This window comes from Plecotus auritus (genome assembly GCF_963455305.1).
Source record: "Plecotus auritus genome assembly, chromosome: X".
Taxonomy (NCBI): domain Eukaryota; kingdom Metazoa; phylum Chordata; class Mammalia; order Chiroptera; family Vespertilionidae; genus Plecotus; species Plecotus auritus.
Genome location: NC_137784.1, coordinates 130,865,604 through 130,936,514, shown reverse-complemented (window position 1 = coordinate 130,936,514; position 70,911 = coordinate 130,865,604). Strand labels below are relative to the sequence as shown.

General features: G+C 48.3%; 4 protein-coding genes and 1 pseudogene across 5 annotated transcripts; 4 read left to right on the top strand and 1 right to left on the bottom strand.

Moving 5' to 3' along the window:
- Positions 1-11,285: 11,285 nt before the first annotated feature.
- LOC308240308 (melanoma-associated antigen 1-like) lies at positions 11,286-33,367 on the top strand (the record flags this gene model as incomplete). The annotated part of the gene is made up of 4 exons (XM_080653197.1): positions 11,286-11,318; positions 11,821-11,988; positions 12,058-12,800; positions 33,133-33,367. 4 exons carry the CDS (start codon positions 11,286-11,288, stop codon positions 33,365-33,367), a joined length of 1,179 nt encoding a protein of 392 aa, XP_080509323.1.
- Positions 33,368-39,887: 6,520 nt separating this feature from the next.
- Positions 39,888-40,970, top strand: LOC308240307 (melanoma-associated antigen 10-like; the record flags this gene model as incomplete). Its single annotated transcript, XM_080653196.1, has 1 exon — positions 39,888-40,970. One exon carries the CDS (start codon positions 39,888-39,890, stop codon positions 40,968-40,970), a length of 1,083 nt encoding a protein of 360 aa, XP_080509322.1.
- A 1,900-nt stretch (positions 40,971-42,870) lies between these two features.
- LOC308240306 (EOLA-like protein) lies at positions 42,871-44,138 on the top strand (annotated as a pseudogene). Its single transcript has 2 exons — positions 42,871-43,109; positions 43,930-44,138. The product of its transcript is annotated as an EOLA-like protein (transcript).
- Positions 44,139-53,276: 9,138 nt separating this feature from the next.
- Positions 53,277-55,451, bottom strand: LOC308240305 (melanoma-associated antigen 10-like; the record flags this gene model as incomplete). The annotated part of the gene is made up of 2 exons (XM_080653195.1): positions 53,277-54,112; positions 55,412-55,451. The coding sequence occupies 2 exons, from the start codon at positions 55,449-55,451 to the stop codon at positions 53,277-53,279; spliced, it is 876 nt and encodes a 291-aa protein (XP_080509321.1).
- Positions 55,452-68,289: 12,838 nt separating this feature from the next.
- On the top strand, positions 68,290-68,961 carry LOC308240304 (melanoma-associated antigen 10-like; the record flags this gene model as incomplete). Its single annotated transcript, XM_080653194.1, has 1 exon — positions 68,290-68,961. One exon carries the CDS (start codon positions 68,290-68,292, stop codon positions 68,959-68,961), a length of 672 nt encoding a protein of 223 aa, XP_080509320.1.
- Between the last annotated feature and the right edge of the window lie 1,950 nt (positions 68,962-70,911).

Sequence of the window (70,911 nt, the reverse complement as noted above, 5' to 3'; positions counted from 1 at the left end):
CGCAGGATCCTCACCGTTACTCTTGGCTGGAGTTGGAACCTCCTGTCAACCTAAGATGCCCAAGTCAGGAAGAAAGCATGTGGTCATCGACCGGCGGCCTCCCAGGGTTCACAGTAGGGGTAACATGGGGCATCTCTGTTGTGGGGTCCCGGGTCCCTCAGTCTTCCTTTGCATGTTCACCTTGACTCTGGGCAAGACCCGGGTCCTCCCCTCTGCTGCATATATTGTTCCCCCTGAATTCCCAAGGCGGACATCAGGTCTGGGCTTCTGTGGTTCCTCTCTGCACGGTCATCCACCACAGGGCCTCCCAAGAGTTTCAGCAGAGCAGACTTCTGTGGATTCCCCTCTGCTTAGGGTTCCTGGATTCCCTCAGTCCTCCCTTGGGGTCCTCCTTGACCCTTCCGTCTGCCCACCTGAGACCCTGCTCCTTACACCAAACCCAGAGCCTGTCAGACCTGGATGCAGAAGCCAGGAAAAGCACCTTGACTCTGGGCACTGCCTCTACATCCCATCTGTGGAACTGAGGCCCTACACTTTTTATCAAGTTTCCACTCTCACTCAGACCTGAATGCTGAAGTCAGGAGACACCACATGCGGTCACCCTCCCTGGGGCCTTCCAAGCCTGAGAGCAAGGTGGGGTTCTCTGCGGCCTCTACATTTGGAGTCTGGGTCCCCGCAGTCCTGACACAGGGTCCTCACCTTGACCCTGGCAGGTCTTGGTTCCTTCCTCTGCGGACCTGGGGCTTGTTTGTTATATGAAATCCCACAGGCTCCTGGACCCTGATTTGAAGGCATCAAATGCCACTTGGGTCTGGGCAGTACTTCTGCCCTCCCCTCTGTGGACCTGATTCCCTACACTGTTTTTTTAATGTTTTAATAATTCTTTATTATTGAAAATACTAGAGGCCTGATGCACGAAATTTGTGTAAGAGTAGGCTTTCCTACCCCTGGCTGCCGGCACCAGCTTCCCTCTGTCACCCGGGACCTGTCTTCCCTGCCAGGCCTGGCTTCCACCAGAAGGTCGTCCACAAGGATGTCTGGTCTAATTAGCATATTTTGCTTTTATTTTTATAGATTACACATGACCCCCTTCAGCCTACCCCTGTCCTCTGACCCCCAACCTCACCACCCAATTGTCTATATCCACGGGCCCTGCATATATGCATACAAGGTCCTTGGTTGATTACTTCCCACCATCCCCAACTTCTCTCTGAGATTTCCCAATCTGTTCTATGCTTGCATCTGTGGGTATCTATTTGTTCATCAGTTTACTTTGTAACTTAGATTCCACATATGAGTGCAATCATGTGATATTTATCTTCCTTTGACTGGCTGATTTTACTTAGCATGATACCCTCCAGGTCCCTCCATGCTGTGTCAAAGGGTAAGACAGCCTTCCTTTTATACTGCTGCATAGTATTTCATGGTATAAATGTACCACAGCTTTTTCATCAAATCATTTACTGATGGGCACTTGGGCTGTTTCCAGATCTTAGCTATTGTAAATTGTGCCACTATGAACATAGGGGTGCATACATTCTTTCCGTTTTTTTTGGATATATTCCTAGAAGTGTGATTCCCTACACCTTATACCAAGTCCTGAGTCTCACTCAGTCCTGGATACAGGAGTCAGGACTCTCTGCACTTGGTCTTTTACCAGGGAACATCCTAAGGCTGATAGCAAGGTAGGTTTTTATGGGGTCTCCTAGTTGTGGGGTCCAGGGTGCCCACAGTCGTCCTGTGGCTGTGCTCCTTACAGTGAACCCCAGCGTATCTCAGACCTGCATGCCGAAGTCAGGAAACAAATGAAGGAGTCATCTTCTATGGGGGCTCCCATGGCTTGTAGCAGGGGAGAGCTTTTATGGGGTCCCCTACATTGTGGGGTCCAGGGTCCTGTCCATTCTCCTTCAGTGGACCTGTGGCTCTGCTCCTTACACCGAACCTCAGAGTCTCTCAGACCTGATGCAGAGTTCACCCCACCCTGTAGTCACCCCACCCACTGGTCCTCCCTGGACTGATGATTCTGGTGTCCAGGGTCCCCCAATCTTCTTCAGTGTCCTCAACTTGACAGCACCAGCACCTGGGGACCCCCCTCTGTTGCCTGAAGCCCTGCTCCTTCTATGAAACACCCAGTGTCTCTCAGACCCAGATGCAGAACTCACAAAGCACAATGTGTGAGATCACCCCTCCCCCACCCCCAGGAGGCCTGCCGGACGGACACTGTTCTGGGGTCCAGGGCTCCCCAATCTCTCTCAGTGTCCTCAACTTGACAGCACCAGCACCTGGGGTCCCCCCTCTGTTGCCTGAAGCCCTGCTCCTTCTACCAAACACCAGTGTCTCTCAGACCCAGATGCAGAAATCACAAAGCACAATGTGTGAGATCACCCCTCCCCCACCCCCAGGAGGACTGCCTGTTGGATACTGTTCTGGGGTGCAGGGCCCCCCAATCTCCCTCAGGGTCCTCAACTTGACAGCACCAGCACCTGGGGACCCCCTCTGCTGCCTGAAGCCCTGTTCCTCCTACCACACCCCCATTGTCTCTCAGACTCAGATGCAGAAATCACAAAGAACAATGTGTGAGATCACCCCTCCCCCACCCCCAGGAGGCCTGCCTGATGGACACTGTTCTGGGGTCCAGGGCTCCCCAATCTCCCTCAGAGTCCTCAACTTGACAGCAACAGGACCTGGGGTCCCCCTCTGCTGCCTGTATCCCTGTTCCTTTTACCAAACCCCCAGTGTATCTCAGACCGAATGCAGAACTCACAAAGCATAATGTGCGAGATCACCCCTCCCCCACCCCCAGGAGGCCTGCCGCACGGACACTGTTCTGGGGTCCAGGGCCCCCAATCTCCCTCAGGGTCCCCACACTGACTCCGGCCACGTCCTGGACACCCTCTGCCGACGTGAGACTCGGCCATGACACGAAGCCCCCAGAGTGTCTCAACCCGGAAGATGGGAAGTCAGTCCTCGCCGCTGGTGGTCACCCCGCACCTTAGGGCTCCCAGGACTGACTGCTCTGGGGCCCAGAGTCACCTTGTCTTCCCCCACGGCCCTCACCATGAGGCCTGCCGGTCCTGGGACCCACCCTCTGTGAACCGGGAGGCAGGACCCTCACACGGCGGCCCTCAACCCCGAGACTCGAAAGGAGTTCTGTGGGCCTCACTCCCCAGGGCTTCCGGCAGGGGCTTAACTAGATCCCAGGGGACCTCCGTCTGGTCCTCACCCTGATTCCAGGCAGAGTCTGGGCTCCGCTGACCTGAGATTGCCCCCCTCAGCGGTTGTCCCCTCTACCGGCCCGAAGCCGGCCTTCTAAAGATGGCGCTCAGCTCCCTCAGGCTTCTCAGGCGGAAGTCAATGACATCACTTCCGGAAAACAATTCTGGGGTAGTGGAGGACTTCTAAGGGGGCCGGGGTTCCGCTCCCAGTGTGCCCAGCAGCACCATCTGGTCCCCACCTGGGCTGGATGGCCTGGAACCCCACCCTGTGCTGACCTGGGTCTGTGCCCCTCAGGCCAAGTGTCGCCTCCCCCAGGTCCCTCTAGGAGGTGGGGCGGGAGTGCACAGCCTGACAACTCTGCCTGAGGTATCCCCGATCTGACAGGAGCACCAGAGCTGGGTTCCGGGGTGGTCCCTCTGTTGTGGGGCGGGTAGAGACCTCAGTGCTTACTTGGAGGGTCTTCACAACCCTGGCTTAGACCACTGTGGTCACATCGCAGTTCCTAGAGGGGGCGCTGCAAGCCAAGGTCCCTGGGGAGCAGCAGACCCTGACTGCCTCCCCTCCCCCACTTCCCATGGTGTCTCTTCACCAGACAGGCTGACACGTTGGAAACCTTGTGTTCTAAATGTTTCATTTTCATTAAAGTCGCTGATCTGTAGTAGGGATTTGGAGAGGGCCTGCGGTTTGGGGTTATCTGTCTACCTTTGCTTGTCGTTGCAGGCTTTTTCCCTTTTGATCCTCATTCATAGTAATTATTGCATTTTGCAACTCTACCTAGTTTGTATACATTTTATTTATACATACATGTTTATATATGTATATATATAAGTATAAATCTGCATATATTGTGTATGTGTACACATATAGCCTAAATGTTGATCAGGTTTGTTTACATATGCATACATGCCCATACCATATACATAAATACACACACACACACACACACACACACACACACACACATGCATGTCTATGTCCTATGTATTTACATGTACTAGACAAGTTATTTTATGAAATCTTACCTAATCTTACTATGCATGATTTACTCTGACACTTGCTTTTCTACTCCTAGTCTATTCTTTATATTCTATTGAAACCATAATTTTTGAAAGGCCAGTCCTCAACCACTTCCCAGCTCCCCCACACAACCACCTCAACCACAAGTGCCAGCTTACCAGTCTTTTCTCCCCGAGGGGCTTGCTCATATTATGTTGTTTAGATTTTATTGTTGAATCCTGCCCAGCCCATGCCCTGCAACCTCTTCCTTTGATAATTTCCCTCCTTTTATTTAGGGAGCAGAAGTCAGCAGTCCAAGCCTAATTGTTATTTGGGCAACAACCTGTATAGCACTAAGTCTGTAAAAATTTTAAGCAGAATAGACAAATTTGCAATATTGTGTTTCCCATGAGTGAATATGGAAACTGCTCCATTTGTTTGGCGCTTCTTTTTCTTTAACCTGAATCTCTCCGTATAATTTTTAGTTGACTCTTTTTCAATTAGGATACTTCTTGGTTAAGTTTTGGTTTTATAGCTGTGGTCAATGAGATTTTTGTATTACATGTTCTAATTAGTTATTGCTTTGTGTGGAAAGTTATTGTTATGGCTATGGTCATCTTCCATACAGTTTATTATGCATTTGATAATCCAGATCTCCATTTCTGAATTTTCTAGATAGATGATCATATTATCAACAGATACTATTTGTTTATTTTCCATATTCAAACCTCATATTTACTTTTATACCCACAGCCCGCAACTCTGCCTTGTCCCTACCATTAATGGAAATGCTTTTAATGTTTCACACTTAAGTAGGTTGTTCTAAATTTTAGGAAATGGAAATTTCCTTTTGGCTGAGTTTGTTCAAAGTTTTTCCCATGAACTCATATTAAAGTGTTGTTTTTTTTTCAAGGCTCTCTCTCTGTAGTGATTGACAAAAAATTTTCTATTATATTTCATATGCATGGAGTTCCACTAGAATTTTTATAACATTAAATACAATTTCTATTCTTTGGATATAGACTGATAGGGTACGTGGTCATTTAATGCATTATTGATTTGAATATGCCATTAATATATAGAGGCTATTTTATGCTATGTGAATGAACTTGTTCCAAAAGTTCTGTTTGTGAGAATTCCTCAAGATTTTGAATAAAAAAAAGGTAGCATGGGAGGATGAGTTGTACAATTGCCCATCTTTTTGTATGCTTTGGAACAGTCAGCATAAGATTCTGATAAGTTCTCCCTGACCATTTGATAGGACTGCCCTTTGAACCTTTCTTTTTTTCTGAAACATCTGAGGGTGGCTTCAGCTTTGAATCTAAGTGTCAGTGTGTGGCTATATCCAAGTTTATTAATGAATTCGCCTGTTGAAGGAAGACATGGTTGGCCATTATGAATCAAACGCTCTAATCATGCATCGTTTTGGTGTTTTCTTATGGACCCCAAATTCACCTGATAAAACTGACAATTACGGATTCTGAAACTAATGGCAAGTCCATGTTTGACTTTATAAGAATCTGCCAAACTGTCTTCTAAAGTGGCTGTAACATTTTCTTCCCTATTAACAGCGAAGGAGAGTTCCTCATCCTCTCCCAAATTTGGCACTTTCAGGTTTGAGGACTCTGGCCATTGTGATAGGTTTGCAGTTGATTATTTTTTGTAGTTTACATTTTCATTTTCATAATGAAAAATGATGCTGAGCATGTTTATGGGTGATTTTTATTTTCTTTAGTGTGTGATCTATATATCCTGTTTGGTGAAGTGTCCTTAAATCAGTTATATATTTGTATGGGCTTGTTAATTTCCATCACGTAGTAAATATTTTTATTTATTTGGACACAAGTCCCTCATGATATATGGGACTTAAAATATTTTCTACCTGCCTGTGGTTTTCACACCGATAGACCCGGGCCTTGCCCAGAGTCAAGTGATTAAGGCCCCTGAGAGCAGAGTAATAGAGTGAAGATGGGAGTGCCCGACTTTGCTTGAAAGACCCCCTCAGAGGGAGATCTTTCCCCTCTTTTCTCCACCTACCTGGGCCTCCCAGAATCCAGCAATGCCTTCCCTTCCCTTCCACAAAAGGCACATCCTGATCAGGAGGACAAGAATGTCAGGGAGGGGGCATGAGTCTCAGTTGTTTGAGAAACTGAACCCAACCATGTAAACATAGAGTTCTAATAAGGAATTGTCTCACGTGGTTATGGAGGCTCAAGATGCTTTGAGTGAAACTCTTAAAAGGTCTGCTTGTGTCTTTTCCGCACTTGACAAAAGCCGTCTTAAGGTTTGATCAGCCCCCCCCCCCCAATAAATAAACACCTATGACAATGGCCAAAATCTGGTACAGTGACAACACCAAATGCTGTCAAGGATGTGGAATAGCAGGAACTTGCATTCATTACCTGTGGGAAAGTGAAATAGTACAGCCACATTGGAAGCTGTATGTATGGTCAGGCAGTTTCATATAATAGTAAACATAATTGTAACATATGATGCAGCAACTCCATAAGTATTTATCCCATGTTAATGATGCTGTATCTGCGTAGGCACATCTGTTGTTAAAACCTTACCACTCTGGTTTGGGACATTGATAATGGGTTGGCGTTATACATGGGAGGGAGCAGTGGCTTACTAGGATATCTCTGTACCATCAGCTCTATTTTTCTCTGCCATCTAAAAGCGTTGTAAATAATTAAGTCTTAAAAGAAACACAATATGAACCACAGTATCTGAGCAATAAAATTTGAGCAGGCCCTAAGGGAAACTGAAAATTGTGACGAGCTAGCACTTGTGTCTGGGGTGGGAGTATGGGGGAGTAGGGAAGATGGGAGGGCCATAGGCTCTATGACACAGATGACAAGGAAGGTCGGAAGAAAGATTTTAAATGTATGCTCTATAGCTTGGCTCAAATCTGGGGCATTCAGACCACAAGTGCCAGTAACCTTGGGGGAATACCACTGCCTTGGAAAAGCTGGGACTTTTGAGGCATGTTATTCAGATTCCATGCTAATAATCACCTGACAACCATCTTGGTGGGTTAGTGCTGGCTTTTCAAAAATTATCTTAATAGTATATAAAGAACAGACAAAATTAGAATATTGAGTACCAGAATAAATCATGTATGTTAAGCGTAGGTGTTCTCTCAAAAAATACCTTGGATAGTATCCTATCTAATAAAAGGGTAATATGCAAATTAACCATCATTGAGTCACAAAGATGGCAGTGCACATAGCCACAAGAAGGTGGTGCCCAGTCCCGTCAGCCCCGCTGGAGTCCCCAAGTCCTATGGGGGCGGCCACTGACAGCAGTCAGCGTGAGCAGCCTGGCAGAATGCTTGCTTCCTCACCTTGGCGAAGAAGAAATTGTTCTGCCTCGGCCCCTCGGAGGACCTCTGTGCAGTGGGCCTGGAGCAGCCAGGGCCTCTAGGAGACAAAAGGGCCCGCCCATAGCCTCCGTGGCCAAACACAGGCTGGGAGAGGACACTGCAGGCCCACCTCCCATGGAAGCAGCACGCCTCCCTCCTGCCTCCCGCAGAATCAGCGCAGATCCCTCCCAGCTACCACAGAAGTCACACAGCTCCCATGGAAGCAGCTCGGATCCCAGTGGTGTGCTGCTGTTCCAGAGGCTTCCATGGAAGCGGTGGGCAGCCTACTGTGCACAATATCACTCAATGGGCTACTATTTTATATAGAAATATGCACATAAATGCATATGTTCTTAGCATATATATATACACACACACACACATTTAGGTACAGGACACGTATATATCTGGGTATATAAGCACATGTAACCTGTATTTATGTTGTATGTATTTAAGGACTGTACACAAACTAGGTAGAATGTATTACTAAGAATGAGGATTAAAAGTGAAAACACCTGCATTGCACAAGGGACATGTAGACAGACAACCACAATGTCACACCCCCCCAAATCCCTGCTGCTTCTCAGCATCTTTAGTAGCAGTTTTAGAACCCTCAGTTTCCACAGGACCATCTGAGATGGTGAAAAACCCCATGAGAAGGGGGGCTTCTCTACCCCTCCCCCTTGCCCTCTGTGCAACAGCGCCCCCTCCAGCATCGGTATTGCAGCGTCTCTGCAAGGGTTGTGAGGCGCTCCTGAGTGAGGACTTTGGGGTCCACTGGCTTCAGAACAGAGGGCACTAGAGAATCCATCTCCTGGTGTTCCTGTCAGCTCTACGGGACCCTGGGTGGGGCTCTCAGGCTGAGCATATGCCTGCACAGGCCTGGGGAATCGGGGGGAGTTAGAGCAGAGGTCTGAGGACACAGACTTGGGTCCGCAGAGGGCAGGGGCCCTGGTGTTGTCAGGTGCGGGAGGGGAACAGAGTCACCACTCCCGGGCCTCTAGATCCGATCTCTGCCCCTGCTCTCAGGCCCCGGGGACCCCAGAAAGCCCATCCGGAAGTTCCGCCCACTGACTTCTGCCCGGGGAAGTCTGAGAGAGGAGAGCGCCATGTCTGGGAGGCCGGCTTCGGGTCCGTAGAGGGAAGGAGCCCAGGTATGACCCTGAGGGACGACTGAGGCCCCGGGACCCAGGGTGGCCCTGCCGTCAGCACTGACAGTCCACGGTGGGGTGTTTGAGAAGTATTTCCTGCACCCCTCGCCCACCTCGTCAGAGAATGGGAGGGGCGGGGGGAGGAGGCGGTCAAGGACAAGCGCTGAGGGGGGCAATCTCAGGTCGGCTCGGGCGGGGCCCAGACTCTGCCTGGAATCAGGGTGAGGACCAGACGGAGGTCCCCTGGGATCTAGTTCAGCCCCTGCCGGGAGCCGTGAGGTGTGAGGCCCACAGACCTCCCCTGGGGTCTCGGGGTTGAGGGCCTCCGTCTTGGGGTCTGCCCTCCCGGTTCACAGAGGGAGGGTCCCAGGACCTGCAGGCCGCATGGTGACGGCCGTGGGTGAAGACAAGGTGACTCCGGACTCCAGAACAGTCAGTCCTGGAAGCCCCAAGGTGCGGGGTGACCACCAGCGGCGAGGACTGACTTCCGCATCTTCCAGGTTGAGACACTGGGGGGAGCTCCGTGTCATGGCAGAGTCTCAGGTCGGCAGAGGGTGTCTGGGACTTACCCGGAGTCAGTGTGGGGACCCTGAGGGAGATTGGGGGCCCTGGACCCCAGAACAGTGTCTGTCCAGCAGGCCTCCTGGGGGTGGGGGAGGGGTGATCTCGCACTTTGTGCTTTGTGAGTTCTGTATCTGGGTCTGAGACACACTGGGGGTTGGATAGAAGGAGCAGGGCTTTAGGCAGTAGGGGTGGGGGATACCATGTCCTGCTGTTGTCAAGTTGAGAACCGTGAGGGAGATTGGGGGGCCCTGGCCCTCAGAAGAGTGTCCTTCCTGCAGGCCTCCTGGGGTGGGGGAGGGGTGATCTCACTCATTGTGCTTTGTGATTTCTGCATCTGAGTCTGAGAGACACTGGGGGTTTGGGAGAAGGATCAGGGCTTCAGGCAGCAGGGATGGGGGCAGGCCATGCTGCTGTCAATTTGAGGCCACTGAGAGACAAAGAGGTGACCCTGGGTCCCAGAATACTCAGTGCTGGGAGGATAAGAGGGCCTTGGCCTGCAGGATGCATCCTCCCATTAGGAGAAGGAATAGATGGAATCTCTGCCAGGAAAAAAATGTGGATATCTCAAGGTCTCTGAGGGGTTTGTGCCACAGACAGTGTTCCCACTGAAATCAGCCCTGCCTCTGTGATGCCTGAAATCCGTAGGCAGGGGTAGCCTCAGGTGGTGCACCCTTACTTCTGCCTTGGGCTCTCAGGGCAGTGAGGCTTGAGGGCCAATTTCATGTCAGTAGAGGGGGCCACATCTGGTCAGCATAGAAGAGTCCCAGGATCTGACGTATCTCAAGAATTTGCCTTGATTCCAGGCAAATTCTAGTCCACCTGAGAGGGTGGAAGGTGTGAAGCCTCCCCACTCCAAAGGGAAGGAACTTGACAGTGTCTAGCTGGCCCTGTTCTCAGACCCGGGAAGACCCTGGCGGAAAGGACTGGATGTTGCAAACTCCTGCTGTTGCCACATGGATGTGGATGGGGGAATCTTGGGGATGTGAGGACCTAGGTCTGAGAGTTAACCCAAGATCAGCAGCGGCACTAGTCCCAGGATCTGCCCGGTGTGAACGTGCTGATAATCCGTGAAGCCTCAATGCACACCCCCTTCTCAGAAGAGAGGGGGTGATACAAAGTCCAGCTGTCCGCAGTCCTCAACCCTGAAAGGAACAACAGTGGACCTAAGTGGCACGCTCCTTTCTATCATGGGTGGGAAAGTGGGGAGTCCTCGGTGAGGTGGGGTCTTTCTCTAAGCGGGGGAGATAGAGTATCCCAGGTAGGAGGCATGGAGGTAGGGCCGGCCCTGGCAGGAGTAAAAATGAATAACCTACAGGGGCACCGGGAATGCAACCAGCACAGAGTACCCAGTCCCTGCTGCCAGCATTTTCTGATGATGACAGGGATCCCGGGGGGGGGGATAGGGGGGGGTGGAGAGGGGAGATGGTAGCCACCTGAGGATACCCCTGGAGTTTGTGCAATGTGATGCCTCCTCATCTGTCTCTTGGGGCTCTCAGGTAGGTGAGGACCTTGGTCTGAGTGGACAAAGTCCGGTCATCTGAGAAAGGGTATCCGCTCAACAGTGACAAGAGTCCCGGGTCTTGCCAAAGTGAAGATGAGGACCCCGAGGGAGGAGTGAGTGTACCCCAAACCCCGGGAGAAAGACAGGGCCCAACACAAATCCAGCCTGCCCCTACTCTGAGCCCTAGAAACCCTGGGCAAGGCTGTCAGGCTGAGTCCCTTCTCATTTCCAGATTGGTGCTTTCCAGGAGGGCTTTGTCTGGGGGTCTGGACAAAGGTCAGCTGAGGCAGGATTCCACAAGTTGACAGGGTAGTCACAATGAAGAGTGAGGGGATCTCTGACCCCAGGACACATGGAGCCCATGCCTGCCCAGCCATTTTGGTCAGGAATGGGGAGACCTGGAATCTGTGGGTGTCCTGGCTTCCCTCACTTCCTCCTCAGTCATCTATGGAGGTGAGACCTTTCCTTTAGGAGGGTAGTCACAGGACAACACATGGAGTTTTTTCAGTTCCTGCAGCATGACAAGGTAAGGACTCAGTGGGACATCATCCCCGGACAGATGGACTCAATAGAGTATAGTTATTGTTCCTTGGTGACACCTGTTAGACTCTGGGCAGGTGTTTCCAGATTGGGGCCACCCCAAGTCCTTCTGGTGAGTTTCAGGGGTGTGTAGCCTTGTTCTGAGAATTTTGTTTCCGGGCAGCATTAGGGGAGGAGAAGGTCCTGGAGTGGACAGGTGATGACGCTGAGTGAGCATGGAGGGGATTCCCCATCCAGGACAGAGGAGATCCCACAGTACCCAATCCCACCTCACCACACTGTCTTTCCCAGAACCTTAGGTTGTGCCAGCTGCACCCTGAGGAGCCTTCTCACTTCCTCCTTCAGGCTCTTACTGGACAGGCCACTGAGGAGAGACACCTGTGATGTGGAAAAGCACTTCTGAAAAAGAGACTTGTAATTAGCCTTTGTCAGAGCCCCCTAGAGTGAATTTCCCAACTGAGACCCCTCACATTCCCTCTCTCTCACAGGCCCATGAGTCTCCATTAGCCACTTTCTGCCCAACTGCTGTCGCGGTCCCAGCACACATCATCATGCGTCACCATCAGAGGAATGAGCTCTACACGTCTGAGGAAGACCTTCAGGACTCAAGGGAGAACCTCGACCCGGTGGTGGTGCAGCTGCTTGGGCCTGAGGAGGTAGAGGAGGAGGAGGCTATATCTCCCTCCTCCTCTGTCTCTTCCTCCCTGTCAGTCCTGTTCCAAGAGAGCCTGGATGAGGTGGCTGCTGCTGAGACAGCAAGTCCTCCCCACAGCCCTCAGGGTGCCTGCCTTCCCCCTGCTGCCATGGCAGCCTCTCCATGTAGCCTACCTGAAGGTGAGGGCTCCAGCAGCCGAGATAAGGAGGGGCCAAGCAGCAGGGAGGGCCCTGAAGAGGCCGAGTCCTCTCTCCAAGGCGCCCTGCATTTGAAGAAGGCATACCTGTTGGCTTTCCTGCTCCTGAAGTATCGCACCAGGGAGCCAACCACAAAGGCAGAAATGCTGAGCAGGGTCATCAAAGAGCACCAGGACCACTTCCCTGAGATCTTAGGTGCAGCCTCTGAGTGCATGCAGCTGGTCTTTGGCATTGATGTGAAGGAAGTGGACCCCAGCACCCACACCTATGTCCTGGTCACCACCTTGGGCCTCACCTATGATGGGATGGTGGGCGATGGGCACAGATTTCCCAACACTGGCCTCCTGGTCACAGTTCTATGGTTGATCGCCTCAGAGGGTGACTGTGTTCCTGAGGAGGAAGTTTGGAAAGCCCTGCAAGTAAGGGGCTTGCATGATGGGAAAGAGCATTGGATCTATGGGGAGCCTAGAGAGCTCCTCACTAATGTTTGGGTGCAGGAACAGTACCTGGAGTACCGGCAGGTGCCCAACAGCCATCCTGCACGCTATGAGTTCCTGTGGGGTCCCAGGGCGCACGCTGAGACCACCAAGTTGAAAGTCCTTGAGTTTTTACTCAGGTATTAGAGAAGGGATCCAAGTTCTGTCCCATTCCTGTCTGAAGAGGTTCTGAGTGATGAGGAAGAGCAGGCCTGAGCCAAGTTTCAGTCAGGCACACTTCAGGCCCATGTCTGACATGATGTGGGGACAATTCTTTAGTCTGTTTGAGAAGAGGGCAGTCAATGTTCTAGGTAGTGAGGCCCAGGGCTATTTGGGGAAATAAGTGCTGTAGCATCTGTGGGTTCCTGTGATGATTTAGTAATGTATCCTTGTTTCCTTTAGGAATTTTAAATGTGTCCAGTTACATAGAAGGTTCCATAAGCTTCAGAACCTAATTTTGTGAATGATATTGACCATACATGTATTTGTACTATCCAGTTTGAAAGTAAGAGTTTTGTTATTGTGCAACACAAAATGGGACACCTTTCACCATAGTTTGGGATTCTGAACTAGATACCATGGCATTAGAACAGGATTTTCTTGGAAATGTGAAAGAACTCAGCAATACAATCTATGGAGTCAAGAAATAGAGAAATAAAAGCAAAAAGCTTGTTAATTCTTACTTCTTTTCCATTCTTGTGTGTCATTCTATGAAACAAACTACATAAGGGTCCTAGGATTTGCTTGGTTCATTCAAGAAAATGGAGGTATTTCAACTGAGTAAAGACGACCCCTGCTCAGTGGTTTGTATATTCTCCAGACATTCGCTGAGCTTCTGTCCTCTGAAATGCCCTTTCTTAGTAATGAGCACCACCATAAGCAGGACCTACCAACCCACAGGAAGACAGTGGGAGCTGCAGCCATATAATGAAGGTGGTGAGGTATCCCGTAAGTCATATAGAATAAGCAAAAGAATGGGAGAGGTGGTGGGGCTCCAGGGGACAGTACTAAAATGTAAAAGATATGACCAGGATAGTTTGGGGCTTTGGGAAACTTTGATGCCTTCTGTGGGGGTTGAGTGTATTGAAGCTGAGTAGTGGCAGTGGCCAGATCTTGCTGATAGTGTGTTTTGGGCTTGAGGAGATAGAATGAAAAGAGAAATTGGAAATTCCTTCTGGATCATGTATAAACCAGAGAGAAATGTCCACCCGAGGCAGGTAGAAGGGTGTCTTCCCTGTACTTCTATCCCATTGTAGGAGTACACAGTGAAGACACAGGTGTTTCATCCACATTACCTGCAAGGATTTCCCGAGAAATAAGGGTCTTGCTCCTTGAAGCAATGCCCCCAAGTTACTGGGCAGGCATTCTTCTCCCTGGCCTGGGAAAGCCAGGTCTGACTCCAATGAAATAATACATTATTTCTGTTTCTGCCGGGGCTGACCAGCAGCCCCTGAGCGATGGATGAATGATTACTCTGACACACGTTTCTGTGAAATACAGAGCTAAGGGACTGCTTGGCTTAAACCAAACAGCCTGTTTCGCCTGCCTCCTTAGGCTGTTATTGTAACAACAGCTTGAACTAACCTATTAGATACTATCAGTAGCATATGTATCCTTGAGAAGACACACGCCTCTGTAGTGTCCTTTAAGCAAGGACTTCTAAAGAGGAAACATAAAGATTCCAGTAAAACACCCGGGGGCTCAGACTTCTTTGGAAAAGTCAAGGCAGGCACGGCCACCTTTGCCCAGCTCCCCCTGGAGGCCCCCGACCTTTTGGAGATTCCTCCTTATTAAATTTCCAACCAAGTCCCATGCTTTCCCACATCTCCCCATTTTTTGTTTTGCTGGCTGCAGAAGAAAGAGGGAGGCAGTGAACTTTCTGCTTTGGAATGTCGGGGTCCGCGAAGCTTGTTCAATCTGGAGTTCAGATTTTTTTTATTATTATTTAAAGTGTTACATATGTCTCCTTTTTTTCTGATTGATACCCACCCGGGCCACTCCCTCCCCCAGGACAAACCCCCACCACCCCAGTGTCTGTGTCCGCTCGTTATGCTAATATGCATGCATACAAGTCCTTTGGTTGATCTCTAACCCCCCTTCCCTGCCTTCTCTCTGAGGCTGGACGGTCTGTTCAGTATTACCTTGCCTCTGCATCTGTTTTTGTTCATCAGTTTATGTTGTTCATTATATCCCACATATGAGTGAGGCCGTGTGATATTTATCTTTTTCTGACTGGTTTATTTCTCTTAGCATAATGCTCTCCAGTTACATCCGTGCTGTTGCAAATGGTAAAAGTTCCTTCTTTTTTATAGCAACACTAGAGGCCTGATGCATGAAATTCGTGCAAGGGGTTTGGCACTCACAGCCCTGGCCAGCCCTTGCAGCCCCTCACTGCCTCACTGCCTCACTCCCCCGGCTGGCCCTCGCAGCCCCGGCTCTGTCCAGAAGGTCATCCAGATGGTTGTTCTGCTGTTCGGTCTAATTAGCATATTAGGTCTTTATTATATAGGATAGTGTTCTATTGTGTTGATGTACCACAGTTCTTTAATCCACTCATCTGCTGATGGGCACTTAGGCTGCTTCCAAATCTTAGCTATTGTAAATTGTGCTGCTATGAACATAGGGGTTCATATATCCTTTCTGATTGGTGTTTCTGGTTTCTTGGGATATAGTCCTAGAAGTGGGGTTACTAGGTCAAATGGAAATTCCATTTTTAACTTTTTGAGGAAACTCCATACTGTTTTCTACAGTGGCTGCCCCAGTCTGCATTCTCACAACAGTGCAAAAGGGTTCTTTTTTCTCCACATCCTCACCAGCACTTGTCCTTTGGTTTGTTGATGATAACCATTCTGACAGGTGTGAGATGGTACCTCACTGTTGTTTTGATTTGCATCTTTAGGATGATTAGTGACTTTGAGCATGTTTTCATATGTCTCTCAGCCTTCTGTATGTCCTCTTTTGAAAAGTGTCTATTTAGGTCCTTTGCCGAGCCCATTTTTTGATTGGATTGTTTATCTTCCTTTTCGTAAGTTGAATGAATTGCTGTACATTTTGGAGATTAAGCCCTTTTCTGAGGTAGCATTGGCAAATATGTTCTCCCATGCAGTGGGCTTTCTTGTTGTTTTGTTGATGGTTCTTTTGCTGTGCAGAAGCTTTTTATTTTGATGTAGTCCCGTTTGTTTATTTTCTCCTTAGTTCCCATTGCCCTAAGAGCTGTATCGGTAAAGATATTGCTACGACATATGTCTGATATTTTGCTGCCCGTGGAGTCTTCTAAGATTATGGTTTCCCATCTTACATTTAAGTCCTCTATCCATTTTGAGTTTATTTTTTTGTATGCTGTAAGTTGGTGATCTAATTTCATTTTTTTTGCATGTATCTGTTCAATTTTCCCAACAGCATTTATTGAAGAGACTGTCTTGACTCCATTGTATGCACTTGCCTCCTTTGTCAAATATTAATTGATCATAATGGCTTGGGTCTATTTCTGGGTGCTGGGTTCTGTTCCATTGATCTATATGTCTGTTCTTGTGCCAGTGTAGTATAGCTTGATATCTGGTATTGTGATCCCTCCAACTTTGTTCTTCTTTTTCAGGATTGCTGTGGCTATTCGGGGTCTTTTTTTATTCTAGGTGAATTGTTGGAGAGTTTGTTCTAGATCTGTGTTATATGCCATTAGCATTTTATTTTATTTATTTTATTTTTATTTTTTGCTATATTTCACAATTTATTTTTTTAAATTGTTTGGAGGATTACAAATAGTAGTACATATGTCTCCTTTTTTTTCCCCATTGACCTCCCCCTGGCCACCCCTTCCCCCTAGTACATGCCTTTACCTTCCCCCTCCAGTGTCTTGTATCCATTGTTTATGCTTATATGCATGCGTACAAGTCCTTCGGTTGATCTCTTACAGCCCCCCACCCCCCAACCTCCTCTGCCTTCCCGCTGTAGTTTGACAGTCTGTTCAATGCTTCTTTGCCTCTGTATCTATTCCCCCCCCCCATTTCTTTCCTTTAAAAAATCTTGCCTCTGCAGACTAGAAATAAACATATAATAACAAAAAATGTTTGAGTCCCAATTTCAATGTCCAACAGTTCTGAGTCCCCGTTTCAATGTCAAACAGTTCCTTATGTGTACATGTCAGCAATGATATCTGGATGGTGGGCACATGATGGCAATGCAGGTCCGACCCTCTCTGGTTTAGTCCTAGGCAACCTGCTGCGTCGCACAGCTGCTGACTGCTAGCGTGGCAAGGCGTCGTCAGCGTCTTCCATCTCTGGACTGTTTCTCCTCTTGTCTTAGTGGTTGGAGCAGACCTGTCAATTCCTAAAGTGGTAAGTAAAATTTCTATTGGTAGTTCATCTCATGGTAAAATTCCTGAACATGTAATGAAACTAAAGCAGTCATATTTTTGTGCAAAAAATTAAAATTTAAAGTTATCAAGACTGCATTATAAAATTTACAAAAGCCTCCATTAATCAAAAAAAGGGGGATAGTAGGGTAATATCATGTAAGGAAAAATATCCTATAAGTAAATTACATCTAGAAAATTTTTGCTTTACAAAATTAATTTTCATTTGTAATGCTAACAGCAAGACACCCATGAGAAACACACATGGTGTCTAAATAAGACAAAGGAAAATTGTTTGGGCAAAAATAAAAAGGATCCCAAATCAATTATATTGAAAAGATTCCTTTATTAACTTTTGGTCGAGAATATGTTTTTATATTTTCAGAAAACAACTCCAAGACCATGTGGATTCCTGCAACAGAGAGGAATTGACAGGTCTGCCATTAGCATTTTAATGGGAAGTGCATTGAATCTATAGATTGCTTTGGGTAGTATGGATAGTTTAATGATGTTGATTTTACCAATCCATGACCACGGTAGGTTCTTCCATTTGTTTATGTCTTCCTCTATGTCTTTCTTCAATGTCCTGTAGTTTTCTGGGTACAGGTCTTTTACGTCCTTAGATAAGTTTATTCCTAGGTATCTTAATTTTTTTGGTGCAATGGTAAATGGAATTGTTTTTTTAGTTTCTCTTTCTGTGAGTTCATTATTGTTGTATAAACAAAGCCATATATTTCTGGGTGTTAATTTTGTATCCTGCTATATTGCCAAATTAATTTATAAAGTCTAGTAGTTTTTTGATGGAGTCTTTGGGGTTTTCTTTTTACAATATCATGTCATCTGTGAATAATGACAGTTTTTCTCTTCTTTTCCTATTTGGATGCCTTTTATTTCTTCTTCTTGTCTGATCGCTATGCCTAGTACTTCCAGCACTACGTTGAACAGGAGTGGTGAGAGTGGGTGTCCCTGTCTTGTTCCTGTTCTTAGGGGAAATGAGTTTAGTTTTTGCCCATTGAATATGACGTTGGCTTTAGGTTTGTTATATAAGGCTTGTACTATGTTGAGGTATGATCCCTCTATTCCCACTTTGCTGAGAGTTTTTATCAAGAAAGGGTGTTGGATTTTGTCAAATGCTTTTTCTGCATCAATTGATATGATTATGTGATTTTTGTCTCTCAATTTGTTTATGTGATATATCACATTTATTGACTTGTGGATATTGTACCATCCTTGCATCCCTGTAATAAATCCCACTTGGTCATGGTGTATGATCTTTGTAATGTAATTGCTAGAATTTTGTTGAGGATTTTAGCGTCTATGTTCATCAAGGATAGTGGCCTGTAGTTCTCTTTCTTTGTGGTGTTTTTGTCTGGTTTTGGAATTAGGGTAATGTTGGCTTCATAGAAAGAGCTTGGAAGTGTGTCATCCCCTTGAATTTTTTGGATTAGTCTGAGGAGGATAGGATTCTTCTTTGAATGCTTGGTAGAACTCTCCTGTAAAGCCATCCAGATCAGGGATTTTGTTTGCTGGAAGATTTTTGATTACTGCTTCAATTTCTTGTGTAGTTATCAGCCTATTTAGTTTTTTTTTTTATTCTTCCTGATTGTGTTTTAGAAGCTTGTATTTTTCTAAGAATATGTCCATTTCCTCGAGGTTGTCCAGTTTGTTGGAATAGTATTTTTTCATACTCCTTTGTATTTCTGTGGGGTCGATTGTTACTTCACCTCTTTAATTTCTGATTTTGTTTATTTGGGTCCTCTCTCTTTGCCTCTTGGTGAGCCTGGCTAGAATTTCATCAATCTTGTTTATCCTTTCGAAGAACCAGATCTTGGTTTTATTGATCTTTTGTATTGTTGTTTTGTTTTTTTTTTGTCTTTATGACATTTATTTCTGCTCTGATCTCTATTATTTTCTTCCTTCTGCTAACTCTGCGCTTTCCTTGTTTCTCTCTTTCTAATCTGTGAGTTGTAGGGTTAGATAACTTATTACCACTGCTCCTTGTTTGTTGAGGTAGGCTAGTAGAACTATGAACTTCCCTCTCAGGACTGCTTTAACTGTGTCCCATAGATTTTGGATTGTTGTGTTTTCATTGTCATTTGTTACCAGGATGCTTTTTATTTCTTCTTTGATCTCTTTGGCAACTCAATCATTGTTTAATAGCATGCTATTTAGCCTCCAATTGTTTGATTTTTTTCATTGTAGTTTATTTCTAATATTATGCCATTTTGATAGAAGATGCTTGATATGATTTCTATATTCTTGAATTTGAAGAGACTTTGCATGTGTCCCAATATGTGGTCTATCTTTGAAAATGTCCCATGTGCTATTGAGAAGAATGTATATTCTCTAGCTTTTGCATGAAATGTTCAGGAGATGTGAATTTTCTCTGATCTAGTGATTCATTTAGGATTGATGTTTCTTTGCTGATTTTTTTGTTTAGAGGATTTATCCAGTGGAGTCAATAGAATATTAAAGTCCACTGCTATGATTGTATTCATGTGGATCTCTCCCTTGATATCTTCCAGATGTGTTTTTATGTATTTGGGTGCTCCTGTATTGGATGAATATATGTTTAACAGAGTTATACCCTCCTGTAGAATTGATCCCTTTAGTATTATGAAGTGGCCTTCCTTATCTCTTGTTATGGCCTTCACTTTGAGGTCTAATTTGTCAGATATAAGTATTGCTACCCCAGCATATTTTTTTCATTTCCATTGACCTGAAAAAATTTCCCCGATCCCTTCACTATCAGTCTGGGTGAGTCCTTTGATTTGAGGTGGGTCTCTTGTAGACAGTAGATATATGGATCATATTTTCTTATTTATTCAGCTGCCCTATGTCTTTTGATTAGAGCATTGAATCCATTTACATTTAAGGTTATTATTGATAGGTACTTGTTTGTTGCCATTTTTATTCTTTATGCCCATGTTCCTTCTTCCCTTACTATTTCTTCTTTCTACAGAAGTCTCTTTAGCATTTTTTGCATTGCTGGCTTGGTGGTAATAAACTCCAATAGCCCTTTTTTGTCTGTGAAGCTCCTTACTTTACTTCAATTTTGAATGATAGCCTTGTTGGGTATAGTATTCTTGGATTCAGTCCCTTCCTTTGCATCACTTTGTATATTTCATTCAATTTCTTTATGGCCTGATGTGTTTCTGTTGAGAAATCAGTTGATAGTCTAATGGGAGATCCCTTCTGGGTAACTTTCTGTCTCTCTGGCACCCTTTAAGACTCTTACTTTTTTGTGGGTGTTTTCCAATTTAATTATGATGTTTCTTCATGTCAGTCTTTTGGGGTTCAGTTTGTTTGGGACTTTGCAAGCTTCTTGGGTTGTGTGTGTTTTTTCTTCCCAATCTTAAGGAAGTTTTCTGTCATTATTTCCTCAAACAGGTTTTCTCTTCCTTGCTCAGTTTACTCTTCTTCAGGCACCCCTATTATGCAGGTGTTGTTTCATTTCATGTTTTCCAAAGCTCCCTTAGGCTCTCCTCCTGCTTCTTAAGTTTTTTTTTCCAGTTGCTGCTCTGCTTGGGTGTTTTTTGCTACCTTGTCTTCTAGCTCACTGATGCAGTCGTCATCTCCTTCTAGTCTACTGCTGATGCTTTCTATTGTGTTGTTTATTGCAGCTATATCATTCTTCATTTATTCTTCATTCTTCTTCATTTCCTCTTGATTCTTACATATGTTCTTGAATTTGTCTTCCATCCCTCTTAGCATCCTTATGATCATTGCTCTGAACTCTTTCTGTGTCAAATTGTTTGCCTCCATTTCATTTACTTCCTTTTCTGGTGATTCCTCCTTTATTCATTCATTTATTTTTTTGTATAGGGGCTGTTTCTTTGTCTAGAAACAGCTCCTCTCAGGGTGTCTGGCTTTTGCTACTCTCAGGGTGTCTGGTTATGTGACTCTACCTACCATGTTGACCAAAAGGCACAAAATACAACTTGACAAGTCATGACACAGAGGGAACAAAACATGAATGTATTCATGACACCAATAACCCCAAATAAAGGTGACCGCCAGAGAAAAAAAGAATTAGGGGAGAGAAAAGTGCACAAAAATGATACAGAGAAAAGGAAAAAAATGATAAGAGAGAAAAGAAATAGAAATAAACAGAAGAGGGAAAAGTATACATATATGGGGATAAAACTCCACAAAACCAACAAATAAACCGAACAATGCAAACAACAAACACCCAGAAAAAAAGGGGGACAACGGAATCTGAAGAGGCAGAGCTTATTTCCAGAAGATTAGGTAAAGGAATTGAATGAATGGGTGAATGGCCATGATTCAGTATAAAGGAGGTAGAAAGAGAATGAGTGTATAAGAAAAAAAGTAAAAAAAAATACACAATTAAAAATATATAATGTGTTCCTTTTCTTTTATCTATCTATCTATCTATCTATCTATCTATCTATCTATCTATTCGTCTATTTTTGGAAAAGGAGAATAAAGTAGAGAGCAAATAGGCTTGAGATTGGTGAGTGAAACTAATTAAGCTATTAGCAAGCAAGGAGAGGAAAAAGAGAAACATACAATAAAAACAAAAAATAAACAACAACAACAACAAAAATTGGCTAGTGCAGAAAGAGAAAAGAGAAGGGTGCATGGGCTTGTAGCAGGTTTGAGGAAATTAGATATATGACTAAGCCAACAGAGACTACGATAATAGTAATACCTCAATAAAGCAGGTAAAAAGATCAATTTTTAATAAGGAGTACCAAGGTAGGAGAGAGAAAAACTAAAGCAGTAACAGGAGTACAGAAACAGGATGAAAAAGGGAGAAGTGAGGAAGAAAAGATTGGCAAAAGGGAAAAAATGAGATAAAGTAAAATAATGATAAAAAATAACAAAATTGTAGAACACTAATCCAAAAAAATACAAGGTTAATGATGATGATGGTGGTGGTGGTGGTGATAATAATATAAGAAAAAAATTAATTTCTAAAGTAAAAGATAAAAAAGTGAATTAGTGAGGTGTAGTGCACTTCAGCTGAGTTTTATTGTCCCATGGGGGTTGGTTTAAGACCCCTCTCTACTGTTCTGTCTGCCATGTTTCAGTTTCTTGTTAGGTAGTCAGCACCTTGTTGAAGTTTCCAGCTATCTAACACGCCTCTGTCAGACTCCACAGCTTTGGTTTCAGGCAGGTGTGATCAATCTGCCCGCTTTGTTTGTCTTCCTGCTTTCAGTGGTATTTACAGGAGCATCTATTTCTGACAGGGGCTCTAGGTGGGGGTGTTGCTGTATCAGTTTCTGGGACCAAATGGCCCCTCAACCCAGTCCCCAAGGGCTCTCTGGGAGTATTTTGAATTCTTGTTTCCCTGCTGAGCTCAAGGCTGCGTGTGGCAGTGCTGCTAGAAGGGGCTGGCTTTTCAGGAGAAAAATGGCTGTTCAAGGTTGGAGGGACCGGACTGTCCCAGAGCTGGCTTCCTGGTTGCCTCTCCCTGTTTTGCTCCCCAGCTTCCACAAAACCACCTTCCCCTGCATGGCAGCCTCGGTAAGTGTTTGTAATTGAAATATCTTATGTCCCCGGTTTAGAGAGCAAAAGCAAGGAAAATATAAAGACAGAGCAACCACGCCACTGTGCATCCCTTCTCCCTGCCCCCCTGCACTGCGTGGCTGGTGCAGAACTTCAGGCTGCCTGAGTGCAGCCACCCAAGGCTGTGGACTTAGATCTAGAGGCCCCCAGTGCCAGCAGCCCTGTGGACCCCCTTCCACAGTTGAGTGTTACACGTGCACCCAAGGGACGCAGACTTGGTGCAGTGCATTTTCCTTCTAACCCTTTAGTCCTGGTTGCACACATCTCTCTCCAGCCCAGATCCCTGATGCTACCATTCTCCAGGAGTCCTCTGTCCCTTCGGGCCACGGATTGTCCCACCAGCTGTGTTTAATTTGCCAATTCCAGGTGGATGTTATTCGATTCAGCTGTTTCTTCTATCTGCTCCATGAGAAGGTGCAGAACAGGTCTGCCAATTTGTCCACCACTTTGTCTCCCCCTGAACAAAATTTTTATGGCCCGTGGCCAGGGAGGCTGGAGTCTCGGTGCTCGTGGGTTTGCAGCCGAGGCAGCAGGTCCCTGGCTGGTGTGGCAGTAGGGTCCCGGGTTGTGTCTGAGGTCTCCCCGGGTGAAGGAAAGGCTGGGCTTCCCATCACAGCCACTCTCCCCTTCAAGATGGCAAGGTGTCTGCAGCAGATCTGGCTACCCTGGGAGAGATTGCAGTGGTAGTAGAGGCTGCCTGGGAAGGGGACCCTGGTCCGCCAGCCGCCAACATTCCTGCAGAATATAACTGTCCCTCACTCACACACACACACACTCCCCACACACTCCCCTTTTGCTCCCTCATCCACTCACACTCTCTTCCTCACTGCCATTCAGTTGGCTGCCATGTTCAAAACTCCCCTGCAGTTCTGACTTTGTAGACTATAAGAAAAACAAAGAGAATCACAATGACAGCAATGGTTAGTCCAATCAGGTACCAATTGATTCTGGGAAACCATGTGGTGGGGTCTATCCACTCTAAATGCTCCTTTACTGTATTCCAAGCAGTCGTCTGTTTTTCAAGTTCATTGATAACAAGTAAGGACTCTTTAATTTGCCTTTGCAACATGTTTACTTCTTCAGTAAGGTTATCGTGAAAGACACCTCATAGATCTTTTAAACATCAATCCACTGATGGTGACTGTGTAGATTGGGGCCCATAACAAAGACATAGGGGTGAGTGGTGCAACTTAGGCTATCGTCATATGATTATCAGTAAAAGTCCTACTATGGTGGCTGGAGGAGTTCTGGTAGTCACCGTGCTCCAGTTTCAAAGGGCTGGAAATATGGCCTAATCTCCATGAAGTTTCCTGAACTGGCAAGCCTAGTACTCGAGGTCTTGGGGAACTCATCCCTCCCTCAGTCCAAACCACATGCCTGCATAACCGATGTAACTAGTATTTGACGTACAATGTACCAGAATGTCAGTATGGTTGGCTTGCAAATGACCATGTGGGCTCCAATCTATAACCTGTTGGTCACCTAGGACTGTCAAGTGGGCATGATTTCCTCGACAAACTTCCCAATGGAATGCCTCATCAGAGGGGTCCCACCACTTATTTTGCTTACAAGGAGGGATGGGAGGCACAGTAGCATTAGTCAGATTGCCCCAGGCCAGATTGCCTGCTGAGAGAAAGGTTAGCTGGGCCTTAATCTGATCATGTTTAGGAATTATATGCAACCAACTCTGATTATGAGCTCTCATACAGCACAGAGAGGAATTGGAGGAGGTAATGCATAAGGCTACAATTGGAAACAGGTCCTAATGAATTCATGCAAAGAAACGTATTGCCACTTATGAAGAATTGTGAAATTCTGGCGGGATATGTAGGCAAGGAAATATATAGTTTACCAAATTGCTTTAAAAATGCTTTCTTATATCTGAAAAACAAAAATGTAAGAATTAGCGGTACTTTCAACAAGTGTTATAAAAATCTATATAATTATTTTTCTATTCATTCAGCCCCATAATAAAATTTTTGTTTCTCCTGATTTTTCCTGCTAGTACTTCTATCAATCCAGATACTTTACAGAGTAATGCAAATGACATGGAATCTTGCCCTTTCTGCAAAACACAATACTCTAGAACAATAATTAGAGCTGCAAATGAAAGCATGATTATTTGAAAAAGCTTCCCATGTACCTTAAGTAGAAAATTTTCTTTCACGGGAGAGAAAACAAACACTTGAGGCATTCCAGAGCCTACTGGAATGATCTAAAGCCAATTCTAGGTCAAGGAAAAGTTTCTTAAAATTCAAACCCTGGGAAGGTAGTCAAATACATTAGACTAAAAGATTATATATTATTATTATTAAGCAGTATTAAGTAATCTATTCATTTAAAGTAATGAAGTTCTGATTAACATAACATAACCATTTTAATAATGTATATAAAACCTTTGCTTCCTAGGCAAATACAGGAAAACTTTTTTACTTTCAGAAATAGGCTTATTTTTCCAATGGAAAATATACTCATATTATTAAGAAGCTTAACAGAGATAACGTGACCTTGACAACTCTCAGAAGGCTGGAGAAAGGGTAGGTGTATATGTGGGGAGATAGCAGGTATGGGGTTTGTTCTCAGGACTGTATTAACTCCTGGGCCTCTAATGGCTTTAGTGTAAAAGTATCATTTTTTTCCTTTACAAGGAGAGTTCCCCACCCCACTGCTGCTGCTACTGCAGCTATTCAAAGGTACTTCTGTAGCTCCAGTCCTCTAGGATAAATACTTGGGGACTTTAAATAATTATTTCCCATATTTTTCTTTTTTTGAGTAGACTGATAATATGAAATCTTATATATAAGAAGAGATTTTAAAAAGAAAACAGAAAAATACCACAACCCTTCAGTAAATGAATGAGTACTCACAAAAGGGTGGACTGGGACACTAGGCTTAGAATTTTATCCCACACTCACCCAGCACAGCAAATGGGTTCTGAGTGGCACAAAGCCCAAACAGCTGATACGGAGGATTCCCTATGTTCATAAAATGGTGAAGTGCAAACTGAGTCCCCTAAAGATAAGAAAGCAAGCCAAGTACATCAATCAGTAACCAAGTTACATTACAGACAGACAAGAACTTCTACTAGCTACGAGTTTCCAGTGGCTGATGCCTTGAGAAGGAGGGCAGGAAGTGTCCCCAAGATTAAGAATTCTTGGCAGCTGCTGGGAAGTTCCTGCAATCCCTGCCACGTGTTCACCCTGCCACTAGTAGCCGGGTCCCTTAGCCAAGTGAAATATGCCCATCTTTAAACAAATTAAACCAAACAACAAAGACACAAAATAACAATCAACAGAGACACTCTATGTACAATATTTACAGGTGTGCCCACCCCGCAGACAAGACTTAAAAAACCAGAGTCCTTTCCATGGATCTTTCAGAAGATGTCTTATAGTGCCTGGGACTTATAGCCAGAATGCAGCCCAGAGGTTTCCAGGTGGGGTCGCCAGTGAACACCCACAAACAGCCTGTTGTTCACAGATCTCATTATGTTCTGCTCTCCATAATAAATGTTGACTGGCATCCAGAGTTGTTTTGGCCAAAGTCTGCCAGTCCCAAGACATCATATGGTAATTTTCAGACAAAGCATTAAGGAGTCCTTTTGTAAATGGACTGCTAGCTCCATTTTCTCTAATAATTTTTCTTATTTCTTTAAAGGTATTAAAGGAAAGTGGTTCATGTATCCGATTACCTTGAGTATCTTTCATAACCAGGCAAGCCAAAAGCTCTCCTAACATAGCTTGACTGACACGTGATCCCATAAGTGAGGATCTAGTTGAGCTTTCCCACACCAGAGGTGGAGGATCGGGAAAGGGTTCCTCTGATGGTGGAGCCTTAGGTATTACAAGCTCTACAGGCTCTACTTTGGGAGGAGGGGGCGGTGTTAAACCTGGCATTCTGTACACTTTTGATCCTCAATGTGCAGTGGGGCGGCCACCTTCATCAGCTCCCCCTGAAGGCCCCCCACCTTTCGGAGATTCCTCCTTACAAACTTTCCAACCAAGTCCCATGCTTCCTCACAGGATTCCTTGAGTTTACCTTGGCCAAGTTCAAGTAAGGGCCAGATTTACTGAGAAGAAATGAAGAAAAATTGTTGGTTTTAATGGAAGAACCGCATGCAAAAGTGGAAAGGCTCTAATCGTGGATTGGAATTCTGGGGAACTGTGGGTCAGTTGCAACTTGTTGGCAATGACTCCACACCAAAATCCAATAAGCTATCATCTAGTAGGGAGGTACCCAGCTGCAATTTGTGAAGATGTCCTATTCAGTTTCCAATTGCATTGTAAGTTCAATGAAAAGCCATGGAAATAAATGTGTAGAGGACAGAGTGGTGTGGTCTGGGGTGATAATAATACAAAAAATAACTAACAACCACTGTAGATCTCATAGATGCAATTGTCCATGTCCATGCCCATTCGGAAGGCAGCAGAGGCTCACAGGGAAATACTGGGACCTTGCATCGAAAGGAAGGAAAAAATTCACATCCCCATGAGAATTCAGGGGGTATTGCCATGGAAAGTGCAGAAAGGTCCTCTGGAATGAAGAGGGTGAGCCCTGTGTGCTGAGATGTGTAGAATGATTTGAAAATTCATGTGATGGGGGATTTGAAGCACCTTTCACACAGCAGGGGGGCACTGGAAAAGGGTGGAGAATTTCAAGAGAAATGTGACTTTCTGAGAAAGTCCTCCCAGAAATGAAGGTTTTTTGTTTGTTTGTTTGTTTGTTTTTTGTTTGTTTTTTTTCTTTTCACTCCAGATTACAGCAGCTGCAGTTTAGAGCTTCTACCATGCAACTGTCGACTGGGAGATGTCAAGTGTTCATCCTCACCTTGTCTTCCTCTTCCCTGAATGAATGGGGACCCTGCATTGCCAGTCCTTTGTACTTAGCAAGGGTTGTGTGATGACCCTTTGCCACTGAATGTTGAGCAGCAGCGTTGTTTGTCACAGCCATTTCTACAGAAGGTGGCACAGGGTCCGTGGATTCATTCTCAAGCCATGAGAACGCAGACACAGAGCACTGTGCTAGCTCACCCAGGGACTTAAGCCATGCACATTTTCCCTTGAGAAGTGAGATGCCAGATTGTGTTCCTTTAAGGCCCTGGGCAGGGAGGGGGGTGTTCAAAAGAGGAGCCGGCCCACTGGAAGCTGGCTGCAGGAATTCCTTCATGCCTCCTGCACCCCTAGGCTCCTGGGCCACTCCAATCTACCCTTCAGTGCAGTGATGAGTGTTGGTAAGGAGGCCAACAAAATGGCCCTGTTGGCATGGTGGTGCCCTCCTTCTGGGGCCCTGCCCGTTGCCCCCATCACCACTGCTGCCCACTCTCTTTCCACCCTGGCCCCAGTCTGCACATCTTGGGGATTTGCTCTGCCTGTGTCCCCATAGACAACCACCCAGTTCCCAGTAATGATGTTCATATGCAGTTATCTTCACGTGACAGCCCCCAGAAGAATATCCCCTTTCAGCCAGTATGGTTCAGGCAGAGCTGGTAGGATATGAGGTGTCAACCTGGTGAGTGCCCTAGTGATTGATAAATTATAATCATCGTCATGTGAACATGTGGGTAATCACTGTGACTGCAAGTTATCTAAATATATAAAAGCCTAATATGCAATGTGTCCCCTTGGGAGTTCGACCAGAAGACCAGGAGTTCGATTGCTCACTATGCCATGCACTGCCCACCAGGGGGTGGCGCAGAACAAAGGAAGGCCCCAGCCGGCAGCCAGAAAGCCCGATCAGCCCTGATCACCAGCCAGGCCTAGGGACTATACCCATGCACAAATCTCATGCACTGGGCCTCTGGTTTGCAAATAATTCCCTTTGTTACACCCAAATGCTTGATTAAACTATTAGCCTTGTTCAGGTGATTATTAGAAGGTGGTGTTAGAGGCTGAGGCTGAGGCAGAGAGGGTGGCAGGGGTGCCTTGGCAGTTACCCAAAAAAACAGCTTGGACCTTGGGATCTACACAGGCAATTTGAGAAGATGAAAGGCTGTAGCAGATGGCAGGGGTGGTCACCAGGTTGCCCCCCAGGGGTAGCTCCTGGGCCTCCTGAGCTGAGTCCTTGGGTCAGAGAAGATCTGGCAGACCACCTGCTGAACTGCAAGTAGGCCATGTCAGGGAGAAGCTGCAGGTCTGTGGGGCTGGCGTCACATGGCCTTAGTGGCCAGGCCCAGTCATCCTGGTGCTTTTCCCCTGTGGGTGACACTGAAAGACCCTGTCTAGAGCAAGGATAGGATCACACTTCTGTTCTGCAAAAGCCACCTGGGAGACTGACCATGCGGGGCTCCAATGGCAGGACTGCCCATAGTGGGTTCCTGTCACTTTCCTGACAGGAATTTGAGACTGGATTAGGCCTTGGCATGGGGCTGGAGAGGACCTGCAGATTCCAGAGATGTTAATGAGGAGCAATAGGCCTGGTTTGTGGAGGAATCCAGCTTGGGGACTCAGGGAGAGCTGAGAGCTGAAGGCAATTCAGGAAGGCTTGGCTTCACGTTGCCTGGATCTGTGTGCTCATGTTTACTTTATATTTTGCTTTTTTAAAACACATCTATCACCACTCAAGGTCCTCTTTCATCTTTATAAATTTTGAAAAATGCAGTGGACTTCATGCTGAAAATTGGCAAACCACTTACAGAGAATCCCCATATACCCCAAACACAGTTTGCCTGATGATTAACTAGTCACACTTGTGTGCTGAATGTGTAGCAGCTCATGAGTTATTATCAATGTGTTATTATGAGCCACAGTGCATTCTTTATTAATATGTCCTGTTTTAAAATATTTCCCTGCTGTCTTTTTCTCTGTTTCAGCATCACATCTAGGATCCCACATTCTTCTCAGCTGCCGTATCTTCTTAAGACTCCTCTTGGCCCTGAGAGTATCTCAGACCCTATTTCTTTTGATGACCTTGATCATTTTGAGAAGTTCTGGGTAGGTCCATTATAGGATGTGCGTGCACTGAGATTTGTCTGACGTGTTTCTCAATATTAGACTGGGGCTCCGGGTTATGGGAGGATTACCAGGGAGTTAACTACCATAATCATCACATCATATGAAGGGCACCTACATATTATGATCACACCTACATATTATGATTTTCATTGCTGATGCTGACCTCGATCAGGTGACACAGGTAGGGTTTGTCAGGTTTCGCCACTGTAAAGTGACCCTTTACTTGCCCTTTCCACATTGTCCTCTTGGAAGGAAGTCTCTCTGTTTAGCCATGGCCACTTCAGGGGTCAGGGGTTTTGCTCACCCTCCCTGAAGGAAGTGTATGTACCTCAATGGTTTGTAATGATAATGCAGGAGAAGTTTTGTACTCATGTATTGGGTTCTTTATCATTGAAACATTTGTTTATCTCAGTAAATTACCCCGGCTTCCTTCTGTAGCTGATGTCTATTTTCATTCTGTATTGGTCAGAGGACATTCTTTGCTTGATTTCAATCCTTTTGATAGAGTCCTTGTAAGTTTATTGAGGTATGCTTTGTGGTCAAACGTGTGGACTATCCTGAAGAAAGTTACTTGGTGCACTTGAGAAGACATTTATTCTCTTGCTGTTGGGTGGCAGGGAGGGGTTGTTATAGGTGTCTTTCACTGGAGATGGTTTCTTGTGGTGTTCAATTCTTTGATTCCATTATTGAGCTTCTTTCTAGTTGTTCTATCCATTATTGGCAGTGGGGTGCATTGGTCTGCTGGGATTGCCATAACAAGTCCCACAGACTGGGTGGTCACACAACAGAAATGTATTGTCTCACATAATTCTGCAGGCCACAAGTCTAAGATCCAGGTGCTGGAAAATTTGGTTTCTAGGGAGGAAGGGAGGGCCTCTCTTCCTTCCTTGGAGATGGCTGCTTATTGCTATGTCCTTCACTTGTTTTTTTCTGTGCACAGGTAGAGAGAGAGAGAGAGAGAGAGAGAGAGAGAGAGAGAGAGAGAGAGAAAGGGTGGGGGGAAGAAGGAGGAGAAGAGGAAGAAGAAGAAGAAAAAAAATGAAGGAAGAGCCGAAACCGGTTTGGCTCAGTGGATAGAACATCGGCCTGCGGACTGAAGGGTCCCGGGCTCGATTCCGGTCAAGGACACGTACCTTGGTTGCGGGCATATCCCCAGTAGGGGGTGTGCAGGAGGCAGCTGGTTGATGTTTCTCTCTCATTGATGTTTCTAGCTCTCTATCTCTCTCCCTTCCTCTCTGTAAAATATCAATAAAAATATATTTTTAAAAAAAATGAAGGAAGAGATCTCTGGTGTCTCTTCCTCTTCTTCAAAGGACTCTCATCCTGTTAGATTGGGGTCCTTCTTTAAAGCCTATTTTCTTCCCTGAAGGCCCCATCTCATAATACAGTCACACCACATGTTGGAGCTGCAACATATGATTTGGTGGGGGCGGGGCGAGGCACAATTCATTCCATTGAGAGGGATATTGAAGTCTCCAACTTCTATTGTAAGACAGTCTGTTTCTTTCATCAGTTCTGTCCATTGTCACATCATTCATGTTGGGGCTGTTTTATTGGGCTGCTTAAGATACCCCTGACCTCTGCTAGCCACTGAATTCTTTGTGATTATAGTTTACTGGTCAGATACTGATATGAGGAAGATTTCCTTAACTAGCTGCAGTCAAAACAAAATGAAGAAAAATAACACACGTGCATATACACAGCAAATGCCCTGGCCCTTGGGGAATTCTCTTTCCCAATGCCTTTAGCTTCCCTTTCAGAAACAAATGATTGACACTCAGAGAGGACAAATGACACCACTTAGTGGAAGAGATGGGAGAAGGACCTAGATCCAGTGCAGTGGTGCCTTCCCACAGTACTCTTCTATCTCCCTATTCAGAGTGAGTATTAGGACCAGAGTTGTCCATCCAGAACAGCTAGAGAACATGGATCACAACGAAACCACTGCAGTATCCTCTCCTCCATGGTGAAGATTACTTGAATTTATCTTTTCTGCCATCCCGTACCCAGGCTCTCTCTATGTTCAAGTACATATTTATGATTATCTTCATATGGGCTTCCTTCAGTCGTGGCTACCTAAAGAAATTGTAATTTTCCTTGGCAGTGAGTCTATGTAAAATAGGTTCCTTGAAAATATCTAAGGCAAGAGCAAACAAAATGATTCAATGTAGCTACCTTCAAGGCTATGGCAGGAGAGGAACACACAGGTGGGGGAGGGGTATTCTGGTAAGGAGAATAGGGCTGGCATGAGAGTGAGTCAGTGAAATGCTTTGTTTCCACAGAGCTGAATATGCACCTCACCTCCAAATCAGTAATGAAAAGGGGAAGTACCAAAGGATATCCAACTTGGAAATAGAAGATCAGAAATCTGGGAAAGCAAAAGCCTTAATGGAGTCTGAATCCAAGGGTCTGTGGATGGTGATATGGGAAGACAAATGCAGGTGTCCCTAATTGAGCCCAACTTGGGTAGTGAGAAGAATTCCTATATGGAAGAAATGGAAACTAAAGTCAATCCTGTTGTGACCTAATAGAGGTGAGGTTTGCTGCCAACAGAGTTCAAGAGGATCTCCCCCCCTCCCCCAGGACATCAGAGGGTGTGGCTGTCCATTCCCACAGCAACCCCATGGGTAACATTGTTTCTGAGGTGCTTTGGGTAGAACTGAGGTTGAGGAATGAGAGGAATGTTCTCACCTGTGCTGGAGCACCACCCTTCTCTAGGAACTCTAAGAAAGAGTAAGAAAATAGGACTCTCTTTTGGGCTCATCGGATCAGGACCCACAAAACAGCAGGTAGAGCTGGAAGAGACCAAAGCAGGAATCTTGTGAGGGGTGCATTGAAGAGTGGGGCTACGTACTGAGACTGGGCCAACCACCAATTTCTGGGAGGTACAGTCCCCCAGGGGCCCATCTGTCCCATGATATCTTGGTGGTAGCCCAAGCTGGGACTAACCAGGGCCTTGCCCTTGAGCAATAAAGATGCCATCAACTGCCACCCCCCCTGTAGGGATGGGGGTGGAGATAGGCTCTCGACCTCTCAACACATCCAGAGAACTGGCAACAAGAAACAGTCTTCCTGGCAGCATATGAGCACCTTTTCTATTAACCTGACCCCTATTTTTCTGTACTATTTGAAAAGAGAGATGATGGGGGCTCTAAAGATGTCCACTCTCCCACACTTGGCCAGGGCCCTCACTCCAGAGCAGCCATAAGTCACTTTTGTGACATGACATGACTTCTGCAGCTGTTTGCCCTACGACCGAGACTCTAGAATTTTGACGACAGTATATATAGGGCATCGCTGCTGTGACCAAAGGCATTTCTGATCCCCCTTTTGAAGTGTTAGGATCCAGGGTACCAAATGCTTGTTGATGTAGAGCATCAACATGGCTTGTCAGAGTACCCATGAGATGCATGAAGCCAAGATGGCCCCGTCAGAGGATGGACAACCACCAATAATAGTCCAATATGATACATCCGCAGATCCACATGTGGGTCCCAGGGAGGCTTTGGAGAGGCACAGGGGCCAAGAACAGAGCCAAGATCCAAGCCCACAAGACAACCCACAACCACAGGACTCAAACCAAAGCGCCGCCAATGTGGAAGGAAACAACATTCTTCTTGGGCTGTCCTTCCCAAGAAAGCTTTGGAGGATAGTGGAGTACGACGCCTTCAGGTCTGTGCGCTGGAATGACGACGGAGACACCGTGATCATCGAGGAAAATCTTTTCCAGAGGGAGATTCTCTGCCGAAGGGGCGAGGAGCACATCTTTGAATCGAACAGCCTGAAGAGTTTCATCCGCTTGCTGAACCTCCATGGTTTAAGAAAATACCCCAAGGCAACTCTGCAATTTGCTCTCCAGGAGACAAGATAATGGTAAAGTAGAAAGACCTCCCATTTCCCATGTTCCCTGTTACTCAAACATCTTCCTAGTGGACCCAGAAGAACGATATACTGAAAGGGCTTCATTTCAGGGTCTAACCCTTTTTCACATGATATACAGTGTTTATCAGAAGATGAGAAAGTACAGATTTTCATTTGAAACTATGGCTCCCTCAGAGACAACCTGCAGGGATGAGTAAAGACTCTGAGAGTCCAGTTAATGTTAAATAGATATATTTTCTCCACAATTGACTAAATTAATTAATTTTGTTTCAGATCTACAGAAATCGCAATTTCCAGAGAGGCAAGCCATGGCTCCTGGAGAATATTAAGGCACAAGGCAACTAGGTGACTCGCGTTTGTCCAGGTTCAATGCCACCCCTCCAAAGACAAAAAAGAAGATGGCCCCCACAAGACACTCCCCAAGAATACACCATGAGGACGGCAACAAAGAAGCTGAACAAAAGGCTCAGGAGACAGCCAGGAATGATTGGGACCCAGTGCCACCCAGGCATTGGAGTTCTCCATTCCTCAGCCCCTTAGCAGTGCAGGGAGGTCCAGTGCCCACTTGCAACCAGTGGTTCAAGTGGGGAGGACACTTCTGGTAATGTCATGTTTGTGCCTATGGCTACGACCAGAACCGATGGCACAGGGGATCTGCCCCCACCCCCCAAATGAACCACTACAACGTTCGGTGATGTCTTTGCACAACATCTGTTATTCCATTCTGATAGCTGGCCTTTCAGACATGGCTCCACCCGAGGACCCTGACCAGGCCGAGGAGGAGGAGCGTGAGGGCTCCTCCAATAACAAGTGTTCACTCAGTGAGCAGTTCAAGGACAATTGCAGGCCAATAATATCACAGGCTTTGTAACCACAAACCCATTTCTGCTTTAATAAAGAAAGGCAAAACTACATGGTACAAAATAAACAATCCAATGAGAATTGTGAGTCCATGTTCTTCTGTTTCCATGCCACACACCTTGTCAGATGATCCTGAGGAGGCTAGAAATCCTGGCCCCAGAAAGATGTTCATCCCTGCTGTCCTCTTTTATTTTCACCCACTCAGCCAAGGATCTGGCTAGGGGGTCCTGAGGCAAGCCCAGGAAGACCTGGTCCCCTGAGCCTTGCCTACTGGACAGGAGACAGAACTGCCTGACTCCTGACCTTGGGGGAATCACCTTACATTAGTCATGCATCCTGAAACAGGAGGGTCTTTACTCACGGGTCACCCTATGTTGCCAGGAAGGTTCTGATCAGCATCTGAGTGTCTCTAGCCCACGTTCCAGGGGCCTTCCTGGGAGGCCCACCTAGAATTCAGGCCACCCCATCTGCTAAGTGGTGTACAACAGAGCCAGTCTGGATCAGAAGATGGCCATTCCAGGAGACACCTGGGAGAAAGCCCATCATCCTCACAGCTAACAACCATTAGCAACCCTGCTAGAAGGGATCCAAATAAATTAAAGATTGCCCACACAGGAAAACAAAAACTCTACCCATCACTTTTTCATCAGAGCTGTATTTCAGATCTGTCCTTGGGTCACGAGGTAGCTATGTGACATGTGTAACACAAGCCCTCATAAGCCAAGGGACACTTTTACAACAGACAAGTCACTTGCTAGGGGAGACAGGTGCTTTCTTTCAAAGTCTGATGTCCCCTTCACTGTGAATGAGGCCATGCCTGGCTGGTCACCCTCAGGCAATCATTCAGTGCCCTCTCCCAGACCTTCCACAAGGATCCCTGGGTGCTACTGAAGCGTTCTCTGAGTTTGAACAGAGAGAGAGAGAGAGGGAAAACGTGTAAAGGATTTCCCGAGCACTAACCACTTCTAAAACATTTCTCTTTGCACAGCCCTGAAATGAGCAGAAGCAAAAAGAGTGATAAAATCATGTTATTTCCGGCCAGCTTTCCCATTTCCCTGAAGGTCAGAGTCCTTGAGACAGTCAATGACCCCAGAGAGGCATCTCAGGAGGACAGTCGCCTACCTCTGAGCACGGAAATCTTTACTCTTTGAGACTGGATGGAGGGACCCAGAGAGTATTATGCTAAGCGAAATAAGCCAGAAAGACAACTATCACGTGATCTCACTCACATGTGGCATCTAAAGAGCAAACTAAACTGATGAACAAAATAGATCCTGAGACATAGGAGCGTGGAACAGACTGTCAAATCTCAGAGGGAAGGCGGGGGTGGGTAGGAAGAGACTAACAAAAGAACTTGTGTGCATAACCCAGGGCCACAGACAACCGTGTAGTGAATGGAGGCCTGGGGCAGGGGGCTGGTGCCGGCTGGAAGGGGTCAATGGGGAAATCGGGGGAGCTCCATAACACTTTTGGCAATAAAGATTAAAAAAAAAAAAAAAAGGCGGGCTTAGGTAGGAAGAGGAGATTGGTCTTTGAGACAGGAGCCCAGCACTGGCCCAGGTCATGTGACTCATGAATAAATCCTTGCGTTTTTCAACAGCACCTGCCTCAGGCGTTTGGCTGTCCTTGAGGCAGACAGCAGAACCTCCGTTTTTGTTCGGTTCCACCCTGACTGCCACAACAGGGCCTTAGACTGGGTACAGAGATCCAGAGCAGGGCCTCTGGTTAGCGGAGGGCGGGGCAGAAGCACTGCCTAGGGTCACGGTGAGTACCGGGGGGTGGGAGCCCCTGCCCCACCACAGACTCAGCATGGAAGGGCTTTGGTGGGGGTGACCACACACGCCTCTTCCGGGTCTCAGAGACCCCTGCCAGAGCCCAGTTCCTCACTTCCGCCTCCACATCCAGGTCTCCGAGACCCTGGGATGCCCAGGGGAGAGCCCGTGCGAGCTCACATCTACAGAGGCGGGCCCGGGGCCTGGCCCAGTCAAGGTGAGGGTGCCCAGGGAGGGCGGAGGGAACCCTGGGCCTCGAACAACGGTTTCTGTCCTTGGAGCACCCTGAGTGGGGCGGGGTGGGGGGTGACCACACGCGGCGGGTCCAGGTTGGCGCAGCCAGGTCTGGGCGACTCTGGTGGTTTGGTGAGAGGCGCGGTAGCTCCACATGGCCGAGGCGGGCCCAGGGCCCTCCAGATCCATCTGGGGGCGTGCTTCTTGGGAGGAGGACCCTAGGCAGCGTGTCCTTCCATCCACCTCCACCCGGGTCTCACAGAGGGGGATGGAACCAGGGACCCTGGGACCTAGAGCAGGGTCATCCCCGCCCGGGAGCTCGCAGGGCGTGAACGCACACACACAGCAGCCTCTGTGACCCTTACCCTGGGCTCCGAGAACCCCGGCCTTGGGGGCGGAGGCGGACCTCACCTGGGCAGGAGGCGGGCCCAGGCCCTGCCAGAATCCAGGTGAGGACCTGGGTGGGTCCCACCGCAGAGGGAAGCCCGCAGAAGTCCACCCCTGCTGTCCACCACGCGGGTGGCCACACACAGTGTGTCCTGACTTGCACAGCGGGCTCTGAGGCGGGGACGGTGACAAAGAGCAGGGCCTCTGGTCAGCATGGTGGGCAGAGCTTCCTAGAGTCAAGGTCAGCTCGCTGAGGGGGATGGAAGGACCCGAGACCCCACCACAGAGCCAACCAGGCAGAACCCAGGGGAGGTGGACACACGGGACATTATCTCACTTCCGCATGCCGGTCTGAGAGTCTCTGGGGTTTGGGAGGGGGTTTGCTGTAAGAATGATGACCCCAGGTGAGCACAGGGTGGGGCCAGGACCTGGAGAACAGATGTGGGGGGGCCCGGTGAGAATGACGACACCCGCCATTATCTCCCTTCTGTGTTTCCATTCAGGTCTCAGAGACACTGGGGGTTTGGTAGAGGGGGTGGGACCCTGGAAGCTAGACCAGAGTCAGTCCAGGTCCTAGAGACGCTGGGGGCTTGGGTAGAGCGAGTGGAACCCCATAGAGTCAGATGGTGCGCCAAGGACGCTGGTGTAATCTAGACCACAGTCAATCCTGGTCTCAGAGACTCTGGGGGTTCAGTTGAAGGTGTAGCACCCCATATAGGCAGATGGTGTGCCAAGGACCCTGGAAGCTAGACCAGAGTCAGTTCTGGTCTCGGAGACTCTGGGGTTTCAGAAGAGGGAGTAAGGACCCCATATAGGCAGATGGTGCACCAAGGACCCTGGACTCTAGACCAGAGTCAATACTGGTGTCAGAGACTCTAGGGGTTCCGTAGATGGAATAGTACCCCATATAGGCAGATGGTGCATCAAGGATCTTGGAAGCTAGACCAGTGTCAGTCCTGTGCTGAGACTCTGGAGTGGGGTATAGGGATGAGGACCTCATACAGGCAGATGGTGTGCCAAGGACCCTGGAAGCTAGACCAGAGTCAGTCCTGGTCTCAGAGACTCTAGGGCAGCCGTGGGCAAACTACGGCCCACGGGCCGGATTCGGCCCATTCGGCTGTTCTATCCGGCCCGTGGAGCTGAAAGAGCGGAAGGTTCTCTTGCTCTCCCCTCTGCTCCTTTACTTTGAATTTATATTAGTTCACACAAACACTCCATCCATGCTTTTGTTCTGGCCCTCCGGTCCAGTTTAAGAACCCATTATGGCCCTCGAGGCAAAAAGTTTGCCCACCCCTACCTAGGGGTTTGGTAGAGGGAGTGGGACCCCATGTAGGTAGATGTTGTGCCAAGGACCTGCCAGAGTCATGGTGAGGACCCTGATGGAGGACGGAGGGACCCTGGAAGCTAGACCAGAGACAGTGCTGGGATCCCGCTGAGGGGATGACCACACACAGCATGTGCTGAGTTGCACAACAGGGTCAGGATCGGGAGCAGTACTGGAGAGCGGCAGGGGGTGGGCCCAGGACTTTCCAAAGTCCATAGGCAGGCCTCATGGGAGGATGATCATAGGTGGCATTTTCTTATGCGTGCATCTGGGCCTGACAGTGTGGGGCTTGGGTATAAAGAGCAGGAACTCACATCAGCAGTGGGTGCGGCCAGCATCTGCCAGAGTCAGGGGAGGATCCTAAGGGAGGACTGAGGAAACCTTGGATCCCACCCCAGTGGGGACCCCTCAGAAACGCGCACCTGCCCTCAGCCCTGGGGTTTCTGGGATCGCTTTCCCATGGATCCTCCCACTCCCTTTGCTCTCAGGAATCTGAAAGAGGTGGGGCCTTACACAAAGGGTGTGGTATATGGACAGCAGAGCCAGGACACTCGGGCACTGCAAGTGGCCAAGCTATTGACCATGAGGGAGGAAGGAGGGGGAATTCTCCTCCAGAACAAATGTGGGCCTCACGGACATTCACCCCACTTCCACTTTCAGCTCCGAGAGACCCCAGGCAGGGCTGTCCGAGAGAGAGCACTCTGATTTTGGCTGGGGTTGTGGGCCTCAGGCAGGTGAGAGAGCTGGACTGAGGGGGCCACGTGCAGGTCAGCAAAGGAGGAGGGGGGAGGTGGCCCGGGCCCTGACTTCTTTTAAGGTGAGGAATCTGAGGAAAGACAGCAGGAACCCTAATGCTCCTCCCCTGCTCCCGAGTCTTGCTGTCTCCTTTCAAGGTTCAGCTGAGGACTGAGGGAAAAACTCACATCACAACAGGTCGAATCCCAGCCTTACTTTGCCACTTCTGTCCGCCATGAGAGAAAGTGGAACGTGGTGGCTAGCCGTGTTGTCCCTCTCGTCCTCCACCAGTGACTCAGGAAGGTGAGCTTTTTAGTCTGAAGGAACGTGGCATCAGGTCAACACAGGAAGTTGTCCAAGACCCTGTGAGATGTCAACGTTAGGACTGAGGGGACTCCCCGTCCCAGGGCAGATAGCCCCCACAGAGTTTGGCCAGGTCATACTGTATCCCGTGGGATGTCCTGGGCCGGTGTGGTCAGATGTGGGGCCCCCTCACTTTCTTCTGTTCAGTCTCAGGGGTGTGTAGCTTTGTTCTGAGAGTTTTGCCTCAGGGCCAGCAGAGGGGAGGTTCACGGGCCCTGCCAGGGGAAAGGTGAGGACCCTGATTGAGGACGCAGGAGACCATCCAGGCCAGAACAGTGGGGAACTCACAGAATCCTGGCCTCCCTCTTGTCAGCACTGGAGGCCCATGGTTGTGCATGCCACCTGCACGCTGAGGTGTTTCCTCGTTTCCTGTTACAGGGGCTCCAGGAACCAGGGCATAAAGGCCTTGGTCTGAGGCACAAAACACAGGTCACAGAGCAGAGGAGGTCCAGGTCGTGCCAGCAGTCAAGGTGAGGTGCCTGCCCTCACCTAGAATGTGTCTCCAGGTTCTCCCCCATGCCAGAATATAGGAGAACCCCTGCAGCACCCGACCCCACCCCACTGCCAGCCACAGAACCCTGGCCTATGACGACTGTACCCTGAAAAACCATCTGACTTCCTCATTCAGGATCTTAGGGGACAGGCAACCCAGGAGGAGAGACCCCAGTGAGGCCCAAGAGCACCCCTAAAGGGGAAACCTGTAGCTCTACTTTGTCAAAGCGGACAAGGGTGTACCCAGCTGAGACCACTTACACTTCCTCTCTCCCCAGGCCTGTGAGTCCTCATTGCCCACCTCCTGCCCGCACTCCTGTGTCTGCCTGACAAGAGTCATCATGCCCCGAGCTCCAAAGCGACGACGCTACACGCTTGAGATTCCCGAGACTGTGGAAGAGGTTTCTTCCTCCTCCTCCTCCACCTGCTCCTCCTCTTTTCCTTCCTCTTTCTCCTCCTCCTCCTCTTCCTCTTGCTACCCTCTGCTTTCAAGTACCCCAAGCACCCCGGAGGAGGAGGAGGAGAAGGAGGAGGAGGAGGTTCATGCTGCTGCTGGGACACTGAGTCCTCTCCAGAGCTCTCCAAGTGCCTGTGCCCCCCCTACTGCCTTTGCCGCTGCTGCTCCATTGAGCCAGTCCAGCAGCCAAGAAGAGGAGGGTCCTTGTACCTCCCGGGCCCTGCCAGACATGGAGTCCTTGCCCAGAGACGTGATTGATGATAAGGTAGCTGATCTGGTGGGGTTCCTGCTCCTGAAGTATCGCACAAAGGAGCTGACCACAAGGGTAGAAATGCTGAGTAGCATCATCAGAGAGCACCAGGACCACTTTGCTGTAATCTTCAGCGAGGCCTCTGAGTGCATGCAGCTGGTTTATGGCATTGATGTGAAGGAAGTGGACCCCACCAGCCACACCTATGTCCTAGTCACCAGCCTGGGCCTCTCCTATGATGGGATGGTGAGCAATGAGCACAGTATGCCCAAGACTGGCCTTCTGATACTCATCCTTAGTATAATCTTCTCGGAGGATGGTTGTGTCCCCGAAGAGAAGGTATGGGAAGCACTGAATGCCATGGGGGTGCATGCTGGGATGGAGCATTGCATCTATGGGGAGCCCAGGGAGCTCCTCACCAAAGTTTGGGTGCAGGAACAGTACCTGGAGTACCGGCAGGTGCGCAACAGCCAACCGGCACGGTACGAGTTCCTGTGGGGGCCCAGGGCCCACGCTGAGACCACCAAGTTGAAAGTCCTGGAGTTTATGGCCCAGATCAATGGGAGTGACCCCAGATCCTTCCCAGACTGGTATGAGGAGGCTTTGAGAGAGGAGGAACAGAGAGCCCAGGCCAGAATTAGCACCACAGATGATACTACTGCCATGGCCAGTGCAAGTTCTTCTGCCATGTCCGGTAGCTTCTTCTGCCCTCAGTGAAGTGCAAGGCAGATTTCTTTACTTTGTGTTTTAAGAGGGAAGTCAATGATCCAAGCAGTGGAGGGCCAGACTAGGGGATTATAGTGAATAACATCTGTGTGTCTCGTTCCATTGGGGTGACTTAGAAATGTATCTTCTTTTATTTTTGGTATTTTAAAATGTTACTTTAAGTAGAATGTTTATTAGCTTCAGAATCTAAGTTTACAAATGACTCAGGTCACACGTTTATTGTTATTTAACTTAAGACAAAGAGTTTTGCTATTTTGTAAAACAAATTGGGAGTCCTTCATTTTATTTGTACTCTGTAACCAGATAACATGGACTTGGAATGGGTTTTTTTTTTTTTTTTTTTTTTTTTTTTTTTTTTTTTTTTTTTTTTTAATGTGAAAGAGCATAGCTGTAAAACAGAGATAAAATAGTTAATTTTTGAATTCTTGCATCATTTTTAGTCTGTCGTTCTGTAAAAATAAAATATATTACCTGGATTTTCTTAGCTTATTCAAGAATGTAGAAACATAAACAGTAAAAAGACTCTTCTCACTGCTTCATGTGCACCCTAAACATTCATTGAGCCTCTGTCCTCACCAGGAAAGGCAACCCAGCCAGAGAAAGGGAGGGGATGCAGAGCAGAGGAGCTGCGCACCGGGACTGGAAGGACGCTGGCTTGGGAAGGGAGTGAACACAGGCAGCTTTGGTCCCCTGGGCCTTGTCTTTGAGAGTGGGTATGTTTCCATACACACGAGGACATAAAAGCTGAAGTGAGGTTTATGTGCTTTAAGACAGGAGGGGAGAGTCAGCCAGAGTGGGGGGTTGCTCATGTGGAGTGCAGTACTGAGGCTCAGGCCCGATGATGGTGATGTGTAGCCACTGGTTGTGACTGTCCTATTACAGTACGGGCCAGGTACTCAGCCCCGTGGAATCCAAGCTCCGCCAGGTACTAGGACCCCCTTCCCCAGGTAAAAGGCAAGGACAGTGGGTGATGTAGTCAGGGCCCCCATGATCGTGGGCCGTCTATTCATTCCTCTGTGCCACCTTCTCAACTGTAGACTGGGGTGACAGTGGCACTGCCCCTACCACTGTTATTTGAGGATTGAATTCTAGGATTTGTGGGTCATGCCCATGGCATGGGGTTGGTGTGTGGGTACTGGTGCCAATTCTTCCTGCTCCTGTTATTCCTTTCTTTAGGCTGCAGTGGGGGCCAGGAGTGCCTGCTGACGGCAGATAGCAGTGGTGCAGCCAGGGGATGGAGGAGGGTGGCTCCCAAAGGGGCCCGAGGGAGACCCCTGGCAGGATGATCTGAGCTCACATGGTGGTGTCCCAGGGCCCAGCTGAGGTTGCATCCCAAGGATGTGCAGCCCTGGAAGAGGGACCGGGGTGCTTGGGGGCCTGCAGTGGCTTGGGGGGAAAAGAGGAGGGAGCTGACTCTGCTGGGGTAGGTGGGGGTGGGGAGAAGAAGCAAAGCCCAGGAGGGTCTTCGCTGGGAGAGGACTAGAACCCACTCATCCAGTGTGAAGCCAACACGCCCTTTCTCCCTCCTCTGTGCTCCCCTGGCCTCAGTGACCTCCTTTGTGGAACTGACCACATCCTGTGCTGAGTGCCTCTCCTTACCTGTCTCCACCTTCTTCCTTGAGCCCCCCAAAGACTCCATCTGATGGACGAGGCATCTGCATCGCCAGCCCTTTCCATTGGGCCTGGCCGCTGACTGCTTGGGGATAGGAAGAAGGAGCCAACACTCTCTGCTCTCCCACCATCCCTGTCAGTGGGGTTCCAGGGCCCCAGGGCACATTGGGGAGAGGTCAGCCCACAGACCATGAACACGGAGGGCTGATGCATGATGCTTATTGACATTCACACTTGTGGGTTTCCCCAGGCCACATGAGGCCCACGGATCTCTGGGGAGATGGAGTTCTCATGCCTCTCCTTCCAGCAGCCTTATGCAGGCTTTGTCTTAAATGAGGTCAAGACTCCAGACTCATTGGCAACCCTAGTGAGCAGCCAGGGGAAATCTACCATCACTACCCACATTGCTCACAGGGACTGGGAAGAGGCCCTCTGGTGGAAGCTGCTGCTGGAGAGGCTGGGGTGGAACCCCAGGCAGATTCAGGCCCTGCTGCTGGAAGGGAGAAGTATGGGTGAGAAGTGATCGCTGGCAAGGCGTGACACCCTAAGCGCAGCTCACACCCCTCCAAGAGTACCCCCAGGACCTTGCTCAGGAGTTTGGGGCTTGTTTTCTTTTAAACCTGTGGTGGTGGGGCTGTGGTTTCTGTAAGCAGCACACCTTCAAAGGGGCAGCAAGGGGCCCAGGCTGGGGTTCCGTGGGCCAAGTTCCTACGACCTGGGAGAACCCTTCTGTCCACACTGGGCCTCAGTTCCTATTGGTGACCTGAGACGCAGGGGATAGGTCCAAGTCTGCATGTGGTGTTGCCTGTGTGCACGCATGTGTGTTTATGTGTGTGCACACATGTGTGTGTGCACGTGACAGACCAGGGGAAGCTGCACAGCACACAGAGAATTTCAGGTGGCCTCCAGACTCAGGCTGTCTGCCTGATTTCACACACCTGCCCCACCCCCACTGCCCATGGCATCCGGGGCCTGTTCGCTCACCCCTCTGTGGTTGAGGTCCCACACCAGCTCCTTTCTCCTGGTGAAGAGCTTGGGACCTGATTGCCTGTGGGTTCCCCTGTGCGAGCTGCCCACAGCAGTCAGGCTGGGACCTGCCCGTTATTGGACCAGGCTCTGTCCTCTTCTTTTCCTTCTCTCCCCTGGCCTCACCCAGAATTCCCTGAACAGAGTTTGTCACATCGAAAGTGCTCAGTCAGAGGGACCCAGCTCACTCCGTATCCCTTTGGTGAAATCAGCTTAGCATCTCGTGGGCGTAACTTTGAAGAACCGTTTCCTCTCACAGGAAGCCTTTGGTTTATGGAAGGGAAAACATCTCAGTGCTTCTCTCGTGGTGCAGGGGGCTCCGTGACATTGGGGCAACTCTGCAGTGCCCAGAAAACATGGCTCCTGAGGAGGTTGTGGAACTGGAAAAGCAGGCTGTACTGACCAACCTGAAGCAGACATACCTGACTGCACTTTCAAACTCAGGTGGTTACTGGAGCGCATACCCAGGAAAGGGGGAAAGGCTATCTTCCAGGTGGCATCCCACAGCACCTGATCCTCTAGGGGCAGGAGGACTCCACAGGAAGGTTACCGAGAATCCAGCTGAATCATGACCATCAAGGGGCCATCATGCCGCGGATGTAGAACTGAATTGGCGCCGCCTTGGAGAGCACTACCCACCGTCTGCTGTTCACGTAAACAGATTTCTGTGCCCAGATGTAGGCGACTGTCCTCGAGAGATGCCTCTCTGGGCACATTGCCTGTCTCAAGGACTCTGTCTGACTTTAGGGAAAAGGGAAAGCTGCCAGGAAATATCTTGGTGCTATCACTCTTTTTGGTCCTGCTCATTCCTGGGTTTTACAGAGAAACATGTGTTAGGAGAACTGGTTATTGTTTGGGCCTCCCGTCTCTTTGTTCTGGTCAAACTAACAGAACACTTCAGCAGCACCCAGGGATCCTTGTGGGAGGTCTGGGAGCGGGCACTGAATGATTGCTGGAGGGTGACCAGCCAGGAATGGCCTCATTCATGGTGAAAGGGACATCAGACTTTGAAAGAAAGCACCTGTCTCCCCTGGCAAGTGACTGGTCTGTTGTAAAAGTGTCCCTTGGCTTATGAGGGCTTGTGTTACACATGTCACATAGCTACCTCGTGACCCAAGGACGGATCTAAAATACAGCTCTGATGGAAAAGTGATGGGTAGAGTTTTTGTTTTCCTGTGTGGGCAATCTTTAATTTATTTGGGTCCATTCTAGCAGGGTTGCTAATGGTTGTTAGCTGTGAGGATGATGGGCTTTCTCCCAGGTGTCGCCTGGAATGGCCCATCTTCTGATCCAGACTGGCTCTCACGTACACCACTTAGCAGATGGGGTTGCCTGGGTTCTAGGTGGTCCTCCCAGGAAGGCCCCTGGAACGTGGGCTAGAGACACTCAGATGCTGATCAGAAACTTTCTGGCATCATAGGGGGACCCATGAGTAAAGACCCTCCTGTTTCAGGATGCATGACTAATGTAAGGTGATTCCCCCAAGGTCAGGAGCCAGGAAGTTCTGTCTCCTGTCCAGTAGGCAAGGCTCAGGGGACCAGGTCTTCCTGGGCTTACCTCAGGACCCCCTAGCCAGATCCTTGGCTGAGTGGGTGAAAATAAAAGAGGACAACAGGGATGAACAACTTTCTGGGGCCAGGATTTCCAGCCTCCTCAGGATCATCTGATGAGGTGTGTGGCATGGAAACAGAAGAACATGGACTCACAATTCTCATTGGATTGTTTATTTTGTACCATGTAGTTTTGCCTTTGTTTATTAAAGCAGAAATGGATTTGTGGTTACAAAGCCTGTAATATTATGGGTCTGCGTTGCCCTTGAACTGGTCAGAGTGAACAATTGCCATATAAGGAGTCCTCCCTCTCCTCCTAGTCCTTCAGGTTCCTTGGGTTGGGTCATGACTGAAAGGACAGCCATTATCTTATGAATAACAGGTGTTGTACAAATACATCATCAAATCATATAATGTGTGATTTAGGAGGCTAGGGGCCAGAGCCCCTATGCCATTGGTTCAGGCAGTAGCCGGGGGAACAAGCATGCCATTCCCAGATACGCCCTCCCCACTTGGGCCACCTGCCTCATTTGCACACCGGACCTCAATGGCACTGCTCGTGGGCGACAGAACCGAGAACTTGAATATGCGGTGGCACTGGGTCCCCAAGGATTGCGTGATTTCCTCTGGGCCTTTTACTCGACTTCTTCAGTGCCTTTTTAATGCTGAATTCTTGCCAAGTGTCTGGTAGGGGGCAGCCTCTTGTTTCTCTGGGAAGGGGTTGAGGTGGTATCTGGCCAAGTATGATTCATCTGGTTTCCTTTTGTCTTGATGTTCTCAATGAGCCAAGTCTTCTCTTTTTGGAAATTGCTGTTTCTGTACACCTGAAGCAAAATTAATTCAGTCATTCTGGTAGAAAATATGCCTATTTGACCTTAAGTGGCCTCTCAGAATCTTTAGTCATCCCTGCAGGTTATCTCTAAGGGGGCTATAGTTTTATATAGAAATCTATACTTTCCCATCTTTGGAAAAATACTGCCTCATGTGAAAAAGAGTTATCCCCTGAAATGAAACCCTTCCAGTATATCATTCTTCTGGGTCTACTAGGAAGGTGTTTGAGTAACAGAGAATGTGGGACATGGGAGGACTTTCTACTTTACCATCATCCTGTTCGCTGAAGAGGAATCTGGAGAGTCACCTGGGCGTATTTTGCTGAATCAGATTCAGCAAGCAGATGGATAAAAGTCTTCATGCTGTCAGATTCAAATATTTGCTCCTTGCCCCTTTTTCAAAGAACCTCACATTGGAAAAGATCTTTCTCAATGATCCCGGTGTCTCTGGCATCATTCCAGTGCACAGACGTGAAGTCGTCATCCTCCATTATCCCCCAAAGCTTTCTTGGGAAGGACAGTCCCAGAAGATTATTGTTTCCTTCCACTTTGGCAGCACCTTCACTTGAGTCCTCTGATTGTGTGTTGTCTCGGCTCCAAGCTTGGTACCCATGTCCCTCCAACACCTGTGATAGGACCAGCTTGGCTCCATGCATCTCCTGGGTACACAGACTCGGCATGGAGATGCTCTACATTAACTCTAATCCTATCACTGAACAGTGGGGTCACAGCAGGGATGCCCATTATATACTGCCCTCAACATTCTAGGGTCTCAGCCTTGGGGCAACCAGCTGCTTAAGTCATGTGATTACACAAAGGTGGTTCACAGCTGCTCTGGAGTGTGGGCCCTTGCCAAGTGTGGGGGAGTGGATGTGCTAGGGGCCCCAGGTTCTCTCATTCCAAACAGTACAGAAATACCAGGTTCAGGTTCCCAGAAAGAACTCTCATCTGCTGCCAGGGAGATTGTTTCTTGTTGCTAGTTCACTGGATGTGTTGAAAGGACATGATCCTATCCCTGCTTTCATCCCTATAGTGGGGTCAGGTCTGTTGATGGCCTCTTTGATTGCTCAAGGGCAAGGCCTTAGTTAATCCTAGCTTGGCCACCACCAACACTGCCTGGGACAGATGGGCCCCTGGGGGACTGTACCTCCAAGAAAATGGTGGTTGGCCCCATCTCAGTAGGTACCCCCCCTGTCCAATGCACCCTCCCCAAGGATGCTGCTTTGATCTCTTCCAGCCGCTCTTGCTGGCTGGTGGATTCTGCTCAGATGAGCTCAAACTAAGAGTCCTGCTTTATTACCCCGGGTCAAGTTGTCCCTAGAGTAGGGTTGTGCTCCTGTGTGCTGCACCAGCATAGCCATGGGTGAACCTGAGGGATGGTGGTGAAGGATTAGAAAAGACACACCTGAGAATAATGCCAGGGCTAGGTGGGATGCTGCCCTCTGATTAGGGAGACAGTGCCACGGCCTGCAAGCCGAATCTTTATTTAATAGCCAGTTTCCACTAGGCAAAGTAAGGGTTTGGTCAAGATGTTTGCAATGTTGTCGTCGGTTTCAAATCTATTCAAGTATATGCACCTGAACTCTATTAAGCCCACATCACTCAGCCACATGGGACCACAGGTTCAGACCATAAGGTCAAGCTTACAACTATAGCCTTTGGCTATAATTGTGCTGGGACTTGCACGTAGGTTTGCCATGAGAGGATCATATCCTCTCATTAGTCCGAGGCTTGAACCTGTCCAAACGCTGTAGCCGCTCTCCACACTCCTGTACAGGTGGGAGCACAAACAGTGGTACCTTCCCATGGTACTCTTCTATCTCGCTCTTCAGAGTATTAAGATCAAAGTTACCCAAAACAGCTAGAGAACATGGATCACAAAAACCACTGTAGTATCCTCTCCTCTATGGTGAAGATGACTTGAATTTGACTTTTGTTCCATCCCACACCCAGACTCTCATCTACGTTCATGTACATAGTTATGATTATTTTCATATCTGCTTCCTTCAGTCAGGGTTACCTAAACAAGTTCTAATTTTCCTTGGTAGTGAGTCTGTGTCCTTGTCCTATGAGTCCATGGTCCCATTTCTTGCACTAAGTGGTATAATTTGTGCTCTCTGGGATTTGATCCTTTGTCTCTAAAAGTGGAGTGCAAAGGCATTTAGGAACAGAATCCCCCCAAGCCTAAGGACTGTATCTTTAATGGAGCACCTCAGTCTAGATCAGGGGTGGGCAAACTTTTTACTCGAGGGCCACAATGGGTTCTTAAACTGGACCAGAGGGCCGGAACAAAAGCATGGTTGGAGTGTTTGTGTGAACTAATATAAATTCAAAGTAAACATCATTACATAAAAGGGTACGGTCTTTTTTTTTATTTCAATAGTTTTCTTCATTTCAAACATTTTAACAAGAAGAATGTAAACACTAATTATTATAATTTGAAACTTCAAAAAATGGAGGAATCATAGCACAATAACATACCTTATATTGAAGATGGCAAAGGCAAAATAAAATTGCCTAACAAAGGAAAGGTACAAAAGCCTTTCAAATTAAACTTAAATATAATAAAATAATTTAAAACTAAAACAAATAGAAAAGAACAAAATGTGTAAACTGTAAATTAAACATTTTTTTTAGTGCAACGTCCAAATTATGCCCGGGACGTAGATGTAGATGGCAATGTAGACTGGGTTGAAAGGTTTTTGGTCTTTAAAACATCAACTTCAGTGGGAACAGTGTTGTTGATCTCCTTTTTAGCTAATGCTCTGATACTGTGCTCTCCAGGGGCGTGTCTCCCTACATCACCAGGATAACGTGTCTACGCATTCTCAGGGTGATGTCAGGGGGCACGTCCGCAGGCATTACAAAGAGCCTCTGGAAGATTGAGAGGTTGTTCTTTCTACTGAATGGGCGGATATAAATCCGCCCACTCAGAAGAAGGAGCTGCGGCCACGTTTCCCGAAGTTGCCATGTTAACACTGCTGCTGGTGAAGGAGCTGAGGGCAGAGCAAGAGAACCCTCCGCACTTTCGGCTCTGTGGGACAAATAGAACAGCCAAATGGGCCGGATCCGCCCTGCTGGCTGTAGTTTGCCCACGGCTGGTCTTGATTCAGGCTCAGTCCATGGTCTTTGTGCCTCTAAACAGGATTACAAAGCATTCATTCATGAAGTCAGTTTATTCTTGGAGGACATGCCCTAGAGGATAGCTGCTGGTGGTTTTGGGGTGGGAGTGGGGGGCTCTTAGTGTCTCTGGATAAACAGCCAGCTCCCTTCGGTTGCCTACCAAACAATTGTTTCTTAAAGGAGTTATTTAAAGGCTGAAAAGATTTCCTTGTGCACTTTGCTAGCTCATGCCTTTGCAGATTAGTTATTAGAAGGGACTTGTCCATTTTATGGGAGGGAAATTGGAGAGAGGACTTTGGAAACCACAGTCTGGCATTTGGTGGAGAGAGGGTGTTTATTTGTTATGATCTAGGCACCTTTGCATCCCAAGGTTTCTGTAGGACCATTAGCTAATGTTCTGTGAAGCAAGAGCAACCGAATTTCCACTGTGGTGAAGAATCTAGAACATCAGGCTCATCTTTTCCTTTGAAGATGAAATATTCCTACTGCTGACTTCAGTGGAGTTGAAGAAAGCCATTAGGAAACTGGCCTTCCTCAACTAAGCCTGCTGGGTCCCAGAAATTCAACTGTCGGTACCGTGACCACCAGTCAGACAGTCTTTATTAGGCACCATGTTCAGGACCTTTTGAGAAAGAAGAACAAAGTTATAGGACTCACAATACCTGATATCAAGCTATGCTACAAGGCCATTGTAATCTAAACAGTTGGTATTGATATAAGAGCAAGTATATGGATCAATGGAACAGAGCAGAGAGCCCAAGAATCAACCCACACCTATATTGGGAACTGATATTTGACAAAAGAGGCAACAGCATACGATAGGGTAAAGACAGTCTCTTCAATAGTAAATGGTGTTGGGAAACTTGGATGTGAAAAAATGAATCAAAACCACCAACTTATACTATTCATAAGAATTCATTCAAAATGAATAAATGACTTAAATGTAAGTTGTGAAACCATAAAAATCCTGGAAGAAAACAGAGGCCATAAAATCTCAGACATCACATGTAGCAATATTTTTGCCGATATGTCACTCCAGCTGTGAGTCTGGCTTCTGGTTGAGCAGTCCTCCCCTGTGGGAGTCCACTGACCACCCGGGAGTGGGGAGGGGGGAGCAGCTCCTGTGTAGAGCGTCTGCCCCCTGGTGGTCAGTGCACATCATAGCGACTGGTTGTACTGCAGTTCAGTGGATTTTCATATTAGGCTTTTATTATATAGGATAGCCAAGAGCTGGAAACAGTGCAAATGCCCATCAGTAGAAGAGTGGATAAAATAAACAGTGGTATCCTATATAATAAAAGGCTAATATGGAAATCGACCAAAAGTAAAACAACCAGTCACTATAATGCACGCTGACCACCAAGGGGCAAACGCTCAATGCAGGAGCTGCTCCCTGGTGGTCAGTGCGCTCCCACCAAGGGAGCATAGCAGTGGTGGTGGGAGCCTCTCCCTCCTCTGCAGCAGCACTTAGGATGTCTGACTGCCATCTTAGGCCTTCTCTCCATGGGGAGCGAGTGCACGAATTTTGTGCACCAGGCCTCTAGTATTTACATAATGGAATACTACCTGGCAGGAAAAGAGAAGGCATTCTTACCTTTTGAGACTGCATGTATGGACCTGGAGATTATTATACTCAGTGAAATAAGCCAATCAGAGAAAGAGAAAAACTATATGATCTCACTTATATGTGGAATACAATGAACAACATTATCTGACAAACAAAATAGAAATACAGGCATGAAGACATGGAACAGACTGACAGTTGTCAGAGGGGCTGAGGGAGAGGGGGACTGGATGAAACTAACTGAAGGGATTAGCCAAAGAACATCATGGACACGGATGACAATGTGGTGAGGCCAGAGGGTGCGGGGAGGTCAGGTGCTGTGTGAACAGGGCCTAAGGAAGGGAAAATGGAGATATTTGTAAGAGTGTCAACAATAAAATAAAAATTAATAAGCTATATTGGTATTTACAGTTATCTCCTCATAGGACATAAATAAAGGGCTATTGCTCTCAGATGGGATGGAGGGTGAGGTAAGGGATTGCAGAGTAATTCTGAAGGGAGTAGGGAGCCTGTGTGTCAGGTTGAGGGCAGGAGATTCTGTGCAGCCTTAAAAGGAGGCAGCAGTCATGACCAATTCAGCAGACCATGATCCAGGGGTGGACAGGAGGGCACCCAAGGGAAGACCAGGGGAAGGTTGTTGTCATGAGGGAAAATGCTGGGATGAGGGAAAATGCTGGGACGAGGCAGAAATCCTGGCACCGGGAAGACTCAGATATCAATAAACCTCAGACAATCCCCAAATTATGCTTGATTCTCAGTGTCACCTTCCTTCCTTAGGCCTGCTCTTGCCTGGGCTCCAGGGTTCTACTAATTGTCATCTGAAAGAGTTCATTCATACTGAGAGGAGAAATTAATTGTGAGGTAGAAGGTGGGCCACAGGCTAGGAAGGCAGGAAATATCATGGACTCCTGATGAATTCGGGCAAGGGGTCAAGAGTCCACGATGCCACTTACTAGCCATGTAATCCTGGGAAAAGTAGCTTGCCCAAGGGGTATCAGGTTGTTCCTCTGTGAAGGAAGTGGGTCTGATAAACCCTGTCTTGTGGGAATGCAGGACAGTGTGGAGTGTTTGTAAAGTACCACACACAGTGACTGGTGGAGATTAGAACTGTGAAGAATGGCACCTATTTCTAATATCATTTTTATCCCAGATACTTCCACTCTGGCCTCTGGCACTGTGATTACTTGTTTGTTATGAAGGTCATATTAGAGGATGTGCAGTTCAGTAAGGAATACAACACCCAATTGTCCAAAAAGGATGTACCCACTTCATGGATGTATGCTGAAATTCAGGTGTGGGGAGCCTTCACAGCTGGACACAACAAAAATATGCTAGAATGAGAATCTAGGAATAACTCTTACCCTCAGTCCAAGCTGCTCTTTCATCCAAACAAATGCTTTCATTCATTTCACCCCCACCCAAAATCAACACCTTGATAATGATTGGCCAGATCACACTCAAGATCATTAACATTCAATCCCAATTAGGCTGTGGGCTGTGGCTCTCCCAGGCCATCGTTACTCATGGCCCATTAACTGTATTTCTGTAGAAATCTGTGCAGATGATGGGTATAATATGCCTAGTGATCATACTATCCAATGGCACTGAGACTGCGTGCAGGAAACCACCCTTCCTAACCAGGTGGAGATTTCCCTCTGGTTTATCCATGATCCCAAAGGAACTTGTCAGGAAACTTCCTTCTCACACCCAAGACACACAATGTGCCGCTGCCACCCCCAGCTGCCTTACAATCAACCCCCACAGAGAGAATCACAGTTTCCCAAATACCTTGGCTCAGGCCATGCACAGTTGAGTGCTGTTCCCTGGAGGCCCACCATCTCATCTATTCTGTTACTTGTTCTGTAGGATTTAGGGGACACCTAACCCATTCCTTATATGACTTCAGCTCCTACACTATCATCCTGTGGGTGGGTGTGCCCTGCTTATGTTGGTGTCCCCACTACTAACACAGGGCCTTCCAGAGGACATGGGCTCAGTGAATATCTGGGGATTAAATGAACCACTGAGCAGGGGTCATCTTTATTCAGATGAAATCCCTCCACGTTCTTGCCAGTACCAAGGATCCTTAGATAAGTTGTTTCATGGAAAGATAGACGAGAAGAGATAAGAAGCAAAAATGAATAACCTTTTGCTTTTATTTTTCTACTTCTTAACTCCATTGATTGTACTGCTGAAGTCTTTCACATTTCCAAGGAAATACTCTTATCATGCCATGTTATCTAGTTTGGGATCACAAAGGAGGATGGGAAGTGTCCCAATTTGCGTTACACAGTAGCAAATCTCTTACTCTTAAGCTGGACATGTACAAATATACATGTGACCAATGTCATTTACAAACTTACATGCTAAAAGCTTATGAAAACTTCTATGAAAAGGAACATTAGAAAATTTCCTTAAAAATTCACAAAGTAATAAAGCAAAAATTTCTCCATCATCATAGGAGCCCAAACCATTCCCTGGGCCTCACTAGTGCTTTCTCCTCAAACACAGAGTTGAAAATGGAATGCACTTTATGCCCAGTAAATGAAGTTAATACACATGGGCCTGAAAAGTGCCTGGGTGCAACTCTGGCTCAGGCATAGTGGTTCTCATTACACTCAGGTCCTTCAGGCAGGGATGGGAGAGAACGGGGATCCCTGTCATTAATCCTGAGCACAAAGTTAAGGGCTTTCGATGTGGTTGTCTCAGTGCGGGCCCTGGGACCCCACAGAAACTCATAGCATGCAGGATCGCTATTGGGCACCTGGCGGTACACCACGTATTGTTCCTGCACCCAAATTTTAGTGATGAGCTCCCTGGGCTCCCCATACATCCAGTGCTCCTTCCCATCTTGCACCCCTATAACATTCAGTGCTTCCCAGACTTTCTTCTCAGGGGCACAATCTCCCTCCGCAGCAATCACCCACAGAAGTGTGACCAGGAGGCCGGTGTTGGGATATCTGTTCCCATTGCTCACCATCCCATCATAGGTGAGCCCCAAGGCGGTGACCATTACATAGGTGTGTGCACTGGGGCCCACTTCCTTCACATCAATACCAAAGACCAGCTTCATGACCTCAGTGGCTGCACTGAAGATCTCAGGGAAGTGGACATGGTGCTCTTTGATGACACTACTCAGCATTTCTGCCTTTGTGGTTGGCTCCTTTGCGTGATACTTCAGGAGCAGGAACTCCACCATTTCCATCATCTTTGAATGCAGTGCTTTTTGGAGCAATGAATCGGCATCATCGTCAGGGCCTCCCTCAGTGTTTGGACCCTCCTCATCGTGGCTGCTGGAGCTCTCATCTTCAGATTGGCTCCATGGAAAGGTTGCCAAGGCATGGGGGGAGGGGCAGGCACCCTGAGGACACTGGGGAGGACTTGGTGTCTCAGCAGCAGACACCTCCTCTAGGCTATCTATAAACAGGACTGAGGGGGAGGAAGACAGGGAGGAGAGAGACACGGCCTCCTCCTCCTCCTCCTCCTCCTCCTCCTCCTCCTCCTCCTCCTCCTCCTCCTCCTCCTGCATAACCCAGAACAGCTCCTCCACCACCAGGTCACGCATCTCTCTTGGGTCCTGATGGTCTTCCTCAAGCTTGCCGAGTTCACTCACATGATGGCCAGGCATGATGACTTGTGCTGAGACAATGACCGAGTGTGGGCAGAAGATGGCTGATGAAGACCCACAGGCCTGGGGGAGAGGGGGAGTGTGAGAGGTATGAGCTGAGATACACACCCAAGGCGGCTCTGACAAAGGTGACTTATATGTCTCTCCTTTAGGGGTGTACATGGGCCTCACAGGGCTCACTCCTGACCAGCCTGCCCACTAAGAACCTGAAGTAGGAAGTGACATGACTGCTCAGGGTATAGAAGGCACAGCACAGGGTTCTGTAACTGATGGTGGGGTGTGGAGGTGTCAGGCAATGGTGGGGTGTGGGGTCCCCTCTGACATGGGTGGGGGAGCCCGTGGGGACATATTCATGGTTGGAACCTCACCTTAATTCCTAGCACTTCCTGGCCTTCTGCTGCTCTGTGACCTGAGAATATGTAGCATAGACCAAGGCCTTCACCTCTTCCAATCCACGGGTTCTGCTAGAGGGAACAAAGGGCCACCTCAGCATGTACATGGCAAGGACTGCAATGGGACCCCAGTGCTGACAGGAGTGTTAGCAGAACTCTGTGGGGTCCCCTCTGTTGTGGGTGGAAGTTTCCTCATTGCACAAGTAGGACCTTCACCTTTCTCCTGTCAGGGTCTGGCCCTTCACTGCCTTCTGCTGGCCAGAGGCTAACCCAGAACAAGACCACACACACCTGACACTTCAGTGAAGAAACTGAGGGGTCCCCATATGTGGTCCCTCTCCCAGAGGATCAAGAAGGGGTGACTGAAGATTTTGGTCCATCTATCCTGGGATAAGCCTCTGATCATATCTCACCATAGCACACTGCAGGGTTTCAGACAACTCTCTCTGCTGACTGAGCCCAATCTGCTCAGACTTAGGCTTCACCTCCCTTAGATACAGGAGTAGGAAGCAAGCCAAGCTAACCCAAGCACTATTCTGAGTTTTCTCACTGCTGACAGAAGAGGCAGGGTAGGTCTGGGTTCCCATGTGTTCTGGTTCCCCTCAGTGCTCACCTTGATTCCTGGCAGGATCTGGGACTCGTCTCTCTGTTGACAAAATGTGGACCAAGGGGATGACCTGACGTGTGGTCTCACAGCAAGGTCCTCACCTTCCCAAGAGATCTGAGCAAAAGTGAACAGGTGCTCCATCTGTCCCATACCCCTGCCCAGTTCCCACACAACTGACACCAGGGCCTGGGCCTGTCTGTTCCAGGTACAGAGTTCCCTTAGTCTGGCCTCAAGGAACTTGCCTTTCTTCCTGGCTAGGCCTGGATCTGATTCCAGCTGACCCGATTTCACCCTGAATAACTGTCCTCAATGAGCATGCTCACGAGGAGCAGGCATGTGGAAAGCGAGAGCATGTCACACCCAGGTACACTGCTTGGGGAATCTGGATGCTGAGGACAGGACACTCCCTGATGCTGAGGGCTCTCTTGTTTTCTCAGGGAGCATATAGCTGCAGTTTTCCACAGAAAGCACTCAGATCATTAAGACCCTTCCACAACCTCAGCTCCTCTTTTCATGAACTGAAGCCATCCCCTCTGTCCAAGGCCCTGTCCTTCCTGAGTGCTCTGATACAAACACGAGGAGGAACCACCTCTGCAGACCCATGCCAGGCCTTTTCCCAGGGCTGACAGCAACACAGATTGTGTTCAGGGCACCCATTGTCTGGAGTGTGGTATCCTCCTTCCTGCCCAAGCTACTCATGTTCACTCGTGGAGTGCCTGGGACCTTTCCCTTCTGCTGAACGGAGAATGAATACTGCAGGCCATGTCCACCATCTCTCTGAGACCTCCAAGGTGGATTGAGGACACACCACATTGACTATCATGCCCGAGTGACCCAGTTGTGCCAGCAGAGCTTATGCCAGCTAGTCCCTATTTTTTACTGGTTGTGAGGTACTATCATCCTGCCTCAAGACCCACACTTTGATTACCAGCATTGCCTGGGACACCTCCCATTGTTGTTCTGAATCCAGCACCTTCAGTACAATGTCCTCACCTCCCTTCGCCACTTCTAAGGTAGAGGTCTAGAAACAACCCAAATCCACAGGCCCAGCATGAGGCTTCCAGGTGCTGCTGGCAGGAACAGGCACAATGGGGACACTTATGGCACTGGCCAAACCTCAGGCATGCTTCAAGGTGTGCTAGGGGGCTTCCTGAGCCCTAACTCAGGTCCTTACCTCGTATCCTGGGAGAGTCCAGCAGCCCTCCTTTTGCCTCCTGGAGCCTGACTTCTCAGCCCTCAGGGGGTGGAGTCCCCTCTTCTTCCCGCAGGATCCTCACCATGTCTCTTGGCTGGAGCTGGAACCTCCTGTCAACCTAAGATGTCCAAGTCAGGAAGAAAGCATGTGGTCATCGACCGGCGGCCCCCCAGGGTTCACAGTAGGGGTAACATGGGGCATCTCTGTTGTGGGGTCCCGGGTCCCTCAGTCTTCCTTTGCATGTTCACCTTGACTCTGGGCAAGACCCGGGTCCTCCCCTCTGCTGCATATATTGTTCCCCCTGAATTCCCAGGGCGGACATCAGGTCTGGGCTTCTGTGGTTCCTCTCTGCACGGTCATCCACCACAGGGCCTCCCAAGAGTTTCAGCAGGGCAGACTTCTGTGGACTCCCCTCTGCTTAGGGTTCCTGGATTCCTCAGTCCTCCTTTGGGGTACTCCTTGACCCTTCCCTCTGCCCATCTGAGACCCTGCTCCTTACACCAAACCCCAGAGCCTGTCAGACCTGGATGCAGAAGCCAGGAAAAGCACCTTGACACTGGGCACTGCCTCTGCATCCCATCTGTGGACCTGAGGCCCTACACTTTTTATCAAGTTTCCACTCTCACTCAGACCTGAATGCTGAAGTCAGGAGACACCACATGCGGTCACCCTCCCTAGGGCCTTCTAAGCCTGAGAGCAAGGTGGGGTTCTGTGCGGCCTCTACATTGGAAGTCTGGGTCCCCGCAGTCCTGACACAGGGTCCTCACCTTGACCCTGGCAGGTCTTGGTTCCTTCCTCTGCGGACCTGGGGCTTGTTTGTTATATGAAATCCCACAGGCTCCTGGACCCTGATTTGAAGGCATCAAATGCCACTTGGGTCAGGGCAGTACTTCTGCCCTCCCCTCTGTGGACCTGATTCCCTACACTGTTTTTTTAATGTTTTAATAATTCTTTATTATTGAAAATACTAGAGGCCTGATGCATGAAATTTGTGCAAGAGTAGGCTTTCCTACCCCTGGCTGCCGGCACCAGCTTCCCTCTGTCACCCGGGACCTGTCTTCCCTGCCAGCCCTGGCTTCCACCGGAAGGTCGTCCACAAGGATGTCTGGTCTAATTAGCATATTTTGCTTTTATTTTTATAGATTACACATGACCCCCTTCAGCCTACCCTGTCCTCTGACCCCCAACCTCACCACCCAATTGTCTGTATCCATGGGCCCTGCATATATGCATACAAGGTCCTTGGTTGATTACTTCCCACCATCCCCAACTTCTCTCTGAGTTTTCCCAATCTGTTCTATGCTTGCATCTGTGGGTATCTATTTGTTCATCAGTTTACTTTGTAACTTAGATTCCACATATGAGTGCCATGATGTGATATTTATCTTCCTCTGACTGGCTTATTTTACTTAGCATGATACCCTCCAGGTCCCTCCATGCTGTCTCAAAGGGTAAGACAGCCTTCCTTTTATACTGCTGCATAGTATTCCATGGTATAAATGTACCACAGCTTTTTCATGAAATCATTTACTGATGGGCACTTGGGCTGTTTCCAGATCTTAGCTATTGTAAATTGTGCCACTATGAACATAGGGGTGCATACATTCTTTCCGGTTTTTTTGGATATATTCCTAGAAGTGTGATTCCCTACACCTTATACCAAGTCCTGAGTCTCACTCAGTCCTGGATACAGGAGTCAGGACTCTCTGCACTTGGTCTTTTACCAGGGAACATCCTAAGGCTGATAGCAAGGTAGGTTTTTATGGGGTCCCCTAGTTGTGGGGTCCAGGGTGCCCTCAGTTGTCCTGTGGCTGTGCTCCTTACAGTGAACCCCAGCGTATCTCAGACCTGCATGCCGAAGTCAGGAAACAAATGAAGGAGTCATCTGCTATGGGGGCTCCCATGGCTTGTAGCAGGGGAGAGCTTTTATGGGGTCCCCTACATTGTGGGGTCCAGGGTCCTGTCTATTCTCCTTCAGCGGACCTGTGGCTCTGCTCCTTACACCGAACCTCAGAGTCTCTCAGACCTGATGCAGAGGTCACCCCACCCTGTAGTCACCCCACCCACTGGTCCTCCCTGGATTGATGATTCTGGTGTCCAGGGTCCCCCAATCTTCATCAGGGTTCTCAACTTGACAGCAGCAGGATCTGGGTCCCCCCTCTGCTGTCTGAAGCCCTGCTCCTTCTATGAAACCCCCAGTGTATCTCAGACCGAATGCAGAAATCACAAAGCACAATGTGTGAGATCACCCCTCCCCCACCCCCAGGAGGCCTGCCACATGGACCCTGTTCTGGGGTCCAAGGCTCCCCGATCTCCCTCAGTGTCCTCAACTTGACAGCACCAGCACCTGGGGACCCCCTCTGCTGCCTGAAGCCCTGTTCCTCCTACCACACCCCCATTGTCTCTCAGACCGAATGCAGAACTCACAAAGCACAATGTGTGAGGTCACCCCTCCCCCACCCCCAGGATGCCTGCATGATGGACACTGTTCTGCGGTCCAGGGCCCCCAATCTCCCTCAGGGTCCCCACACTGACTCCGGCCACGTCCTGGACACCCTCTGCGGACCTGAGACTCGGCCATGACACGAAGCCCCAAGAGTGTCTCAACCTGGAAGATGGGAAGTCAGTCCTCGCCGCTGGTGGTCACCCCACACCTTAGGGCTCCCAGGACTGACTGCTCTGGGGCCCAGAGTCACCTTGTCTTCCCCCACGGCCCTCACCATGAGGCCTGCAGGTCCTGGGACCCTCCCTCTGTGAACCGGGAGGCGGGACCCTCACACGGCGGCCCTCAACCCCGAGACCCCTGTGGAGGTCTTTGGGCCTCACTCCCCAGGGCTCCCGGCAGGGGCTTAACTAGATCCCAGGGGACCTCTGTCTGGTCCTCACCCTGATTCCAGGCAGAGTCTGGGCTCCGCCAACCTGAGATTGCCCCCCTCAGCGGTTGTCCCCTCTACCGGCCCGAAGCCGGCCTTCTATAGATAGTGCTCAGCTCCCTCAGGCTTCTCAGGCGGAAGTCAATGACATCACTTCCGGAAAACAATTCTGGGGTAGTGGAGGACTTCTAACAGGCCGGGGTTCCGCTCCCAGTGTGCCCAGCAGCACCGTCTGGTCCCCACCTGGGCTGGATGGCCTGGGACCCCACCCTGTGCTGACCTGGGTCTGTGCCCCTCAGGCCAAGTGTCGCCTCCCCCAGGTCCCTCTAGGAGGTGGGGCGGGAGTGCACAGCCTGACAACTCTGCCTGAGGTACCCCGATCTGACAGGAGCACCAGAGCTGGGTTCCGGGGTGGTCCCTCTGTTGTGGGGCGGGTAGAGCCCTCAGTGCTTACTTGGAGGGTCTTCACAACCCTGGCTAGACCACTGAGGTCACATCGCAGTTCCTAGAGGGGGCGCTGCACAGCCAAGGTCCCTGGGGAGCAGCAGACCCTGACTGCCTCCCCTCCCCCACTTCCCATGGTGTCTCTTCACCAGACAGGCTGACACGTTGGAAACCTTGTGTTCTAAATGTTTCATTTTCATTAAAGTCGCTGATCTGTAGTAGGGATTTGGAGAGGGCCTGCGGTTTGGGGTTATCTGTCTACCTTTGCTTGTCGTTGCAGGCTTTTTCCCTTTTGATCCTCATTCATAGTAATTATTGCATTTTGCAACTCTACCTAGTTTGTATACATTTTATTTATACATACATGTTTATATATGTATATATATAAGTATAAATCTGCATATATAGTGTACGTGTACACATATAGCCTAAATGTTGATCAGGTTTGTTTACATATCCATACATGCCCATACCATATACATAAATACACACACACACACACACACACACATGCATGTCTATGTCCTATGTATTTACATGTACTAGACAAGTTATTTTATGAAATCTTACCTAATCTTACTATGCATGATTTACTCTGACACTTGCTTTTCTACTCCTAGTCTATTCTTTATATTCTATTGAAACCATAATTTTTGAAAGGCCAGTCCTCAACCACTTCCCAGCTCCCCCACACAACCACCTCAACCACAAGTGCCAGCTCAGCAGTCTTGTCTCCCCGAGGGGCTTGCTCATATTTTGTTGTTTAGATTTTATTGTTGAATCCTGCCCAGCCCGTGCCTTGCAACCTCTTTCTTCAATAATTCCCCTCCTTTTATTTAGGGAGCAGAAGTCAGCAGTCCAAGCCTAATTGTTATTTGGATAACAACCTATATAGCACTAAGTCTGTAAAAATTTTAAGCAGAATCGACATATTTGCAATATTGTGTTTCCCATGAGTGAATATGGAAACTGCTCCATTGGTTTGGCGCTTCTTTTTCTTTAACCTGAATCTCTCAGTATAATTTTTAGTTGACTCATTTTCAATTAGGATACTTCTTGGTTAAGTTTTGGCTTTTATAGCTGTGGTCAATGAAATTTTTGTATTGTATGTTCTTATTAGTTATTGCTTTGTGTGGAAAGGTATTGTTATGGCTACGGTCATCTTCCATACAGTTTATTATGCATTTGATAATCCAGATCTCCATTTCTGAATTTTCTAGATAGATGATCATATTATCAATAGATACTATTTGTTTATTTTCCATATTCATACCTCGTATTTACTTTTATACCCACAGCCCGCAACTCTGACTTGTCCCTACCATTAATGGAAATACTTTTAATGTTTCACACTTAAGTAGGTTGTTCTAAATTTTAGGAAATGGAAATTTCCTTTTGGCTGAGTTTGTTCAAAGTTTTTCCCATGAACTCATATTAAAATGTTGTTTTTTTTTCAAGGCACTCTCTCTGTAGTGATTGACAAAAAATTTTCTATTATATTTCATATGCATGGAGTTCCAATAGAATTTTTATAACATTAAATACAATTTCTATTTTTTGGATATAGACCGATAGGGTACGTGGTCATTTAATGCATTATTGATTTGAATATGCCATTAATATATAGAGGCTATTTTATGCTATGTGAATGAACTTGTTCCAAAAGTTCTGTTTGTGAGAATTCCTCAAGATTTTGAATAAAAGAAAGGTAGCATGGGAGGATGAGTTGTACAATTGCCCATCTTTTTGTATGCGTTGGAACAGTCAGCATAAGATTCTGATGAGTTCTCCCTGACCATTTGATAGGACTGCCCTTTGAACCTTTCTTTTTTCTGGAACATCTGAGGGTGGCTTCAGCTTTGAATCCAAGTTTCAGTGTGTGGCTGTATCCAAATTAATTAATGAATTTGCCTGTTGAAGGAAGACTTGGTTGGCCATTATGAATCAAACTGCTCTAATCATGCATCGTTTTGGTGTTTTCTTATGGACCCCAAATTCACTTGATAAAACAGACAACTAGGGATTCTGAATCTAATGGCAAGTCCATGTTTGACTTTATAAGAATCTGCCAAACTGTCTTCTAAAGTGGCTGTAACATTTTCTTCCCTATTAACAGCGAAGGAGAGTTCCTCATCCTCTCCCAAATTTGGCACTTTCAGGTTTGAGGACTCTGGCCATTGTGATAGGTTTGCAGTTGATTATTTTTTGTAATTTACATTTGCATTTTCATAATGAAAAATGATGCTGAGCATGTTTATGGGAGCTTTTTATTTTCTTTAGTGTGTGATCTATATATCCTGTTTGGTGAAGTGTCCTTAAATCAGTTATATATTTGTATGGGCTTGTTAATTTCCATCACGTAGTAAATATTTTTATTTATTTGGACACAAGTCCCTCATGATATATGGGACTTAAAATATTTTCTGCCTGCCTGTGGTTTTCACACCGATAGACCCGGGCCTTGCCCAGAGTTAAGTGATTAAGGCCCCTGAGAGCAGAGTAATAGAGTGAAGATGGGAGTGCCCGACTTTGCTTGAAAGACCCCCTCAGAGGGAGATCTTTCCCCTCTTTTCTCCACCTACCTGGGCCTCCCAGAATCCAGCAATGCCTTCCCTTCCCTTCCACAAAAGGCACATCCTGATCAGGAGGACAAGAATGTCAGGGAGGGGGGACGAGTCTCAGTTGTTTGAGAAACTGAACCCAACCATGTAAACATAGAGTTCTAATAAGGAATTGTCTCACGTGGTTATGGAGGCTCAAGATGCTTTGAGTGAAACTCTTAAAAGGTCTGCTTGTGCCTTTTCCGCACTTGACAATAGCCGTCTTAAGGTTTGATCATGCCCCCCCTCCCCAATAAATAAACACCTATGACAATGGCAAAAATCTGGTACAGTGACAACACCAAATGCTGTCAAGGATGTGGAATAGCAGGAACTTGCACTCATTACCTGTGGGAAAGTGAAATAGTACAGCCACATTGGAAGCTGTATGTATGGTCAGGCAGTTTCATATAATAGTAAACATAATTGTAACATATGATGCAGCAACTCCATAAGTATTTATCCCATGTTAATGATGCTGTATCTGCGTAGGCACATCTGTTGTTAAAACCTTACCACTCTGGTTTGGGACATTGATAATGGGTTGGCGTTATACGTGGGAGGGAGCAGTGGCTTACTAGGATATCTCTGTACTATCAGCTCTATTTTTCTCTGCCATCTAAAAGCGTTGTAAAAAATTAAGTCTTAAAAGAAACACAATATGAACCACAGTATCTGAGCAATAAAATTTGAGCAGACCCTAAGGGAAACTGAAAATTGTGACGAGCTAGCACTTGTGTCTGGGGTGGGAGTATGGGGGAGTAGGGAAGTTGGGAGGGCCATAGGCTGTATGACACAGATGACAAGGAAGGTCGGAAGAAAGATTTTAAATGTATGCTCTATAGCTTGGCTCAAATCTGGGGCATTCAGACCACAAGTGCCAGTAACCTTGGGGGAATACCACTGCCTTGGAAAAGCTGGGACATTTGAAGCATGTTATTCAGATTCCATGCTAATAATCACCTGACAACTATCTTGGTGGGTTAGTGCTGGCTTTTCAAAAATTATCTTAATAGTATATAAAGAACAGACAAAATTAGAATATTGAGTACCAGAATAAATCATGTATGTTAAGTGTAGTTGTTCTCTCATAAAATACCTTGGATAGTATCCTATCTAAAAAAGGGTAATATGCAAATTAACCATCATTGCGTCACAAAGATGGCAGTGCACATAGCCACAAGATGGCGGTGCCCAGTCCAGTCAGCCCCGCTGGAGTCCCCAAGTCCTATGGGGGCGGCCACTGACAGCAGTCAGCGTGAGCATTCTGGCAGAATGCTTGCTTCATCACCTTGGCGAAGAAGAAATTGTTCTGCCTCGGCCCCTCGGAGGACCTCTGTGCAGTGGGCCTGGAGCAGCCGGGGCCTCTAGGAGACAAAAGGGCCCACCCATAGCCTCCGTGGCCAAACACAGGCTGGGAGAGGACACTGCAGGCCCACCTCCCATGGAAGCAGCACGCCTCCCTCCTGCCTCCCGCAGAATCAGCGCAGATCCCTCCCAGTTACCACAGAAGTCACACAGCTCCCATGGAAGCAGCTCGGATCCCAGTGGTGAGCTGCTGTTCCAGAGGCTTCCATGGAAGCGGTGGGCAGCCTACTGTGCACAATATCACTCAATGGGCTACTAGTATTATATAGAAATATGCACATAAATGCATATGTTCTTAGCATATATATATACACACACACACACATTTAGGTACAGGACACGTATATATGTGGGTATATAAGCACATGTAACCTGTATTTATGTTGTATGTATTTAAGGACTGTACACAAACTAGGTAGAATGTATTACTAAGAATGAGGATTAAAAGTGAAAACAGCTGCATTGGACAAGGGACATGTAGACAGACAACCACAATGTCACCCCCCCCCAAATCCCTGCTGCTTCTCAGCATCTTTAGTAGCAGTTTTAGAACCCTCAGTTTCCACAGGACCATCTGAGATGGTGAAAAACCCCATGAGAAGGGGGACTTCTCTACCGCTCCCCTTGCCCTCTGTGCAACAGCGCCCCCTCCAGCATCGGTATTGCAGCGTCTCTGCAAGGGTTGTGAGGCGCTCCTGAGTGAGGACTTTGGGGTCCACTGGCTTCAGAACAGAGGGCACTAGAGAATCCATCTCCTGGTGTTCCTGTCAGCTCTACGGGACCCTGGGTGGGGCTCTCAGGCTGAGCATATGCCTGCACAGGCCTGGGGAATCGGGGGGAGTTAGAGCAGAGGTCTGAGGACACAGACTTGGGTCCGCAGAGGGCAGGGGCCCTGGTGTTGTCAGGTGCGGGAGGGGAACAGAGTCACCACTCCCGGGCTTCTAGATCCGATCTCTGCCCCTGCTCTCAGGCCCCGGGGACCCCAGAAAGCCAATCCGGAAGTTCCGCCCACTGACTTCCCCTGGGGAAGTCTGAGAGAGGAGAGCGCCATGTCTGGGAGGCCGGCTTCGGGTCGGTAGAGGGAAGGAGCCCAGGTATGACCCTGAGGGACGACTGAGGCCCCGGGACCCAGGTTGACCCTGCCGTCAGCACTGACAGTCCACGGTGGGGTGTTTGAGAAGTATTTCCTGCACCCCTCGCCCACCTCCTCAGAGAATGGGAGGGGCGGGGGGAGGAGGCGGTCAAGGACAAGCGCTGAGGGGGGCAACCTCAGGTCGGCTCGGGCGGGGCCCAGACTCTGCCTGGAATCAGGGTGAGGACCAGACGGAGGTCCCCTGGGATCTAGTTCAGCCCCTGCCGGGAGCCGTGAGGTGTGAGGCTCACAGACCTCCCCTGGGGTCTCGGGGTTGAGGGCCTCCGTCTTGGGGTCTGCCCTCCCTGTTCACAGAGGGAGGGTCCCAGGACCTGCAGGCCGCATAGTGACGGCCGTGGGGGAAGACAAGGTGACTCCGGGCTCCAGAACAATCAGTCCTGGGAGCCCCAAGGTGCGGGGTGACCACCAGCGGCGAGGACTGACTTCCGCATCTTCCGGGTTGAGACACTGGGGGGAGCTCCGTGTCATGGCAGAGTCTCAGGTTGGCAGAGGGTGTCTGGGACCTGCCCGGAGTCAGTGTGGGGACCCTGAGGGAGATTGGGGGCCCTGGACCCCAGAACAGTGTCTGTCCGGCAGGCCTCCTGGGGGTGGGGGAGGGGTGATCTCGCACATTGTGCTTTGTGAGTTCTGCATCTGGGTCTGAGACACACTGGGGGTTGGATAAAGGAGCAGGGCTACAGGCAGCAGGGGTGGGGGATCCAAGGTGCTGCTGCTGTCAAGTTGAGAACCCTGAGGGAGATTGGGGGCCCTGGACCCCAGAACAGTGTCCGTCCGGCAGGCCTCCTGGGGGTGGGGGAGGGGTGATCTCTCACATTGTGCTTTGTGAGTTCTGCATCTGAGTCTGAGAGACACTGGGGGTTTGGGAGAAGGATCAGGGCTTCAGGCAGCAGGGATGGGGGCAGGCCATGCTGCTGTCAAGTTGAGGACACTGAGAGACAAAGCGGTGACCCTGGGCCCCAGAATACTCAGTGCTGGGAGGATAAGAGGGCCTTGGCCTGCAGGATGCATCCTCCCATTTGGAGAAGGAATAGATGGAATCTCTGCCAGGAAAAAAATGTGGATATCTCAAGGTCTCTGAGGGGTTTGTGCCACAGACAGTGTTCCCACTGAAATCAGCCCTGCCTCTGTCATGCCTGAAGTCCGTAGGCAGGGGTAGCCTCAGGTGGTGCACCCTTACTTCTGCCTTGGGCTCTCAGGGCAGTGAGGCTTGAGGGCCAATTTCATGTCAGTAGAGGGGGCCACAACTGGTCAGCATAGAAGAGTCCCAGGATCTGACAGATCTCAAGAATTTGCCTTGATTCCAGGCAAATTGTAGTCCACCTGAGTGGGTGGAAGGTGTGAAGCCTCCCCACTCCAAAGGGAAGGAACTTGACAGTGTCTAGCTTGCCCTGTTTTCAGACCCGGGAAGACCCTGGCGGAAAGGACTGGATGTTGCAAACTCCTGCTGTTGCCACATGGATGTGGATGGGGGAATCTTGGGGAAGTGAGGACCTAGGTCTGAGAGTTAACCCAAGATCAGCAGCGGCACTAGTCCCAGGATCTGCCCGGTGTGAACGTGCTGATAATCCGTGAAGCCTCAATGCACACCCCCTTCTCAGAAGAGGGGGGTGATACAAAGTCCAGCTGTCCGCAGTCCTCAACCCTGAAAGGAACAACAGTGGACCTAAGTGGCACGCTCCTTTCTATCATGGGTGGGAAAGTGGGGAGTCCTCGGTGAGTTGGGGTCTTTCTCTAAGCGGGGGAGATAGAGTATCCAAGGTAGGAGGCATGGAGGTAGGGCCGGCCCTGGCAGGAGTAAAAATGAATAACCTACAGGGTCACCGGGAATGCAACCAGCACAGAGTACCCAGTCCCTGCTGCCAGCATTTTCTGATGATGGCAGGGATCCCGGGGGGGGGGGGATAGGGGGGTTGGAGAGGGGAGATGGTAGCCACCTGAGGCTACCCCTGGAGTTTGTGCAATGTGATGCCTCCTCATCTGTCTCTTGGGGCTCTCAGGTAGGTGAGGACCTTGGTCTGAGTGGACAAAGTCCGGTCATCTGAGAAAGGGTATCCGCTCAACAGTGACAAGAGTCCCGGGTCTTGCCAAAGTGAAGATGAGGACCCCGAGGGAGGAGTGAGTGTACCCCAAACCCCGGGAGAAAGACAGGGCCCAACACAAATCCAGCCTGCCCCTACTCTGAGCCCTAGAAACCCTGGGCAAGGCTGTCAGGCTGAGTCCCTTCTCATTTCCAGATTGGTGCTTTCCAGGAGGGCTTTGTCTGGGGGTCTGGACAAAGGTCAGCTGAGGCAGGATTCCACAAGTTGACAGGGTAGTCACAATGAAGAGTGAGGGGATCTCTGACCCCAGGACACATGGAGCCCAGGCCTGCCCAGCCATTTTGGTCAGGAATGGGGAGACCTGGAATCTGTGGGTGTACTGGCTTCCCTCACTTCCTCCTCAGTCATCTATGGAGGTGAGACCTTTCCTTTAGGAGGGTAGTCACAGGACAACACATGGAGTTTTTTCAGTTCCTGCAGCGTGACAAGGTAAGGACTGAGTGGGACATCATCCCAGGACAGATGGACTCAATAGAGTATAGTTATTGTTCCTTGGTGACACCTGTTAGACTCTGGGCAGGTGTTTCCAGATTTGGGGCCACCCCAAGTCCTTCTGGTGAGTGTCAGGAGTGTGTAGCCTTGTTCTGAGAATTTTGTTTCCGGGCAGCATTAGGGGAGGAGAAGGTCCTGGAGTGGACAGGTGATGACGCTGAGTGAGCATGGAGGGGATTCCCCATCCAGGACAGAGGAGATCCCACAGTACCCAATCCCACCTCACCACACTGTCTTTCCCAGAACCTTAGGTTGTGCCAGCTGTACCCTGAGGAGCCTTCTCACTTCCTCCTTCAGGCTCTTACTGGACAGGCCACTGAGGAGAGACACCTGTGATGTGGAAAAGCACTTCTGAAAAAGAGACTTGTAATTAGCCTTTGTCAGAGCCCCCTAGAGTGAATTTCCCAACTGAGACCCCTCACATTCCCTCTCTCTCACAGGCCCATGAGTCTCCATTAGCCACTTTCTGCCCAACTGCTGTCGCGGTCCCAGCACACATCATCATGCGTCACCATCAGAGGAATGAGCTCTACACGTCTGAGGAAGACCTTCAGGACTCAAGGGAGAACCTCGACCCGGTGGTGGTGCAGCTGCTTGGGCCTGAGGAGGTAGAGGAGGAGGAGGCTATATCTCCCTCCTCCTCTGTCTCTTCCTCCCTCTCAGTCCTGTTCCAAGAGAGCCTGGATGAGGTGGCTGCTGCTGAGACAGCAAGTCCTCCCCACAGCCCTCAGGGTGCCTGCCTTCCCCCTGCTGCCATGGCAGCCTCTCCATGTAGCCTACCTGAAGGTGAGGGCTCCAGCAGCCGAGATAAGGAGGGGCCAAGCAGCAGGGAGGGCCCTGAAGAGGCCGAGTCCTCTCTCCAAGGCGCCCTGCATTTGAAGAAGGCATACCTGTTGGCATTCCTGCTCCTGAAGTATCGCACCAGGGAGCCAACCACAAAGGCAGAAATGCTGAGCAGGGTCATCAAAGAGCACCAGGACCACTTCCCTGAGATCTTAGGTGCAGCCTCTGAGTGCATGCAGCTGGTCTTTGGCATTGATGTGAAGGAAGTGGACCCCAGCACCCACACCTATGTCCTGGTCACCACCTTGGGCCTCACCTATGATGGGATGGTGGGCGATGGGCACAGATTTCCCAACACTGGCCTCCTGGTCACAGTTCTATGGTTGATCGCCTCAGAGGGTGACTGTGTTCCTGAGGAGGAAGTGTGGAAAGCCCTGCAAGCAAGGGGCTTGCATGATGGGAAAGAGCATTGGATCTATGGGGAGCCTAGAGAGCTCCTCACTAATGTTTGGGTGCAGGAACAGTACCTGGAGTACCGGCAGGTGCCCAACAGCCATCCTGCACGCTATGAGTTCCTGTGGGGTCCCAGGGCGCATGCTGAGACCACCAAGTTGAAAGTCCTTGAGTTTTTACTCAAGTATTAGAGAAGGGATCCAAGTTCTGTCCCATCCCTGTCTGAAGAGGTTCTGAGTGATGAGGAAGAGCAGGCCTGAGCCAAGTTTCAGTCAGGCACACTTCAGGCCCATGTCTGACATGATGTGGGGACAATTCTTTAGTCTGTTTGAGAAGAGGGCAGTCAATGTTCTAGGTAGTGAGGCCCAGGGCTATTTGGGGAAATAAGGGCTGTAGCATCTGTGGGTTCCTGTGATGATTTAGTAATGTATCCTTGTTTCCTTTAGGAATTGTAAATGTGTCCAGTTACATAGAAGGTTCCATAAGCTTCAGAACCTAATTTTGTGAATGATATTGACCATACATGTATTTGTACTATCCAGTTTGAAAGTAAGAGTTTTGTTATTGTGCAACACAAAATGGGACACCTTTCACCATAGTTTGGGATTCTGAACTAGATACCATGGCATTAGAACAGGATTTTCTTGGAAATGTGAAAGAACTCAGCAATACAATCTATGGAGTCAAGAAATAGAGAAATAAAAGCAAAAAGCTTGTTAATTCTTACTTCTTTTCCATTCTTGTGTGTCATTCTATGAAACAAACTACATAAGGGTCGTAGGATTTGCTTGGTTCATTCAAGAAAATGGAGGTATTTCAACTGAGTGAAGACGACCCCTGCTCAGTGGTTTGTATATTCTCCAGACATTCACTGAGCTTCTGTCCTCTGAAATGCCCTTTCTTAGTAATGAGCACCACCATAAGCAGGACCCACCAACCCACAGGAAGACAGTGGGAGCTGCAGCCATATAATGAAGGTGGTGAGGTATCCCGTAAGTCATATAGAATAAGCAAAAGAATGGGAGAGGTGGTGGGGCTCCAGGGGACAGTACTCAAATGTAAAAGATTTGACCAGGATAGTTTGGGGCTTTGGGAAACTTTGATGCCTTCTGTGGGGGTTGATTGTATTGAAGCTGAGTAGTGGCAGTGGCCAGATCTTGCTGATAGTGTGTTTTGGGCTTGAGGAGATAGAATGAAAAGAGAAATTGGAAATTCCTTCTGGATCATGTATAAACCAGAGAGAAATGTCCACCCGAGGCAGGTAGAAGGGTGTCTTCCCTGTACTTCTATCCCATTGTAGGAGTACACAGTGAAGACACAGGTGTTTCATCCACATTACCTGCAAGGATTTCCCGAGAAATAAGGGTCTTGCTCCTTGTAGCAATGCCCCCAAGTTACTGGGCAGGCATTCTTCTCCCTGGCCTGGGAAAGCCAGGTCTGACTCCAATGAAATAATACATTATTTCTGTTTCTGCCGGGGCTGACCAGCAGCCTCTGAGCGATGGATGAATGATTACTCTGACACACGTTTCTGTGAAATACAGAGCTAAGGGACTGCTTGGCTTAAACCAAACAGCCTGTTTCGCCTGCCTCCTTAGGCTGTTATTGTAACAACAGCTTGAACTAACCTATTAGATACTATCAGTAGCATATGTATCCTTGAGGAAACACACGCCTCTGTAGTGTCCTTTAAGCAAGGACTTCTACAGAGGAAACATAAAGATTCCAGTAAAACACCCGGGGGCTCAGACTTCTTTGGAAAAGTCAAGGCAGGCACGGCCACCTTTGCCCAGCTCCCCCTGGAGGCCCTCGACCTTTTGGAGATTCCTCCTTATTAAATTTCCAACCAAGTCCCATGCTTTCCCACATCTCCCCATTTTTTGTTTTGCTGGCTGCAGAAGAAAGAGGGAGGCAGCGAACTTTCTGCTTTGGAATGTTGGGATCCGCGAAGCCTGTTCACTCTGGAGTTCAGATTTTTTTTATTATTATTTAAAGTGTTACATATGTCTCCTTTTTTTTCTGATTGATACCCACCCGGGCCACTCCCTCCCCCAGGACAAATCCCCACCACCCCAGTGTCTGTGTCCGCTCGTTATGCTAATATGCATGCATACAAGTCCTTTGGTTGATCTCTAACCCCC